Below are 72,089 nucleotides of genomic sequence, written 5' to 3'. Positions count from 1 at the left end.
ATAATTTTTATACTAGTTCCCTGTTTCGCATTATGCCAGTTACCAGTTGTAGATTCGTGGGGAATCATTATGCACAATTATAGTGTTCAGGTCCTACGAGTAGCATGAAAGTAGTTTATGTTTGGAATTGGAGTCACACCTTTATAGTAATACATGGAAATTCCAAAGAATAAACTTATATAAAATTACATTTAGCCGTTCTTTCTTCAGTAAGATGAGGTCAGAATGTGAAAGAAACAAGCGCAGGTGGGTATCTGATTAAAAAAGTAATTTTAATTATCCTTGATGATAATTTGTCAACGATATAGGCAACGTAAAAATTAGTTAGATGTTTATACTTACAGCCGCTGATTTTTATGCTTATATAGCCGGAAGGGATTGTCGGAACATGTAGAAATGACTTCAGCGTCGCATATCGAGGCGAGAATATTAATTTTAATTTTGTTCGTGCTGCAGTGGGTATTATCACTCTTATGGTATAACCCAATATCGCTGCTCTTCTATCTTTTTATTAAAGAATTAAATTTTGAAATCAGTGAAACTGACATAAGAGGTGATGCGAATGAGGTGTTTAATGATTATCAGGCAACAACAGCAACAAGACCCTTGTTACAATAGATTAAAACCTTGCTTGAATGCAGGGACCAATCGACATTTGCTAGAAAGATGTTTGGAGGGGAACAGTGCACAACTTATATCCATGTTATAAGTAATCGTTTTCGCAAGCCGTTCCCTCTAAATTCTATGCTAGTCGACATAAATAATTCGAATATTCGTTTACGCCATGCAGGTTCAGGAGCTTCTGTTTATTTTCATGTGCCTAATTCGTAAAATTTTCAATACTTTCTAACAATCTGGTTGATTATTGCTGGTAACCGCGGACCATTTCGCAACTATTTATCGCTACATTGACAAGTGATACACGCGTAAAAACGCTCAGGTTGATGCAAGTTGATATAAACAGGATGGAGCAATGTTGTGCTGCCCACATTGTTCAGAGTTGTTATCAATATTGAATAATATTGTTACACCCGATTCAGTTTCAGCAATATTGTTCAATGTTGATAACAACTCTGAACAATGTGGGCAGCACAACATTGCTCCATCCTGCTTGTATCAACGTGCATCAACCTGAGCGTTTTTAGGCGCGTAGTACGAAATATTTGAAATTTCAATATCCCGTCTTTCGTGCGGGGTATATGCTAATTAGCCAATCACAGAGATTTACATAAAATAATGCAAAGGCCGCATGAGCCCTGACACCTGTGTGTTATATATTCATAGATATATTTCCGTCAATCGGGCCAAATACCAAGAAATATTTCACCGCCTTTCACTCATTAAACAAAATTGCAGGTAAAATCTCTCGGCCCAGAAAAAAAAATTATGGTTTTACAATATGCTTCAAAAAATCTGGCAAGGTACGGGTGTCTCTCTGGAACGGTACAGTGTACAGTATAAAGAACACTGATAAAGACTATGTATGAGATACATACTGTATGACGCAATATGTAGCAGGAAATTATGCATGCAATAAAACAGGCATAGATTTAAAAGACCATGTGATACTACAGTGTAAATATATTATCCTAATATCTTCCCTCCAAATTATTAAATATACGAAGACCAGTAACAGTTTCTTCAAAATGGTAATCGCAAATGGTATTATTTACGCGAAAATGTTGCTGATTTCCCAGTAATTTATTCATCCATTTGATGAGTTAATCTGATTTACTCTTGCTTCCTTTCCTGAATATAGTTACAGGCGAGAAGGATGAAACAGTGTTATAAGTTGCACCAATGGCGGTGCCAGTCGTGGACAAGACACCTCCAGCAACCCAGGTTACTCCACCATACGCTGTACCGGCGGCATATTTTGTTGTGTTGTAAACAGTTCCAGATAAGCGACCGAGCAAACCTTGTTGCACATCATTTACTTCGTTCTCATTGTCTGGTTTAGCAAAAACATCTTCATCTGATTTCTGAAAAATAATTAACACAGCTATATTATCTGGGTTCATGCACTGCGCAATGTTGCTAACGGTAAGTAGGCCTACAACAAGTTTCTAATGTCACTTCTTTCAGTCAAGTATAATTTGTTGTTGCAAAAGAGCATACTCTTGGTTGGGTTTGGTTGTAAATGGCATATATTCACTACACACTCAATATATGAAAGGTCATTATGAAATCATTTTGTGAATTGAAAAATAAAAAAAAGAACTAAGCATTGGAGAAAACCACAAGAGACTGTAAACTGGTAATATCTTTGTCTACAAAGGCTATTGTATTAACCTTGCAATGTCTGAATACATTGTTCAGCATTTTATAAGCTAGATGAGAAGATCATCTTGAAAAAATTAGCTGTTTTTTGTCAAGTTCTTACAAGTTGCATGTTTTCACATGTGTATAGCAATGACAAGTATAAAATGACAGATTACATACATCAAAAAGCCACCGGCTGTTTAGTAATAGATACAAACCTAGCTGAGTTTAGATTGCATTTAGAACAAAAAACATTTGGCATGAGCAGCAGATGAGCAGTCAATTTTCACTCTTACTATGTTCTCATGATTTCTGTGGTTCTATTACTGAACAGACAATATTAGATATATCTATTTGATTTAAATATTAAACAAAATAAAAACAAATCGATTGATTTATTTATGGTAATCCTAAGAATTTTTACATACTGACCGGTGCAAACTTATTGCACATGTATTTGTTTGGTAATAGATCATGACTTTCAACCAAACAGAAGTAACAGAACATACAATATCATATGTATATATACATATATATACAATTGGAAGGTATACAAAATTATACAATTTCCAATAGAAGAATGCACAAGCTTTTGTTCGAAGGTGTGGTAAAAATGATTTCAGCAATCATACCAAACTGTCTGGTACAACATGCTATACTTCCTGTTGAAAAAATATTGTGAGAGCATCACATGCTAACAAACTACTGAAAACACACATGGGATATTTTGTTTGGTCCTAAGAACCCGAGACTGGTATTACAAAACTACATATTGTACAGTTTAATCATTGCAGTTAACTCAAAACTGCAGTCAATAACAATAATAAAAAGTCTTTTGAACATAGAGGCCACCCATCTTTAATAAAGCTTTTTAAATTAGGCGTAAAGAAAGATATGGTAATCAATTAAGGAGTATATCTGAAAGAGTCATACACAAGTCACTCTTGTTGCCTGTTAAATGAACCAAATTCAAGGATATCATGGAATATGGATAAAAAAATTTTCAAACTCGCATAATCTGCCTGGATAAATTGCACATCTAGTTGTAGTTCAATAGAGAGAAATGATTTGGTATAGTATGAAGGGCAGTCTGGTGTTCACTTCAGACTTCAGAGCAAATGTCCACATTGTAAACAACTATAACATGCAGTTTTAAAAGCCAGGGCCACTTTACTTAGTAGGAATTTAAAAAAAATTATTGCCTCCAACAGGAGAAATATGTGTTTCAATAATCCATAGGACTACTGTAATTGTGAAACACTGTCATTTCTGGTCTAGAATATAAAATACAAATAATCTAGAATTATGCCTGTGCATTATTTTTCCTGTCCTACACATACAATATGAATAAATAACGTCTTTTCACACGAAAAAACATGAGAAGTAAGGGAATAAATACAGTTGCGTCAACATATTACTGTGTCCTCCTTTATTAATATGCGATTACAAATAGCCTTTGATCATTCTTAATAGAAAGCAAGAATATTGTTGCGTTTAACATTTTAATCCCAACAGTGATTTAAATAAGTTATATACGCGATACCAGACTTGAATAATTGCATTTATACAACACGAAGAACCAAAATCTTATAAAAATCAATATAAAAAAATATAAATACCTTTTCATTTGCAGTCATGTCTGCTTGGTTTGCGTCAGCTTTTTCGTCCTTGGTTAAACTTTGTGCTCGCCGTGACTAAAATATCAAACACAATTTAAAATACATTCTCAGGAAAGAAAAATAACAAATTTATTGGATTTTACTAACCAAATTTGTATCTTCTTGCATCGATTCGACCATATTTCATCAAATATTTCACATAAAGTTCTCAAATGCGCTAAGCAACATAAGTTATTCACAATAACAAAGGCCTCAGTGTTGTCTCGACCAATCATATTCCAATATTTTGAAATAACCTGTTTATATTATTACCTCAATGACAAGTTACAAATAACCAGTTTACGTTTGTGCACGTGGTTTGTGATTAGTACTCTAGCTTGTAGTGTTATGAAAGACGCGCACTCTAGCTTGCAGTGTAATGAAAAACGAAGATTTTCATTTTTACTTCGTCCTTTATTTCCTTGAATTGACCGGTCACAATTAAAAAGAAAATCAAGCGTTCAGCGACAACTACGAGCCCTAAAGGACTAGATTAAGGATTATATCCGTGGATTCCTAAAAATAATCCCCGGTTCAGTAAATCTCAAATCCGTGATAAATTCTTAATTAATACACGTGATTATTCCTCCTAAATCTTAATCTCTAGCCCTAGTATTAAATTCGTGTATTTTATAGGATATACTATAACCCCTTGGGCTTGGGTTGGAAAAAAGTAAACTATACTCCCTGTTCCAAAGTAAAAGAGAATAGTAAAAATTGAAAAGCTGCAAAGTGGCCAAATGTTGTCAAACGCGGAAAACATAGCCTTGCAAAGTTCGCAATTGTTATCGCACGGAAGTTACCACCTTTGGGCCGAGAAATCGCCATATTTTGAGCATTTTACAAAGTTCATTCAGGTTAGTATGATCTTTCTAGCTGTGGTTATTTCCATTTTTCTAAATAAGAAATTACCTCGGCCGGCTGGTAGTTAATTAGTCACCGTACTTAACATGCAAACATGTCCATTTGAACGATTGAATTTAGTATTTTTTAATAATCAAAACCAATCAAAACCAGTCCCCCTAAATGTCTCTTTCTTTTCTCCTGTCTCCAAAAGCTAAGAGTGATTTTAAGGTAATATTTTGGTTCAGAAATCCTTTAATATTTTATCCATCCGTTAAAATATGAACTTTATGTTGAACTCAGAGCTTTCTTGGGATGTTGTCGAAATGAAAGTTGAATTTTTTTTTATTCCGACGAAAATATTCACGGTTAACGCTTATGATTTGGCGACAAAATGCTAGCAATCTGTAATGTCGCCTCGATACCTTGCCGATATTTTAATATAACAGGACTTTAACGCTTTTCTGATAACACATGAAGCTGGTTTGACTTGCTAGTGGCACGTTGACTGTTTAACCAGTTTTAAAATCAGAATTTTTTATTGTTTTTGAACACTTGAGAATAATTTTCGAGGATGAAATTGATTTAGAGATTTACCTAGGTTCACAGTCTGTCAAAGGTACATTTTATATAATTTTATCGTGGCTAGACTTTTTGCCATCTCTTTGGTTAAGTTCACTGCCTAGTAGTTTTATGACATTTAAACTACTTCACACTCTCAATGATATGTGTGAGCATTCCATTTCCTTCAGACTTTCCTTTCCTTGGATAAGACATTAGTTGCATTGGAAAAAATGTGTGCTTCCATTCTCCTTGTATGATTAGAAATTCTGGTTGAAAAAGAAAATAGTACAAGGAGTTTCTCTTGGAAATTGCCAATCTTTTTAATGCAATGCCTTTTCCAACCAAAATTTCTGATTCCCCACGGTCTAAATAGTAAGCTTCAAAGAGTGACTAATAAAATTTCATATCATTATAACTCCTAGATATTAAATTAGATTTTATACACATACTTTATATACAGTACCTTGTTTACTGTCACATTGTTGTGTGTCCCAAACCAGCATTATACCTACAGTATATTATCTGTATCTATATTACATTCATCATTACAGTCAAAAGATAATTAATATTCATCATTACAGTCAAAAGATATGTGTTCTCATCTGTACAATAATAAATAATATTGCTTCATTTTGTTCAGGATGTTGATTCCCAAGAAGAATAGAACAAATATTTATGAATACCTCTTCAAAGAGGGTGTAATGGTTGCAAAGAAAGATTTCAATGCACCAAGACATCCTGAGCTGGAGACTGTTCCAAATCTACAAGTCATCAAAGCTATGCAGGTAAGTCACCTGCTCATTGGATATTTATTGATGTGCACCAAACTAGCTGGCATGATTTTACATTATTATCTATCACTTGTCAAAGTTTGGTCTTCATAGCGTTTCATTAGTTGAGAGCAAATCACGCAAGAGTGACAAAATTTTGATGTTGTCTGTGTTACCCCCACAGAGGGAGATAACTCTAAACAACTTCAATCACCTGCAGTACACTTGGACATGCAACGTTTGGAGTGTTTATCCATTTGAAATTGTCTTTTATGATTTATGAATAATTTGTTTTTTACCTTGTTGTTTGGTTCTTCACTTTTTCTTTGACCAATGGTATAATAAGAAACTTATTTATTTGCCTCATGAAATATTGACCATTTATATTACAGCAGTCCCCCGCTAACTCAAACTCCTCGTTAACTAGAACTAAATCCAATCCCCCTTGAATTTGACAGTGTTTTTTATAGTAATTTACTCCACTTCACTTGAACTGGCTTAACTCGCTTTACTCTACTGTATTTATATTAGCAATTTATAGACAATTCATATTAACTAACATTAGCTTACATTATTTAGTCTCTAAAATCTCGAGGGTATGTCACAGAACAGTTTGCTTGGAAGCATTATTACTGGTACCTAACAAATGAAGGTATTGTTAGCTATTATACATATAGTCTTAGAAATGAAATGGAAGTTTACATGCATTAACAAATTAATTTTTACCTTGGAAAAACATTTTCCTTTCAATGATACATTTTTTATTTACCACAAAATGGTCAAATTTCAAATAACCTAGTTCATTTTGCAACTCTGTCATAAACTTGAATTATAATGTATGTAACTATGTTGGCTTTCATAAAATGCAGCAGACCTACTTTTTTCCACCTAATAAATGAGTATTTCTTTGTCGAAAAAACATTTTGAATCACACTTATTATTTATTATTAAAAACATTTTGAAATTATAATTGTTATTAAAAACACTGTACTTATTTAACATTTTCTTCAAGATATTGGTTTTTAACTGGATATTACCATCAAAATTTAATGAAAATTGTTTTACTGATCAAATGTGAAATTCAGAGCAAATTATTGTTTTCAGGCATCACATATCTGCGTGATTATCTAAACCTGCCTCCTGAGATTGTTCCATCCACATTAAGACGACAAACAAGGACGGAAGGATCCCGTGCCAGACCAAAGGGTTTGTCCTCAATTATTCATAATTTTATCTCATGTATGTAAATATATTGCATTTTGTGGCGATGTTTTAAATGCAATTGTTTTTGCGATAATTGCGGAAGAGGAACTTAAGGTATCAACATTAAACTATTTATCGTAAAAACGTTTCTAGCAATTTTTTTGACACACAATTTATATGTGAAATTGAAAGTTGGAAAAAAGTCAAAAGTGCCTGGTAATCAGCTGTAAAAAGAAGAAAAAAGGTCTTAAATAATCCAGACCATAAATTACATAGCCTGTAACCAGCGTTTAATAATATAGTAGATATTGTCTTCGACAGAATCGTGTATTTATTGATCCTTGGTATTCTACCAATTGATTCAGAAAACCCCTCATTCGTAACCCCATATATTTGTCTATGCTGTAGTAGGTAAATTCTGCATTTTATCAGCCATTCCCCGTTCTTTGTTTTAAAGATAGCTTGTCTAGAAATATGTTAAGATATGGCACTAAAATTTTATTAGTTGTGTGGTAGCGTGCTCTGTCAATCACGTTTAAAGAAAAATTATGTTTTTTTAGTTTAGTAAATAAGGATACGTTTAATTGGAAATTTACTGTAAAGCATTTTCTAAATAATGTTAGAACCTTGATTCTCCTTGTTTTACTATACCTATTTGTCGTTACTATTTTTTCGTGTCTGAGAACCAGTTTTTGTGTTAATCATAATTTTATTTACAGAAGGCCCTCGTCCATCTGGTCCAGCACCAGACACCGCTGACCGTGAAGCCTACAGACGTGGACCGAGTGATGAACCCAAAGGAGGGGCGGGAGCAAATTTCAATCCTGAATTCGTAAGTATAGTCCTCGATTATTTTTTGTGTTTTTTATCACTGCATATATCATCACAGCAGAAAAGTAGTGGGGGGGTTGGGCTGGGATATGATAAAATTGTCCTAACAGGAAATTGGTAATTTAATGATGGGTTGTTGTAGGGGGTCTGTAGGACCTCCTAGAGAAAATTTTCTGTATTTTTGAGTCCCTATGACTTGATTAGTTGATTTCCTGCATTTTGGGTGACAATTACTGACGAATCACTTATTTATCACTGCACATTTCTCATTTTATCACTGCACATTTCTCATTTTATCACTGCACATTTCTCATTTTATCACTGCACATTCTGCTTTTATCGCTGCACATTCTACTTTTATCACTGCAAAAAGTTATCACTGCCCGCTAAAATTAGGTACGCGACGTGTTATCCGAACTTTAAATCGAAACAGTCCGAAATTAAACAACGGTGTCAGTTAAACTGTTTATCTGCATTTTTAACTTTCGTTGTGCTCTGAATTAAAATATTGCTAACTCGAGGCAGCAATTCAAAACGCAAAGTTCGTGTTACATTCTACGGGACGTATTGCCATTTTCTAGAACGAAAAACGATTTCATTCTACCGAGTGCAAATTATGCATATAGTCAGTTTCATTTCGAATGTACGAACCCTAATATAACTACAGCAATGTCATTCTAGAAATAAATCGGTTAATGTCACTTCTAAATATTTTATATATTCTTTCAGCGTGGAGGTTTCGGTCGAGGTCGTGGGTTTGGTGCACCGCCATCTTAAAGGATATTTTGTAGTTGAATAAAAAAAATTCCTCATCAACATTAATTGGTTTGTTGTTGTTTTTTGTTATTAATCAGCTATGCCCGTTTTTCCTGCGATTTGTGCGATTTTCTTCTTGTGGTAGATGTGAAAGAGTGAATTAGTTACTGATGTTCACGCAAGAGCTCTTCATAACATTTGTATCTAGTCACTCGTTCACATCTACCAAAAGAAGAAAATTGCACATGCAATAAAATGCCGCATGAAATGCAAGTGTAAACCCGCCAAAAATTATTAAAGAGGATTATATTATAGGATTTAATCAAAATTATGCGAAAAAACGGGCGATTTTGAATCGATTGAAAAGAAACTCTATCTGGCTTTCATACTGGCCGCAGCAGGTTTAGTTCGTTTGCAGCTGTGGCTCTCCGCCATTTTCCCTATTACTCTGGCGTAAGCGACGGAGGGGAAAAATGGCCAAGGTTTTGTTTTTTTGTTGGTATTTTTTATTTTTTGTCGTAAGTGTGTTTAGGTACCGAGGAAAGCTGTCGGCTAATTTGTACCCAGGGCTTGACCGTATATCGTAAGTCGTCACCGTAGCTCTACGTTAATTTTGTCTCGCAATAGTTGTGGTGCGCTTATCGAATCTTGGGCCAATTTTCCGATGCGGAAATAAGTTATTTTATATTATATTATTCAAAATGAAAAATTATTTTTCAATGCGTGGGTTATAAAAGGATGTTCTGCATCTTTGCACATATGCTTGTGAAAGTAAAACCATCTTTTTTAAGGTGGTTCTAAATTTTAATGGTATTTAATGGTTCTATTTTAATAAAATGAATAAAATATCGCTGCTTTCACCGTGGATGTGGTCGCATACGATGTTCGCACACGATTAGAGGCGATTCTGTAATGGAGAATCAGCTTAACACAGCATCAACCATTTGCATTCGTGAAAACATAACACATTTATTATACGCTCGTAATCAGGTATAAGGTTATCACATGAACGAAAGTTTTTAATATAAGCACGAATTCCAAAGTGTAACACAATAAAGTGAAAGTCATTACATTACTAGAAATAAATTGCATGCAAAGTCCCTTCGCCTGAAGCAATAAACATATATTTCCATCACTGAAATTTTATAACACTCGTTTCTGCTGAATGATCGAAGTCGTAAAGTAAAATCCTAAATCTTGGTACGATTATAATGTCTACTCTCGCGCTATCAAATTCGACTATAACGTCAAAGAGGTGTCATACATTTGTTGATATATCCACATATTAAACTTAATACTAAATACTTGCATGCTTTGAAATACAAAATCCACTCATTTACCTGTTCAAAACCACTTGGAAAATGCTTCAAAATCGTAGATTTTTTACCGTAGATTTTGAATAAAAGTTTTTCTATCCGAAGGCATCTTTAATATTATATTTTAATTAATTTTATGAGTCAATTTTTCGTATATTTTTAAGACTATCCAAATGAAAAATATTATTTAAAAAAAAGTTTTATAATTCAAAATATCAATTATGCTGACGTGAACCCAAATTTTAATTTAGCCAATCGCACGTTTGTAAACGTTTGCTAGTTATCAGTTTTAACTCGTCTTAAATTCACGCATGCGCATAACTTACAAAAACGCCCAACGTCCATGACATAATGGCGGACAACTTTGATTTCGCATTTGCATTCCCGGGCGTATATACTCCGTGCGGAATTAGTACCCTCGCCCGGCTCAGGGATTAAACTTCCAATTTTGTAATAATAAAAGCGCCTGCAGAGAAGGCAGTGTGTGCTGACTGAATGTCGAACAACATTTAGTTCGCAACGCTTCTAAATGAATATATGAACTAAAGTGTTTATGTTCAGAAACTTTTCTTTATATTTGTCATTAAAATCGACGGGAAGATTCCTAAATTTACCATAAATTTCGACGAGCCCGAGACACCGTAATCACCCTGACGAGCACAGAAAGACCTTAACCAGCACGGAAACAACCTAAAGAGCACGGAAACACCTTAACGAGCACGGAAACAACCTAAGGAGCACCGAAACACCTTAACGAGCACCGAAAGACCTTCTCTATTCGCAGAGGGTAGAGTGTTTGTGATAAGAGCCATTAGTTTGTCTGTCTTTTCTTTAGTCAGGCGAATAGTCATTTCATGAGAATTTATCAAAAAAACAAGAAATGTTATTTCTTGACAAGGGGTAAAGATCGATTTCGAAGGTGAATAACAAATCCCAGTTTCTCTTGTCGAATCAAAGTCTCAAGATAGTAGTTACACAATGTTTATATGAATTGCCGACCAAGAATGCGTCATCAATGTAAATAATAGCGACCTTAAGCATGTAGGACGTGAACGCGACGACGACGGCTATCAATACAATGGGTCATTGAAAAGAAATGAATAATTAAAGACCCATGGTTGGTTTTAGAAGTCGTCCTCGTTCTGTTTACAACAGGAAAACGTGTTTTTTTACGTCTTGCCTAGAACGGGTGCATTTCAGGACTCAGCGAGCCCTACCTCGCATCAGGCTCTATATAGAATTGTCCTTAAAAGTTCTTAACGCCTTATACTCACTAAATCGGTACAATTAATAATATACAACAACAACTTTGATATAGCATTTATTTAAAGGAGAATTTCAGCTGCGTCGTCGTCGTGTGCCGTCCAATGTGCTTAAGGTCCCTAATGATAATGTGACCTTTTACACGTAAGGTAGCCAAGACTAGTTTAGAAAGTTTGGTAAAGCGTCCGGTGATATACGTTTGTATGAATGGCAGTGGCTGGAAAAATAGAGAGTGGCTGGAAAAATTGGGTCAAAAAGGACAAAAGTATCCTGCATGTCAATATAGCAGTTCTAAATTGTTATACGTATTAATTTTACCTTTAGAGTTCGTATCTTTGCAGGATGGTATCATGCAATATCTTTTTGGTCATTTCACTAACTCCTATGTAATCCGACTAGAGCATATTGATATTATTGTATCTTAACCTTTTACTCAGAATACTTCACACAGGGACCGTCGCAAGGATTCGTTGGCGACCTGGCTATACGGACACGCTATTTCTTGCAAGCTCTTCAACTGATAATTGTGTCAAGATTTTTGAGGTCAAACTGCCAGGGAAGATACCAAATTGAAGTAATCTTTCCCAGTGAGAAAAGGTGGAAAGGTTTCATATCGCAAGAGTCGAATAATGGAGAAAGACTTAAGAATATCACGACTTGAGAGTATCGTCTATTTTGATAGTGAGTCTGCGCGTTTATGATCTGCATGCATACGCAATACGTTTATTCATAATGGTAATTGCACTGAGTGGAGTGCAATTTGGTGTGAAATCAAACGCCTGATTACAAAATCGCACGACCGCGAATCCTCGCCCCCAGGGCCTAGCTCCGTTGCTCTCCACACATCGGAGCTACGCCCTGGGGACGAGGATGCGCCCCGTTTACACTACATTCCCGATCAAACGAGGCTTGTTTACTTCTTTCTCGACTTTTTGGTATTTTGAACTCACGCTTAATTGTTATCATGAATTTGCTCTATATTAAATCATATTTTAAATCATTTTTGAGGCCAACAAACCGTTTTCTGACTATTAATGAATATAATTATTCAGTAGCTCTATTAAACAAACCAAAAAGAACGAACACACAAATTACCTCCGTGAATTTAAAACTGCGAAATAAGTCTCAACAAGGAAGTAGGAACACGAAATGAAATCGCGTGTTTTTCCTCGCTCTTATTGTTCTTGCTAAGGCTCACCCCATGATGATGCTTTGCATCTCTCTGGTATATTTTACTATTCTGGACCTAATTCCCTGTAAGAGTAGCACGCCCGCTAAGCCGCTATATTAGAGAGGTTAAGATACCCCGGTTCCGGTGTACGGGTACGGGTAGCGCCATTTTGTTTTCCATTTTTCGCTGATGTCAGCATATTTACCCGTAATATCTACCCGTTTTCCCGTGGTAAACGACGGTCTACACGTAAACAACGAACGAGTAACTACAAAGACAAAGTGGTCAAAGTTTTTTTAATAAAGGACAAATGGAGAAGTGGGTGACTGTCTTTAACACGTTTAAAATACATTTTACGTATTACTATAGTGTTCATATTGTTGTAAAATTATACAGTCTATATACAAGCTACAGTACAGGCTTCTCAAAAATGGTTTGCAAACATAATTCATGAACGCCATCTTGATATTTTTGATTTTCAAAACAAACACACGAAATACTATAGTTAAAGTTAAGTAGGACTTACAATGGAGATGTATAATACATATTTACTTTTATAGTCAGTTCTTACCCGGTGTTGTTCTTACCCGGAATTTAAGAAAATTCTTAAGTTGCAAACCGTACCCGTCTTACCGGTAACGGGTACGTGTAATTCACCCGTACCCGTACACCGGAACCGGGGTATCTTAACCTCTCTAATAACTAAAATTCGCCGGAGATGTCAAACGCCCGCAGAATATTAAACGTCGAACTGGCAGCTATATTAAAAATTTTTAGATCATTTTAAATGCAAATTGGGAATTGACAATCCCTTGCATGTGTACCTTATACAGGGTGTATCAAAAAAAACACAAAAGACGTTTGGCCCCTGGAATGCGAGAAAGCTTGTAATCATATTCTAGCGGCACAATCGTCGGTAAACAAAGTCGGGTGCGTAAACCAACGAGCTGAATTGAAAGTATTTAACGAGTAAAATGTTATTTACAATTTATTTTACAAGGTCGACAGTTAGCATTCAAGTTATCATGCACGACAATAAAAACTCGTTGTTCGGTTGTTAGCTACACCATTATTAGTTTAGCTGATTTGACCATTAGCAGTTGAACTGTACGATTAGAAGCCATTTTAAAATCCCAGGGGCATAAAATCTATTGAGCTTATAAACAATATGAATTTTAGAATATTAATTTTTTTGATACACCCTGTATTGTCACGAATTTGCATGAAAATGAACGTAATAATTCCCAAAGGGCAAAACGGCAAACCGTTGTACACTAACTTGGCAATGCTCAAACAGCAAGGAGAAACAATATACAGAGAGAGAGACGGTATTTTTGAAGCATGTTTTAAACAAATTACTCTGGCTGCAACATGTGCATATTTCCAAGGGGCGTATTGAAAATGTGTTGTTTCCGTGAGTTAAAATTGCCCTTTCACATTGGATGTTCGTAATCGGGTACTTCTGGTGCTGATTTGGCTTCGAATGTATCAGGAAGTCGCTGTTATCCGGCATGATCATGCCTCGTGGTTAGTTAAACAACTGTTCAAATAGTATGGGAGAAGTTATCTTATGTAGCGATTTCTGTAAGCGTGGTCTAAATATATGGAGACTGGCGGGAGTTTCTGTTAATCAGTCTTATGATGGTCTTATTTCATCAAAAACCTGATTGTTGGGCTACTGCATGTGATCGATCTAATGTTTCGTTTACCAAGGCATTTCTAATGCGTAGTATCCAACACTAGTTTTTATCTAAAGTAATTTAATGCAAAACTATTAGGATTATCAAGGGTATGAATTTAACCTTTGGAAAGAATTTTAAGGTGCTCAGTTATCACTACGTCGAGGAGACTCAGGAAAGTTGTGTTGCTGAAATCGGTTTTGTCTTTTTAGATTGTTGAAATGACGGCAATATTCTTTTAATTTTAGTTTGATCACGCAGTTATGAAGAGGAATGTAAGTTTGTTGTTGGGTTGTTTGTATATATTTACTCTATATACTGCTTGAAACCGATTATTTTCGTCAACTATTACTATGCACCCGGCCACGATCTGTGGGTTGTAATTGACCGCCATATATTAAAACATGGTTATGACTCAATGATCTCAAAACTCCGCGGGCGTTTATAAATGACGGCGTCGTGGAAAGGTATACTAAGATTATGTAATGACTGCATGGTTTTACCCACTGGTTTTACCACATATATAAAACGAAAAGGCCATGTTCAGTTTTATATTATGGCTAATTTATCCCGGGCAAACTTGGTTGGGGAAATTACATGATTTAGTGATTATCTATTGTTGTTTGTTTGAATGATTTTTTGTTTGTTTTTTCGTTGCTTAATATAATTTAATCAGGAAATTGAATTTGATAAGGCAGTTGTATCTATAAATAGCTAACTGCTAACGCGATTGATAACGACGGTATTTATTTCTGTTTCCAGTATTAAAGGATCGTCGTCGGTTTGGGACGCTTTGCCTCAATGCATGCAAGCAAATACAACAGTCTGTTTCGGCGTTTATATGAATGAGTAAAAAATGCATCGGTTTTAAAGGCTTTTTGGCTCAGTGCGATTTACTGGACACTCTTCCGTTTACCTTCTTCATTTCGAAATTTTCGGCTTGCGGTTTTTGCATGCATGGATTAAGGTGGTCGTGACAAGCAGAGTCTAGCGGCCCCATCACTTGGATTTTCTCCATCTTGAATGACGAAAAAAATTGCAGAAAAGAGAGCGGCTAAAAAATGAAAATGCATGCATGAGAAATTGTATTTATTTGCAGGAGATAATAGTCGAGTGTTTTAGTCTTCTTAGGTCAGACGATCACATTACAAATGAAGTACAATCTTGGAAAAAATACTTGGAGACTCTTTGTTAATTTCACTAAAAATCTATTATAAAATGCTATAATCGTACATTTTCCATAAATTACTTACTGGATGACCCTCAATGCTCAACCCCCTCTTCCCCCTGAACAATGTTGAATAAAATAAAGTAACTTCCCAACATACAATGCATAAATAGCAACATTGTGTAGGGGGGAAGGGGAGACATGAAGAAATTGAAAAAGTCTACTAATTTTTTTCCAAGATTGTCTGAAAATGACTAAATTAGTAATCTTTTATATAACAGGTGATTGTGGATTTTGAGCTCTAATCTTAAGAAAACTCACCAATCAGTTGTAAAAAATGATATTCCTGATTTCAATTCCGTCACCAGCGTGGGGGGTGGGTGGGGGGGGGTTGTTGAATCAGGGGGGGTTGCATTGTCTTTTGAATGGATTTTCAGTTGGCTGAATGGCAGGATATCTGCAAATTTACTTTGTGCATTTTTGAGTTGACGATCTATAACGGAGCTCTTTTATCATAGCTAAATCTCAATTGTAGCACCTTCTTTATAGATGGCCAAAAAATCTCGCAAAAACGTCGCTTTGGAGCATTCTGCTCAAATTAGAGCTGCATATCAATTGTCAAATATTCGAGGAAAAAAACTTTTAAAAATGTTTCCTCAGTATTCTAAATTAAGCTGCAATATATAAGCACGCTCAGAAGCCACTAAATGGTGAACCTGTATTTGACAAGAGGAAAGAAAATAAAGGCAGACCTTCAAAATTATCACCTCAAGACAAGAGAAGTATAGTGCGCTCCGTAGCAAGTCTCCGAGAAAAAGGAGGGTTCTTTTACCTCTAAACGTGTCCAGGTATAGAAAGCGGTGTAGGCCATGTAAGTGGTCGCACTATTAGGATTTGCTTAAATGAGGACGGATTCTGGTATTTGCAAACGCGAAAGAAAGGACTTCTTCGTGCCAAAGATCTAAAATCAAGAGTAAAGTTTTGCAAGAAAATTAGAAAGCAAAATTTGGGCGAAGAGTTCTGGAGGACGGGGATATCGTTTTATTTGGATGGAAAGGGATTCCAGTACAAAAGTAACCCTTATGACCAGGCACGCGCACCGGGAGCTCGAGAGTGGAGAAAACGGGGAGAAGGCTTGAAGTTCAATTGCACTGCAAAAGGAAAAAAGGAAGGTGGAATCAACGTGAACTTCATGGTGGCAATATCCTACGGTAAAGGTGTAGTTCTCTGTGAACAATATGATGGGACTATAACAGGCCCAAAATTCGCAGAAATTGTCAAATCGTTTCCAAAAGCGTTCAAAAAATAATCAAACCCAAAAGCGAGAAGATTTCTCATGGATGGGTGCCCAAGGCAGAATTCAAAAGTAGCAATGCGTGCTATCGACAAATTAAATGCATTTGTATTCAAAATTCCGCCACGAAGCCCTGACCTTAATCCGATCGAAAACTTTTTCCATACGCTAACAGTGCGACTGAAGAACGATGCACTGCAAAAGAATATTACCAAGGAAACTTTTAGAGAGCTATCATCGCGAGTAAAAGATACTATTCTGAGCTTTAGTTCTGAGGAAATTGACAAAATCATTGACAGTATGGATAAAAGGATCACCGCAGTTCTTAAAGGAAAGGGTCAAAGAACCAAGTATTAGTTTATTAAAAAGCGTAAATGTCTGTATCATTATATTCTGGAAATTTTTAAGTGCAAAAATCCAGCAGTGCTGTTGTATAATTGTAGTGATTTATCACTCACAAGATCGAATATCAAATTATTTTAATCAATACAGACGTAGTAGAGTAACGTATTTGCCCCAAATTGGACGGTTGTTCTATACTTTGTAACTAATATATATATTATATATATCGTATGATTAAATCCATCACATGTTACATCATGTTACACTACATGTTACACCACATGTTACACTTCAACTTGTATATTTTACTGTATATCTTGACATGTTACACATGTTACACCTACTTTTTAAAATAATCAGTATATTCTTTTTTAAAGTAGGTGTAACATGGTGTAACATGTCAAGATATATAGTAAAATATAATAGTTGAAGTGTAACATGTAGTGTAACATGTAGTGTAACATGATGTAACATGTAGTATAAATATTTCCCATTGCACAAAACATAAATGTTTATCGTTCATAAACTTTGGTCTCTCTTTAGGCTTTATTTTGCCATAGTAGTCTACGAATTTTAAATGTAAATAAACAACAAGTACTTAATTAATAATGTTCCGCATTGTTTAGCATATTTCTCCCATTAATACAAGTTGTGCAAAACACTTTGCACACGGGACAATATCTTTCTGTCCGTTTTCCGGGATTTTGTGGGAAAAGCTGAACACTTTCCATCTTGACGCCATCATGTCATCTTCGGCTTGGTCGTGAGAGTTGTAACAGCCTTTATACTTGATGATACTCTTTGAGGTTGCAAATATTGGCGTATCTTCACTGATGCAAACGTCGGTGCTGAAGTGATTCTTAGGAGCTGGCAGGTTAACTCTATCTCCTTCTAATAGTAGCAGAAAACTCTTCCAATCGATTAACTCCTTGCTCCATCGGAAATCATTTAAAAAAATGATTTCTGCATACTCAGCCCCAACCCATGCATATTTATCCTCCGCTGGATTCGAAAATATTTTGAAAATTAACTCCAACGGTTTTAATAGAAACGTCTTTCCAGAGTTAGTCGGCCCAACTATCATCTCATTCCGGTACTCCCCCCGTCCTAACAGCAATAGCTCTCTAACGGCAGCAGCAAACAATATAGGATGGACTTTGTTGTTCACAAGCACTTCTTCAGCGCACTCAAACCATTTTCTTCGCAAGATGTTGAACATTCACTATCAGCAGCCTTGCGTATCAAATCTATTCGTGAGGCTTTTTTTCGTTCTAGGTTAGCAGATACCGTCTTCATTTTCCATGTTTGCTCTATAAGCTCACGCAAGCCCTTTGAGTTGCGTGAAAGAACAAAATCTGCGAGATCTTTCTTCCCCTCTTCGCTTTGCTCATTCGCAACAGCTAACAATTCAGTCTCAGATTTAATTTCATGTTCGACATGAACTCTGCCACTTCCGAATTTGAAAGTTTTTTCCTTCGCTTGGACGTAGTAGCAGCCTCCTTACTATCCACATTAGACGATTTTTTCTCGCAACGCCTTTTTCGATATGTCTCTTGACAGCGCTTGTTCTTGGAGAACCAACTTCATCGAGATTCGGGTGACCTGTGCTGTGGAAGACCATATCATCAGATTTGCTTACGTACCGATATGCAGTGTAGTAGCCATCGTGATCAGAGAAGTTTACAGTTATACCGTGTTCTTCTTGAATAAATCTCTTTGCTTGGAGCCATCTCCTCGTACCACTGAGTTTCAAGGCAACGTGGTAGTGATAACCGCCGTCTTTATGCTTTTCCAGGCAACATGCCAATGTAGCGGGGTAACTTTACTTCGTTTGGAAGTGAATGCAGCGGCCACAGCTTCGCCAAACGATTCTCTGGTTGGGAATTTCACCAAGTCTGCTTGACTGTATGTAACAAGATAACTTCTCCGTGGTTTAGACTTGTCAATTCATCCATTTATTAAAAATTTGTTCGAGTTCAGCGTATAAATTTAGTTGTAATGTCGTCTAAACTCTTGATTTAACGCGCCGAAATTACTATTAACAGTAAACAACAACCCCCCCGAAAAATCCAGAACACCCGCCCCCCGTATAGGTAAATTTAACAACACGTAATATGCACTATATAATACTAGTAATATAACAAATGTTTAAAAATCAACGCAATTATACAACTGCCTAATTGTCGCATTTAATTGAAGTTAGAGACAATCTTGGAAAAAATACTTGGAGACTCTTTGTTAATTTCACTAAAAATCTATTATAAAATGCTATAATCGTACATTTTCCATAAATTACTTACTGAATGACCCTCAATGCTCAACCCCCTCTTCCCCCTGAACAATGTTGAATAAAATGAAGTAACTTCCGAACATACAATGCATAAATAGCAACATTGTGTAGGGGGGAAGGGGGAGACATGAAGAAATTGAAAAAGTCTACTAATTTTTTTCCAAGATTGTAGTATTACAATGTTATACTATAAAACGTGCATACATGCATAATATTTTGTATTCACGTGCGCAATGCTTTGAAAGAGTGGCTTTGCAGATGGTTGAAGGTGTGGTCCATACTTGATCCTACATATTTTATCATAGATAGCTTAAGAGCATTTAATTCTCTATTAGAAATGGAGGATATGTATGATGGTTATAATTCCCTGGTTATAATTTCATGTTTAAAAACCGTGTTTCTCAATTACGTGGAGGCGTGTGCTTATACGTGAGAACCCCAATTCCATACAAACGGTTACTTGAATTCGAAGGCCCCCAGATGGAGGTGCTCTGGTCTTATCTTAGGCCCCGCAGACTACCCCGTGGTATGTCCTGTATTATCCTGGGAATTGTATACCATCCACCAAGCTCCGACGACAGAACGATGTTAGATTTCCTAACAACCACACTTATTTCTGCAGAAAGCACTTACCCAGGATGTGGCATATTGCTAACCGGCGACTTTAACCATCTGAGCGGGATCCGGCGCCTTTTAGCCCAATTTAAATTGAAACAGCTTGTCCATATCCCAACCAGAGGTAACAATATATTGGACCTTATAATAACCAACATGTACCAAGCCTATGACCAGAACTCCGTTCACATCATCCCCCCTTTTGGCCTTTCGGATCATAACGGTGTCATTCTTCGACCCACAAACGCCAACTCCAGCAGGAAAACCATAATAAAACGGGACACTCGCCAAAGTAGGAAGCACGAACTCGGCAGGTACTTAAGTTCCATCGATTGGTCGATCCTGAGGAAGGTCGAAACCTGTGAAGCCAAATCACAATTTCTCGTTGATTTAATAACTATTGGCATCGATACAATTATGCCCCAAAAGCAAGTAAAACTTCATGTAAACGATCCTCCATGGGTTACTTCTGATTTTAAAATTAGAAAACCTCGTCAGCATGCCTTCTCAAACGGTGAGTCCGAAGCGTATCATTATTACCAAAACCTTGTCAATCGGGAAAGGAAAATCCTTCGAAACAGATACTTCGCAGCCAAGGTCCAGCATCTTAAGAACACTAAACCAATTAGCCAGTGGTGGAACGCAATCAAACGTATTGCAGGGATGACAACACCTTGCGGCTTCGAGACCTTGTGTTCTCAAATACAAATCCCAAGTATGACTCATCCTCGCCTCAGGAAAGCCAGCATGATAAATAAAGCATTTCTTGAACCGATGCAAACTTACCAAAGTGTGTGACCCCCCTTCTCCCTTCGAATCAGGTTTGGATCTACCTCAAATCTCGGTGCAGCTGTTTCATCTGTCCTGCGGAATCTACCCCATAAAGCACCTGGACCTGAGGGATTCCAACTGGATTCTAAAGGAATACGCCGTAATACTTTCCGACCCTATTTGCCATGTTATAAACTGTTCCTTTGCTGACCAATATCTTCCCTCATCTTGGAAATTAGCTAACGTCATCCCAGTACCAAAACAAAGCCCGGTGGAGGATGTGAACAATCACCTTAGACCCATTTCCCTAACGCAAACTATTTCCAAAGTCGCTGAGGAGTTTGTCGTGGAATTGTATATCGCACCTGCGATTCTGGATATTATCGATCCCTGTCAGTTCGGAGCCATACCGAAGTCCTCGACAGCGCATGCCCTTATTTCCATGATACACCACTGGGCTCAAGCAACGGACGCTACAGGAGCTGCAGTCAGAGTAGTTCTGTTTGACTATAAAAAAGCGTTCGATTTAATCGATCACCAAATCCTTCTACAAAAGATCTTTAGTTTAAACATCCCCCGGAGGATTGCGCATTGGGTAGCCGACTTTTTAACGAATCGTAAACAACGTGTTATATACATTCATTAGATAGATATTTAGGGACAAAATTACTAAATACAACACAATACAATACAATTTAAAATACAGATATATAAACTGATTTACAAGATTGCCGTGCGAGAGTCTGTTTTATAGGGGAAAAATGTTGTCAATCTCCCTTTTAAATTGGTTAAGAGAGCATAATGCTCGTACATTTTGAGGTAACTCATTCCACAACACCGCGCCACTATAACTAAAACTTCGTTTAGCATAATTTGTTCGCGGTTTTGGTACAAATAAAGCATTTTCAGAATTTCTCAAATTGTATCCTGTGCTGTGGAATTCAAATAAATTACGGAGATAATTCGGTGTTAAATCGTTAAGAATTTTGAACATTATTACAGCCTTGTGTTTTTTCCGGCGTGTCGAAAGATTGTCCCAACCTAGTTTAGTGAAAAGGACGCTGGAACTTGCATCGTATCCAGATTTGGTAATTACCCTCGCTGCTCTATTTTGCAGTTTTTGCAATTTATCATTTAACGTGATATTTAAACCATCCCAAACTGAGCTACAATAATCAAAATACGGTTGAATCAAAGCTCCGTAAATTTTGAGGGCAGTGCTTGTATCTATGAACTGGGGTATCCTTTTAAGAGCACCAATTGCCGACGCAACCTTTTTGGAAATGTCTTCAACGTGTCGCGCCCATACTAGGAGCTCATCAATTTGTAATCCTAATGATTTCGTATCTTTAACTCTCTTGATTATCTTCCCGTCAATTTCAATGTTTATTTGTTCATTATTGTGTATCATTAACCGTTGACGAGATCCAATTATCATAAATTCCGTTTTAGCGACATTTAGGCCCGTATTCAAAAAGCTCACTCACACTCAAACTCATTGAGTGGGAGATCTTAATCTTCTCATAACCTTTCCATGGCGGTATTTCCAGCTTAATAGGGGCTTGATTTTCAGTGATTTACCTTATATCTTTCCATCTATTCAGAGAAAACTTTCTCATTGATCAGCATTAACAAAATTTATATGTCACACTCAATGAGTGTGAGTGTGAGTGAGCTTTTTGAATACGGGCCTTAGACTCAGTTTGTTAGCTATGAGCCATTGATTAAGATTTTTCAATTCAGAGTTAATTATTGATTCAAGCTCTGTTACAGATTTTGCCGCAATACTTATATTAGTATCATCAGCAAACATTCTCGGAGAGAATCTTTCCAGACAATTAGGCACATCGTTAATGTAAATTAAAAACAATAGTGGCCCCAAGTTGCTACCTTGAGGCACACCACAACTTATTTTAACAGCCTCAGATAATTCACCATTTACGCAACATCTTTCGCCACGGTTGCTTAGATATGATTCAAAGAGTTTGATGCCGCTTTGGTCAACACCATATATTCTTAGCTTCCGTAAGAGAATGGTGTGATCAATGGTATCAAATGCTTTTTTGAGGTCGATAAAGACCACTCCATTGAGTAAGCCATTATCTATGTTGATTGACCATTTGTCCGTTGCTTCTAATAAGGCAGTTAATGTACTGTGCAATGATCGAAAACCGGATTGAATTTTGGATATCAAATTATTAGCATTTAAATACTCATATAGCTGATCAAAAATCAGTTTTTCAAAAATCTTAGCAACACATGAAATTACGGATATTGGTCGATAGTTGTCCATATCATCTTTTTACCTTTCTTAAAAATCGGCGTAACTCTTGCTAACTTCCATTCCGTTGGGAATATGCCAGTAGTTATAATCTTATCAAATATTAGAGTTAATGATGGGGCAACGATTTCAGCTGCAAGTTTCAGAAGTTTGCAGGGTATTTTATCCAGACCTGATGCTTTCTTTTCGTTAATCGTTCTTAATTTACTACAAACTGTATTTATTGTGGGGAGTGTCAATGAGAATGTTGTTTCAGTTGGCTCAATATAAACCTCCGGTTCCACAGCAGATGGTGGTATACAGATGCTAAATTCTCACCTACTTTTGCAAAGTGAGAATTAAACATTTCGGCTATGTCCTTAGGCGCATTATTGTTTCTTCGCCAATTGTATTATTAGATATGGTCTTATGACTAGAATTATTACGAGAGCTTAATTCATTAATAAGTTTCCAAGTTGACTTTGGATTGTTCTGGTTGGTCTCAAGGTTATCAGTAAAATATTGACTTTTCACTTTTTTAATTTCATTATTCGTAGAGTTCCTTAATGATTTATATTGTTGCCAAATCAATGTGTCTCCAGTCATTTTTGCTTTCTTTTTCAAAAAATCTCTCTGGCGCATTTTTTGTTTTAATTGATTAGTTATCCAAGGGGATTTCTTTTTCCCAATTCTTTTTAATCTGAGTGGAGCATGTTTATCAATGCAATTAAGTAACATCCCTTTCCATCTTACCCACATTTCATTAGGTTCATTGCACAAATTTAATTCTAACCATTGCTGTTGTTTTAAATCTCCTATAAAGTTTCCTCTATGAAAATTTTTCATACTCCTTATTTCAACTAATCGCGCTTCCGCTTTCTTATAATGAACCTTATGTGTCATATAAACTAAAACATGATCACTTATGGAAAGATCAATTATACCTGAGTTTATGATCTTTGTTGGGGCATTTGTAACGCAAAGATCAATTAGCGTTGAGGAATATGGTGTAGTTCTAGTGGGTTCTTTAATTAGTTGTGTGAGGCCAAAAATTTCAAATATATCATTTAATTTATTAGCATTGGCTGATGTTGCTCCCGGCATAAGGTCCACATTTATGTCACCTAATAGAAAGTAGTCATGATTCGTCAAATCTACCTTCTGTATTATTTTCTCAAAATAATCAAAGTAATACGTTGGCAGATCTGGAGGTCGATACCAAGTGCTAATTAAAAGAGATTTAGACCGAGGCTTAAGTTATTTCAACTGTTAAATATTCTAAATCGTCAGAGCTTAAATCATCGCAAATTTTGTAATTAAGGTTGCATCTTACATAGAAACAAACACCACCCCCATGTCTCCCATTTGTTCTCCTATCTTTCCTTACTATTTCATAGCCGGGTATATGGACTTCGTTATCTCCAATTAAAGAATCAAGCTTTGTTTCGTTAATTGAGATAACATCAATATCAGATTCTTTCATAAATATTCGAAATTCATCAATATGCGCAAAAAGGCTATTAATATTTAGTGAGGCCATAACTAGACCTTTGCCAAATGGTTTATAATTAATATTAGTACACTTACGATTTACACTCGGTAGCACAGATTCAGACTCCCGCACAGCAGATTGGTCGTCCACACTACCTATTATTGACGTGTTTACTCTTTTCCGCGTCATATAACGATTTGTCTAACGATGAATTCTTCCTTGGCGTCTGTGGTATGATCATCCTCAGAAGCTCCCCAGATGATGAAGTTCCTTCGGAAAATCCTCAACAGTTGGATGTGAAAGTCGCCGAAGAAATTTGATAAAATGGACAGCCAGGAGCGCTGATCCCTTTGTATTAAGGTGTAACTTAGAGCCATTGAGGCAGGATTCGTCTATTCTTATTTGCGATGAATGTATATCCTTTTTTCTTGCATAGATTGTATAGTAATTTATTTCATGAATCTTTGTTGCTACGTCAATATCTCCTCTCGATATTAGGCCAGATATTGCGATTCTGGCATCTTTAAACTTGTTTTGTACTGTGGAACTTAGATGCTTAATATTGTCGCAGCATTCTTTACTCGAGTTCTGTATTAAGTTATTCGTTCCAGCGTGTATGATAACATCTGTGGGAGAGGAATGCACATGAGCTTTTTGGAATTCATTTGCTATTTCCTCAGCTCTTTTCCCAGGGTATATTAACTTTCGAACTGAGCTTTTTGATATCTTGTGGGGATTAATATCCTTGATTATTGAATCTCCAATTAGTAGGATGTTTCGCTTGGATTTTGAGCCTTTATGACTTGTGTTAGTGTTCTCATTCCGATGACCAGTTTCCAAGGTTTTGTCTAAAGATACTTTGCTCACAGAATCATTGGCATCGTCTTCTTGATCACTGATGCTGAGGACTTCGTACCGATTCTTTGACTCAAAAACGCTTCAGATGTATCTTTACAGCCTTTACTTTGGTATAATCCCGTTTCTGTGTTTTGCTTCCATCATTGAGGTCTTCTTGTAGGGATCTTGCAGCTGCTCTTAAACTATCGTTCTCAGTTTCCAGTTCTTTAATTCTCTCCCTCTCCGCTTCAGTGAGGTCATCAGACTCGATTTCTCTTCCTGGAGGTCCAGAACTTTAGCTCTAGCTAATTCGGACAGAGATTGGAACAAGTTCCTATTTTTTCTTTTAGCTCGTTATTTTCCCGGTTAAGTTGCAGTTTTTCCTTCCTTAACTCGTTAACAACGTCCTCTAAGACCAGGATAGCATATGCTTTGTTCTCTTTAGTTTCTTTAATTGTTGAAATTTCATCAGCAAGAGCCTCTAGTTTTTGAGTAACACTCTGGGTATATTTCTCTAGCTTAGATTCAATTTCGTAAACTTCTTTTGGGTTTTTGTTGAAGTTTGTACTATTTAAATTACTTGTGTAGTTCTGATCATTTAGCTGTATCTTATCAGTATTCAGGTTACAGTCTCGTGAGTTTGTATGCAAATTACTGTCTGTTGACTCCGAGATGAGATGCAAATTCTCGATCTTTGAGCTTTGATGTTTTGCAATGGCTTCGCCGCCTGTTTGTGATTCGAGTAATTCGCAATCGCTTTCCACAATCTCTCTCGTTTCGGTCAAGGGTTCACCGTCCGCTATGTGTTCAGATGCTGCCTTATTAGTTAGATATATGTCTTTGACTAGGTCTTTGATTTTCAGAGAGGCTTCGCCTTCGAATGACAATACTGACGATTTCTTCGAGTATTTTATTGTTATTTCATCGTTGCTAAAGAGCTTAGTTGATCCACCAGGTGATGTCCAGTTGCCTCCTAAACCCAAGCGTAGCTCGGTAAAAGCTTTCAGATCTTCGAAGGAGCCATTCCATTTGATTTTTGATCCCTCGACTACGAGTTGATTGTTGATAGTAGGTTGAGTCGAAGATTCGCTTTGATTTATACACGCCATGGTGTAGGCAAATTAAAACCGTAATATGTACTAAGACAATTGTAGTTAGAAATTTTTAACAGCAGCAATTACTTGGCGAATTCACATATATTTCAGCGGAGCCCAAAGTACACACGTCTACACACGATCACGAGGTCGATCCACGATTGTTTTTCTGAATGGGGGAGATGTCCCCTCTGGTGTTCCGCAGGGGACAAAATTAGGGCCGTGGCTGTTCCTACTTATGATCAACGATTTAAAGATCCAAAATGTCAGTAGCTGGAAATTCGTTGATGATACAACCGTATCGGAAATTGTGCAGAGTGCAGCAAATAGCCGGGTCCAAAATTCAGTCACGTCTGTCGAAAAGTGGTCCGCTGAAAACAAACTTCAGTTGAATGCTAAGAAATGTAAAGAACTTATTATCAACTTCAAACATTCTAAACACATTTTTGATCCTTTAACAGTAATGGCTGACCACTTATGGTTGTTTGACCTCCAGTGGAACACACACATTGACGAAACGGTAAAAAAAGCTAAAAAACGTATGTATTTCTTAATACTGCTGAAGCGTTGTGGAGTGCCAGCTGTGGAAATCCGAAATTTTTTCACCACTTGTATTAGACCCTTGTCAGAATACTGCTAACAAGTGTTCCATCATTCCCTCCCAAAATACCGGTGTGATGACTTAGAAAATGTTCAGAAAAGAGCGCTTGCTATCATCTCACCAAGCCAACCATACGAATCTAACTTGGAGACGTTTAACCTATCTTCTCTAAAAGATAGACGTTCTCAGTTATGCGAAAGGTGGTTCTCGTCTATCATGAATTCAGAACCTTCTAAACTGCACAGCCTATTACCTCCCTCACAAGAAGAAAGCTACAACATTAGGAAGAAGCGGGTCTTTAAAATTCCAATGATACGGACTGAACGCTTCAAGCGGACCTTTATCCCGTCTATGTGTAATAAAACCAATTCACTTTGATAATTTGTATATATTTAAAATATTTTATATTTCGTGTGAATAAGCTTTTAATATTTCATGTAATAATTCAAAATTTTAAATATTTTATAACTTCAACTGTACATCAATTACGCAATTCAGTTATTAGCTGCAATGTAATTGTTTTTTAAAAAACTATCTATCTATCTATCTATGATATTTTTAGACATGATGATGATGATGAACGAACGTCCCAGGATGACATGATGAACGAATCTCGCAGGATGGAATAATGAACGAATGTTGCAATGTGGGATGATCAACGAATGACTCAGGATGGGATGATGAATGAATGTCGCCAGATGAGATGATGAACTAATGTCGCAGGATTGGATGATCAACCAAATTTTCAGAATGGTATGATGAACGAATGTCGCAGGATGAGATGATTAACGAAGGTCGCAGTGTGAGATGACGAACGAACGTCGTAGGATGAGATGATAACGAATGTCTCAGGATAAGATGATGAACGAATGTCGCAGGATGAGATGATGAACGAATGTCTCAGGATGAGATGATGAACGAATGTCGCAGGATGAGATGAAGAACGAATGTCGCAGGATGAGATGATGAACAAATGTCGCAGGATGATATGATGAACGAATGTCGCAGAATGGGATGATGAACGAAAGTCGCAGGATGAGACGACGCAGGATGAGATGATGCACGAATTTCTCAAGATGAGATGATGAAGAATATAAGATGAGATGATGAACGAATGTCTCAAGATGAGATCATGAACGAATGGCTCAAGATGAGATGATGAACGAATGTCTCAGAATAGGATGATGAACGAATGTTGCAGAATGGAATGTGCTTTGAAAGAGTGGCTTTGCAGATGGTTGAAGGTGTGGTATACTTGATACATATTTTATCATAGATAGCTTGATAGCATTTAATTCTCTGTTGGAAATGGAGGATATGTATGATGATTTTTTAGACATGATGATGATGAACGAACGTCCAAGGATGACATGATGAACGAATGTCTTAGGATGAGATACTGAACGAATGTCTAAGGATGAGATGATGAACGAATGTCGAAGGATGAGATGATGAACGAATGTCTCAAGATGAGATGACGAAGGAATATCTATGGATGAGATGATGAATTAATGTCGCAGGTTGGGATGATGAACCAATTTTTCAGAATGGGCTGATCAACGAATAACTCAGGATAAGACGATGAATGAATGTCTCAGGATGAGATGATAAACGAATGTCGCAGAATGGGATGATGAACAAATGTCATAGGATGAGATGATGAACGAATGTCTCAGGATGAGATGATGAACGAATGTCGCAGGATGTGATAATGAACGAATGTCGCAAGATGAGATGATGAACGAATGTCGGAGGATGGGATGATGAACGAATGTCACAGGATGAGATGATGAACGAATGTCGCAGGATGATAAGATGAACGAATGTCGCAAGATAAGATGATGAACGAATGTCGCAGGATGATATGATGAACGAATGTCGCAGGACGAGATGATGAACGAATGTCGCAGAATGGGATGATGAACGAAAGTCGCAGGATGTGATGATAAACGAATGTCGCAGGATGATGAACGAATGTCGGAGGATGGGATGATGAACGAATGTCGCAGGATGAGATGATTAACGAATGTCGCAAGATGAGATGATGAACGAATGTCGCAGGATAAGATGATGAACGAATGTCTCAAGATGAGATGATAAATCAATGTCTCAGGATGGGATGATGAACGAATGTCGCAAGATGGGATGATGAACCAATTTTTCGAATGGGATGACAAACGAATGTCGCAGGATGAGATGATGAACGAATGTCGCAGGATGAGATGATAAACGAATGTCGCAGGATGAGATGATGAACAAATGTCGCAGGATGATATGATGAACGAATGTCGCAGAATGGGATGATGAACGAAAGTCGCAGGATGAGACGACGCAGGATGAGATGATGCACGAATTTCTCAAGATGAGATGATGAACGAATGTATCAAGATGAGATGATGAACGAATGTCTCAAGATGAGATCATGAACGAATGGCTCAAGATGAGATGATGAACGAATGTCTCAGAATAGGATGATGAACGAATGTTGCAGAATGGAATGTGCTTTGAAAGAGTGGCTTTGCAGATGGTTGAAGGTGTGGTATACTTGATACATATTTTATCATAGATAGCTTGATAGCATTTAATTCTCTGTTGGAAATGGAGGATATGTATGATGATTTTTTAGACATGATGATGATGAACGAACGTCCAAGGATGACATGATGAACGAATGTCTTAGGATGAGATACTGAACGAATGTCTAAGGATGAGATGATGAACGAATGTCGAAGGATGAGATGATGAACGAATGTCTCAAGATGAGATGACGAAGGAATATCTATGGATGAGATGATGAATTAATGTCGCAGGTTGGGATGATGAACCAATTTTTCAGAATGGGCTGATCAACGAATAACTCAGGATAAGACGATGAATGAATGTCTCAGGATGAGATGATAAACGAATGTCGCAGAATGGGATGATGAACAAATGTCATAGGATGAGATGATGAACGAATGTCTCAGGATGAGATGATGAACGAATGTCGCAGGATGTGATAATGAACGAATGTCGCAAGATGAGATGATGAACGAATGTCGGAGGATGGGATGATGAACGAATGTCACAGGATGAGATGATGAACGAATGTCGCAGGATGATAAGATGAACGAATGTCGCAAGATAAGATGATGAACGAATGTCGCAGGATGATATGATGAACGAATGTCGCAGGACGAGATGATGAACGAATGTCGCAGAATGGGATGATGAACGAAAGTCGCAGGATGTGATGATAAACGAATGTCGCAGGATGATGAACGAATGTCGGAGGATGGGATGATGAACGAATGTCGCAGGATGAGATGATTAACGAATGTCGCAAGATGAGATGATGAACGAATGTCGCAGGATGAGATGATGAACGAATGTCTCAAGATGAGATGATAAATCAATGTCTCAGGATGGGATGATGAACGAATGTCCGCAAGATGGGGATGAATGAACAATTTTTTCGAATGGGATGACAACGAATGTCGCAGGATGAGATGATGAACGAATGTGCAGGATGAGATGAATAAACGAATGTCGCAGGATGAGATGAATGAACAAATGTCGCAGGATGGATATGATAACGAATGTCGCAGGAATGGGATGATGAACGAAAGTCGCAGGATGAGACGACGCAGCGATGAGATGATGCACGAATTTCTCAGATGAGATGATGAACGAATGTATCAAGATGAGATGATGAACGAATGTCTCAAGATGAGATCATGAACGAATGGCTCAAGATGAGATGATGAACGAATGTCTCAGAATAGGATGATGAACGAATGTTGCAGAATGGAATGTGCTTGAAAGAGTGGCTTTGCAGATGGTTGAAGGTGTGGTATACTTGATACATATTTTATCATAGATAGCTTGATAGCATTTAATTCTCTGTTGGAAATGGAGGATATGTATGATGATTTTTTAGACATGATGATGATGAACGAACGTCCAAGGATGACATGATGAACGAATGTCTTAGGATGAGATACTGAACGAATGTCTAAGGATGAGATGATGAACGAATGTCGAAGGATGAGATGATGAACGAATGTCTCAAGATGAGATGATGAAGGAATATCTATGGATGAGATGATGAATTAATGTCGCAGGTTGGGATGATGAACCAATTTTTCAGAATGGGCTGATCAACGAATAACTAAGGATGAGACGATGAATGAATGTCTCAGGATGAGATGATAAACGAATGTCGCAGAATGGGATGATGAACAAATGTCATAGGATGAGATGATGAACGATGGTCTCAGGATGAGATGATGAACGAATGTCGCAGGATGTGATAATGAACGAATGTCGCAAGATGAGATGATGAACGAATGTCGGAGGATGGGATGATGAACGAATGTCACAGAATGAGATGATGAACGAATGTCGCAGGATGATAAGATGAACGAATGTCGCAAGATAAGATGATGAACGAATGTCGCAGGATGATATGATGAATGAATGTCGCAGGACAAGATGATGAACGAATGTCGCAGAATGGGATGATGAACGAAAGTCGCAGGATGTGATGATAAACGAATGTCGCAGGATGATGAACGAATGTCGGAGGATGGGATGATGAACGAATGTCGCAGGATGAGATGATTAACAAATGTCGCAAGATGAGATGATGAACGAATGTCGCAGGATGAGATGATGAACAAATGTCGCAGGATGATATGATGAACGAATGTCGCAGAATGGGATGATGAACGAAAGTCACAGGATGAGACGACGCAGGATGAGATGATGCACGAATTTCTCAAGATGAGATGATGAACGAATGTATCAAGATGAGATGATGAACGAATGTCTCAAGATGAGATCATGAACGAATGGCTCAAGATGAGATGATGAACGAATGTCTCAGAATAGGATGATGAACGAATGTTGCAGAATGGAATGATGAACGAATGTCTCCAGATGAGATGATGAACGAATGTCTCAGGATGAGATGATAAACAAATGTCGCAGGATGGGATGATGAACGAATGTCATAGGATGAGATGATGAACGAATGTCTCAGGATGAGATGATGAACGAATGTCGCAGGATGTGATGATAAACGAATGTCGCAGGATGAGATAATGAACGAATGTCGCCGGATGAGATGATAAACGAATGTCACAGGATGAGATGATGAACAAATGTCGCAGGATGATATGATGAACGAATGTCGCAGAATGGAATGATGAACGAAAGTCGCAGGATGAGATGACGGAGGAAGAGATGATGCACGAATGTTTCAAGATGAGATGATGAACGAATGTCTCAGGGTGAGATGATGAACGAATGTCTCAAGATGAGATGATGAACGAAAGGCTCAAGATGAGATGATGAACGAATGTCTCAGAATAGGAGGATGAACGAATGTCTCAAGATGAGATGATGAACGAATGTCTCAAGATGAGATGATGAACGAAAGTCTGAGGATGAGATGTTGAACCAATTTCGCAGGATGTGATGATGAACGAATGTCTAAGAATAGGATGATGAATGAATATGTCAAAATGAGATAATGAACGAATGTCTCAAGATGAGATGGTGAACGAATGTCTCAAGATGAGATCATGAACGAATGTCGCAGGATGAGATGATAAACGAATGTCTCAAAATGAGATGATGAACAAATGTCTCAAGATGAGATGATGAGCGAATGTCGCAGGATGTGATGATCAACGAATGTTGCAGGATGAGATGATAAACGAATGTCGCAGGATGATATAATGAACGAATGTCGCAGAATGGGATGATTAACGAAAGTCGCAGGATGTGATGATAAACGAATGTCGCAGGATGAGATGATGAACGAATGTCGAGAATGGGATGATGAACGAATGTCGCAGGATGAGATGATGAACGAATGTCGCAAGATGAGATGATGAACGAATGTCGCAGGATGGGATGATAAACGAATATCTCAGGATGGGATGATGAACGAATGTCGCAGGATGGGATGATGAACCAATTTTTACGAATGGGATGATAAAGGAATGTTGCAGGATGAGATGATGAACGAATGTCGCAGGATGAGATGATAAACAAATGTCGCAGGATGAGATGATAATCAAATGTTGCAGGATAATATGATGAACGAATGTCGCAGAATGGGATGATGAACGAAAGACGCAGGATGAGATGACGCAGGATGAGATGATGCACGAATTTCTCAAGATGAGATGATGAACGAATGTCTCAGGATGAGATGATGAACAAATGTCTCAAGATGAGATGATGAACGAATGGCTCAAGATGAGATGATGAACGAATGTCTCAGAATAGGATGATGAACGAATGTCGCGGAATGGAATGATGAACGAATGTCTCATGATGAGATGATGAACGAATGTCTCAGAATGAGATGATGAACGAATGTCGCAGGATGGGATGATGAACGATTGTCGCAGGATGAGACGATAATTGAATGTCGCAGGATGACATGATGAACGAATGCCGCAGGATGGGATGATGAACGAATGTCGCAGGATGCAATGATGAACGAATGTCTCAGCATGGGATGATGAACAAATGTCTCAGGATTAGACGATGAACGAATTTCTCAAGATGAGATGATGAACTAATGTCGCAGAGTGAGATGATGAACGAACGTCTCAGGATTGGATGATGAACGAATGTCTCAAGATAAGATGATGAACGAATGTCTCAGGATTAGATGATGAACGAATGTCTCAAGATGAGATGATGAACGAATAGCTCAAGATGAGATGATGAACGAATGTCGCAGGATGGGATGATGAACGAATGTCGCAGGATGAGATGATGAACGAATGTCTCAAGATGAGATGATGAACGAATGTCGCAGAATGAGATGATGAACGAATGTCTCAAGATGAGATGATGAACGAATAGCTCAAGATGAGATGATGAACGAATGTCTCAGAATAGGATGATGGGCGAATGTCTCAAGATGAGATGATGAACGAATGTCTCAAGATGAGATTATGAACGAATGTCTGAAGATGAGATAATGAACAAATGTCTCAGGATTAGATGATGAATGAATGTCTCATGATTGGATTATAAACGAATGTCTTAGGATTAGATGATGAACGAATGTAGTTGCATTGAAATGAACGAATGTCGCAGGATGAGATGATGAACGAATGTCTCAAGATGAGGTGATGAACGAATGTCGCATAATGAGATGATGAACGAATGTCTCAGGATGGGATGATGAACGAATGTCTCAAGATGAGATGATGAACGAATGTCTCAGGATGAGATGATGAACGAATGTGGCAGGATGGGATAATGAACGAATGTTGCAGGATGAGATGATAAAGGAATGTCGCAGGATGAGATGATGAACGAATGTCTCAAGATGAGATGATGAACTAATGTCGCAGAAAAAGATGATGAACGAATGTCTCAGGATGGGATGATGAACGAATGTCTCAAGATGAGCTGAAGAATGAATGTCTCAGGATTAGATGATGAACGAATGGCTCAATATGAGATGATGAACGAATGTCTCAGAATAGGATGATGGGCGAATGTCTCAAGATTAGATGATGAACGAATGTCTCAAGATGAGATGATGAACGAATGTCTCAGGATTAGATGATGAACAAATGTCTCAAGATGAGATGATGAACGAAAGTCTCAAGATGAGATGATGAACAAATGTCTCAGGATTAGATGATCAACGAATGTCTCAAAATGAGATGATAAACGAATGTCTAAAGATGAAATTTTTGAACAAATGTCACCGAATTAGATGATGAACGAATGTCGCAGCATGGGAATGAACGAATGTCGCAGGATGAGATGATGAACGAATGTTCAAAAGATGATATGATGAACGAATGTCTCAGGATCAGATGATGAACGAATGTCTCAAGATGAGATGATGAACAAATGTCTCAGGATTAGATGATGAACGAATGTCTCAAAATGAGATGATAAACGAATGTCTAAAGATGAAACTATGAACAAATGTCACATGATTAGATGATGAACGAATGTCGCAGCATGAGAATGAACGAATGTCTCAAAATGAGATGATAAACGAATGTCTAAAGATGAAACTATGAACAAATGTCACAGGATGAGATGATAAACGAATGTCGCAGGATGAGATGATGAACGAATGTCTCAAAATGAGATGATGAACTAATGTCGCAGAATAAGATGATGAACGAATGTCTCAGGATGGGATGATGAACGAATGTCTCAAGATGAGATGATGAACGAATGTCTCAGGATGAGATGATGAACGAATGTCGCAGGATGGGATAATGAAAGAATTTCGATGGATGACATGATAAACGAATGTCGCAGGATGAGATGATGAATGAATGTCTCAAAATGAGGTGATGAACGAATGTCGCAGAATGAGATGATGAACGAATGTCTCAGGATGGGATGATGAACGAATGTCTTAGCATGGGATGATGAAAAAATGTCTCAAGATGAGATGATGAACGAAAGTCTCAGGATGAGATGATGAACGAATGTCGCAGTTCGCGATGATGAACGAATGTCGCAGGATGAGATGATAAACGAATGTCGCAGAATGAGATGATGAACGAATTTCTCAAGATGAGATTATGAACTAATGTCGCAGAAACAGATGATGAACGAATGTCTCAGGATGGGATGATGAACGAATGTCTCAAGATGACATGATGAACGAATGTCTCAGGATTAGATGATGAACGAATGTCTCAAGATGAGATGATGAACGAATGGCTCAAGATGAGATGATGAACGATTGTCTCAGAATAGGATGATGGGCGAATGTCTCAAGATGAGATGATGAGCGAATGTATAAAGATGAGATGATGAACGAATGTCTCAAGATGAGATGAAGAACAAATGTCTCAGGATTAGATGATGAACGAATGTCTCAAAATGAGATGATAAACGAATGTCTAAAGATGAAATGATGAACAAATGTCTGAGGATTAGATGATGAACGAATGTCCCAGCATGGGATGATGAACAAAAATCGCAGGATGAGATGATGAAAAAATGTCTCAGGATTAGATGATGAACGAATGTCTCAAGATGAGATGATGAACGAATGTCTCAGGATTAGATGATGAACAAATGTCTCAAGATGAGATGATGAACAAATGTCTCTGGATTAGCTGATGAACTAATGTCTCAAAGTGAGATGATAAACGAACGTCTAAAGATGAAATTATGAAGAAATGTCATAGGATTAGATGATGAACGAATGTCGCAGCATGGGAATGAATGAATGTCGAAGGATGAGATGATGAACGAATGTCTCAAGTGGAGATAATGAACGAATATCTCAGGATGAGATGATGAACGAATGTCGCAAGTTGGGATAATGAACGAATGCCGCAGGATGAGATGATAAACGAATGTTGCAGGATGAGATGATGAATGAATGTCTCAAAATGAGGTGATGAACGAATGTCGCAGGATGGGATGATGAACGAATGTCGCAGCATGGGAATGAACGAATATCGCAGGATGAGATGATGAACGAATGTCTCAAGATGAGATGATGAACGAATGTCTCAATATCAGATGATGAACAAATGTCTCTGGATTAGCTGATGAACTAATGTCTCAAAGTGAGATGATAAACGAACGTCTAAAGATGAAATTATGAAGAAATGTCATAGGATTAGATGATGAACGAATGTCGCAGCATGGGAATGAATGAATGTCGAAGGATGAGATGATGAACGAATGTCTCAAGTGGAGATGATGAACGAATATCTCAGGATGAGATGATGAACGAATGTCGCAAGTTGGGATAATGAACGAATGCCGCAGGATGAGATGATAAACGAATGTTGCAGGATGAGATGATGAATGAATGTCTCAAAATGAGGTGATGAACGAATGTCGCAGGATGGGATGATGAACGAATGTCGCAGCATGGGAATGAACGAATATCGCAGGATGAGATGATGAACGAATGTCTCAAGATGAGATGATGAACGAATGTCTCAATATCAGATGATGAACAAATGTCTCAGGTTTAGATGATAAACGAATGTCTCAAGATGAGATGATGAACGAATGGCTCAAGATGAGATGATGAACGAATGTCTCAGAATAGGATGATGGGCGAATTTCTCAAGATGAGGTGATGAGCAAATGACGCAGAATGAGATGATGAACGAATGTCTCAGGATGGGATGATGAACGAATGTCTTAGCACGGGATGACGAACAAATGTCTCAGGATTGGATGATGAACGAATGTCTCAAAATGAGATGAAAAACGAATGTCTAAAGATTAAATGATGAACAAATGTCTCAGGATTAGATGATGAACGAATGTCGCAGGATGAGATGATGAAAAAATGTCTCAAGATGAGATGATGAACGAATGTCTCAGAATGAGATGATGAACTAATGTCGGAGAATGAGATGATGAACCAATTTCTAAGGATGGGATGATGAACGAATGTCTCAAGATGAGATGATGAACGAATGTCTCAGGATTAGATGATGAGAGAATGTCTCAAGATGAAATGATGAACGAATGGCTCAAGATGAGATGATGAACTAATGTCGCTGAATGAGATGATGAACCAACGTCTCAGGATGGGATGATGAACGAATGTCTCAAGATGAGATGATGAACGAATGTCTCAGGATTAGATGATGAAAGAATGTCTCAAGATGAGATGATGAACGAATGGCTCAAGATGAGATGATGAACGAATGTCTTAGAATAGAATGATGGGCGAATGTCTCAAGATGAGATGATGAACGAATGTCTCAAGATGAGATGATGAACGAATGTCTCAAGATGAGATGATGAACAAATGTCTCAGGATTAGATGATGAGCGAATGTTTCAAAATGAGATGATAAACGAATGTCTAAAGATGAAATGATGAACAAATGTCTCAGGATTAGATGATGAACGAATGTCGCAGCATGGGAATGAACGAATGTTGCAGGATGAGATGATGAACGAATGTCTCAAAATGAGATGATGAACGAATGTCTCAGGATTAGATGATGAACGAATATCTCAGGTTGGGATAATGAACGAACGTCGCAGGATGAGATGACAAACGAATGTCGCAAGATGAGATGATGAACGAATGTCTCAAGATGAGGTGATGAGCAAATGTCGCACAATGAGATGATGAACGAATGTCTCAGGATAGGATGATGAACGAATGTCTCGGCATGGGATGACGAACAAATGTCTCAGGATTGGATGATGAACGAATGTCTCAAAATGAGATGAAAAACGAATGTCTAAAGATGAAATGATGAACAAATGTCTCAGGATTAGATGATGAACGAATGTCGCAGCATGGGAATCAATAAATGTCGCATGATGAGATGATGAAGGAATGTCTCAAGATGAGATGATGAACGAATGTCTCAGGATGAGATGATGAACGAATGTCGCAGGATGGGATAATGAACGAATGTCGCAGGATGAGATGATAAACGAATGTCGCAGGATGAGATGATGAACGAAAGTCTCAAGATGAGGTGATGAACGAATGTGACAGAAAGAGATGATGAACGAGTGTCTCAGGGTGAGATGACGAACGAATGTCGCAGGATTGGATGATGAACGAATGTCTCAAGATGAGATGATGAACGAATGTCTCAGGATTAGATGATGAACGAATGTCTCAAAATGAGATGATAAACGAATGTCTAAAGATGAAATGATGAACAAATGTCTCAGGATTAGATGATGAACGAATGTCGCAGCATGGGAATCAATAAATGTCGCATGATGAGATGATGAAGGAATGTCTCAAGATGAGATGATGAACAAATGTCTCAGGATTAGATGATGAGCGAATGTTTCAAAATGAGATGATAAACGAATGTCTAAAGATGAAATGATGAACAAATGTCTCAGGATTAGATGATGAACGAATGTCGCAGCATGGGAATGAACGAATGTCGCAGGATGAGATGATGAACGAATGTCTCAAAATGAGATGATGAACGAATGTCTCAGGATTAGATGATGAACGAATGTCTCAGGTTGGGATAATGAACGAACGTCGCAGGATGAGATGACAAACGAATGTCGCAAGATGAGATGATGAACGAATGTCTCAAGATGAGGTGATGAGCAAATGTCGCACAATGAGATGATGAACGAATGTCTCAGGATAGGATGATGAACGAATGTCTCGGCATGGGATGACGAACAAATGTCTCAGGATTGGATGATGAACGAATGTCTCAAAATGAGATGAAAAACGAATGTCTAAAGATGAAATGATGAACAAATGTCTAGGATTAATGATGACGAATGTCGCAGCATGGGAATCAATATGTCGCATGATGAGATGATGAAGGAATGTCTCAAGATGAGATGATGAACGAATGTCTCAGGATGAGATGATGAACGAATGTCGCAGGATGGGATAATGAACGAATGTCGCAGGATGAGATGATAAACGAATGTCGCAGGATGAGATGATGAACGAAAGTCTCAAGATGAGGTGATGAACGAATGTCACAGAAAGAGATGATGAACGAGTGTCTCAGGATGAGATGATGAACGAATGTCGCAGGATTGGATGATGAACGAATGTCTCAAGATGAGATGATGAACGAATGTCTCAGGATTAGATGATGAACGAATGTCTCAAAATGAGATGATAAACGAATGTCTAAAGATGAAATGATGAACAAACGTCTCAGGATTAGATGATGAACGAATGTCGCAGGATGGGATGATCAACGAATGTCGCAGGATGGGATGATGAACGAATGTCGCAGGATGAGATGATAAACGAATGTCGCAGGATTTGATGATGAACGAATGTCTCAAGATGAGATGATGAACGAATGTCTCAGGATGAGATGATGAACGAATGTCTCAGGATTAGATGATGAACGAATGTCGCAGAATGAGATGATGAACGAATGTCTCTGGATGGAATGATGAACGAATGTCTCATCATGGGATGATGAACAAATGTCTCAGGATTGGATGATGAACGAATGTCTCAAGATGAGATGATGAACAAATGTCTCATGATTAGATGATGAACGAATGTCTGAAGACTAGATGATGAACAAATGTCTCAGGATTAGATGATGAACGAGTGTCGCAGCATGCGAATGAACGAATGTAGCAGGATGAGATGATGAACGATTGTCTCAAGATGAGATGATGAACGAATGTCGCAGGATGGGATCATGAAAGAATGTCGCAGGATGAGATGATGAACGAATGTTGCAGGATGGGATAATGAAAGAATGTCGCAGGATGAGATGATAAACGAATGTCTCAGGATGAGATAATGAACGAATGTCTCAAAATGAGGTGATGAACGAATGTTGCAGAATGAGATGATGAACAAATGTCGCATGTCGCAGCATGGGAATCAACGAATGTCGCATGATGAGATGATGAAGGAATGTCTCGAGAAGAGATGATGAACGAATGTCTCAAGATGAGATGATGAACGAATGTCTCAAGATGAGATGATGAACAATTGTCTCAGGATTAGATGATGAACGAATGTCTCAAAATGAGATGATAAACGAATGTCTAAAGATGAAATGATGAACAAATGTCTCAGGATTAGATGATAAACGAATGTCGCAGCATGGGAATCAACGAATGTCGCATGATGAGATGATGAAGGAATGTCTCGAGAAGAGATGATGAGCGAATGTCTCAGGATGAGATAATGAACGAATGTGGCAGGATGGGATAATGAACGAATGTCGCAGGATGAGATGATAAACGAATGTCGCAGGATGAGATGATGAACGAAAGTCTCAAGATGAGGTGATGAACGAATGTTGCAGAATATGATGAACGATTTTCTCAGGATGAGATGATGAACGAATGTCGCAGGTTGGGATGATGAACGAATGATGAGATTATAAACGAATGTCGCGGGATTGGATGATGAACGAATGTCTCAAGATGAGATGATGAACGAATGTCTCAGAATTAGATGATGAACGAATGTCTCAAAATGAGATGATGAACGAATGTCTCAGGATTAGATGATGAACGAATGTTGCAGAATGAGAAGATGAACGAATGTCTCAGGATAGAATGATGAACGAATGTCTCAGCATGGGATGATGAACAAATGTCTCAGGATTGGATGGTGAACGAATGTCTCAAGATGATATGATGAACAAATTTCTGATGATTAGATGATGAACGAATGTCTGAAGATTAGATGATGAACAAATGTCTCAGAATAGGCTGATGGGCAAATGTCTCAAGATGAGACGATGAACGAATGTCTCAAGATGAGATGATGAACGAATGTCTCAAGATGAGATGATGAACAAATGTCTCAGGATTGGATGATGAACGATTGTCTCAGGATGAGATGATGAACGAATGTCGCAGGATGGGATGATGAACGAATGTCGCAGGATGAGATCATAAACGAATGTCGCAGGATGTGATGAAGAACGAATGTGTCAAGATGAGATGATGGACAAATGTCGCAGAATGAGATGATGAACGAATATCTCAGCATGGGATGATGAAAAAATGTCTCAGGATTGGATGATGAACGAATGTCTCAAGATGAGATGATGAACGAATATCTCAGGATTAGATGATGAACGAATATCTCAAGATGAGATGATGAACGAATGTCTCAGGATTAGATAATTAACAAATGTCGCTGAATGAGATGATGAACGAATGTCTCAGGATGGAATGATGAACGAATGTCTCTGCATGGGATGATGAACAAATGTCTCAGGATTCGATGATGAACCAATGTCTCAAGATGAGAGGGGAGCGAATTGCTCAAGATGAGATGATGAACGAATCTCTCAGAATAGGATGATGGGCAAATGTCTCAAGATGAGACGATGAACGAATGTCTGAAGATGAGATGATGAACGAATTTCTCAAGATGAGATGATGATCAAATGTCCCAGGATTGTATGATGAACGAATGTCTCAAGAAGAGATGATGAATTGATGTCTCAGGATTAGATGATGAACGAGTGTCGCAGCATGCGAATGAACGAATGTCGCAGGAAGAGATGATGAACGAATGTCTCAAGATGAGATGATGAACGAATGTCTCAGGATGAGATGATGAACGAATGTCGCAGAAAGGGATGATGAACGAATGTCGCAGGATGAGATAATGAACGAATGTCGCAGGATGAGATGATGAACGAATATCGTAGGATGAGATGATTAACGAATATCAGAATGAGATGTTGAACAAATGTCGCAGGATCAGAATGAACGAATGTCGGAGGAAGGATGATGAACGAATGTCGCAGGATGAGATGATTAACGAATGTTGCAGGATGAGAGGATGAGCGAAACGAATATCAGAAAAGGATCATGAATGAATGTCTCAGAATGAGATGATGAACGATTGTCGCAGGATGAGATGATGAACGAATGTCGCAGGAGGGAGTGATAAACGAGTGTCTCAATGTGGGATGATGAACGAATGTCTCAAGGTGAGATGATGAACGATGAACAACTTTACTGAATTACTATGGCCTGTAACTACTCATTGTATGATGCTGTTGGAAAAAATTCTTGGCCACGCTTTCGAGGAAAAAGAGGTGGGAGGCTTGTAAAAGCGAGAGAAACGATCCGACGGCACGAGATATTTCAAGTTTGATCAAGAAGGTCGTTTAACCGTAAACTCCATTTCGAGTTCACTCATCGTCACCACAACTATACAAACTGCGTGTACATTTCACCTTACACATCGTCCCATCGCTGTTTCTTTCAAACGTAATGTCTCTCAGTGCAAAGATCTACGAGATTTGTCATGTTATTAGAAATGCAAAGTTTGATCTTGTTCGCATAACAGAAACTTGGTTTCAAAATCACATCCTAAATATTGTTGTGGCATTAAATGGATATAACCTCGTACGAAGGGACAGGAAAGAAACTACAGGGTGTCCCAAAAAAACGAAAAACATTGAAATCACTCATTGTTAAAATTTGAATGCCGTGTTAACGAATTTCAGCCCGTGGGGATTTAATGCAACTTATAAAATGCTAAATGCTTTGTGTTACTTGAGAAAGGGGATATGTCGAACAACATGGTCCTTGAGATGCGGATTTAAATAATGTTATCCATGTTTGTAAATTGTAAATATTAACAAGCAAATTTGACTGCATCATATGCATGCTCCCATAAATGCTTATGGCAAGCCTGATTTATACACTTGTGGGCCCAACAGGTTGATTAGGCTTTCAAACTCTAACAATGGCATTGTTATGGGTGATTTCAATAGTTTTCGTTTTTTTTTGGACACCCTGTATACATGTCGGAATATGCATGTATATAAAGAATTCAATTCCCTTCTCCGTTTTTGAAGACTTAGAAGACAAAAGTAACTCTCTTGAAGTGTTGTTGGTTAAATTTCATCCAACACGACTCCCAAGAGGCGTATCAAGGATTATTACTGGTCTTGTTTACCACTCTTCAAGTGCAGGTAATTCTTTAATGCTGGATTACCTAACACGTTGCTTAATCGATCTCGAGTAACGATACCTGTTCTTGGAGACCTAAACCAACTAAATGATGCAAGACTAAAATCTAATTTTAACTTAAAACAGATAGTCAATGACCAGCTTTTGGGCTTTCCGAACACAGTTCGGTAGTAGTGCAGCCGAAACAGAGAGCAAAAACATCCCAGCTAAAACAAACAATCATCTATAGAGATGTAAGAGCAAGTAACCGTATTGCAATGCGCACTTATCTCGACCAGGTTGATATCCCAGCGATTATCAATTCTGCAAGCTCCTGCGAAGGAAAGATAGTCTTATTTCAAACTATAGTCTAGGTTGGACTTGATTCTGTAATCAAAAAGGCCAAAACAGTACACCCTACAGAGTCGCCTTGGAATAACCCTGTCTTAAAGAACTTGATCAAAAAGCGCCAAAGGGTCTTAAGCTAAGGTGATTGTGCTAAATACAGAGTCCTACGCAATTGCGTTAATCGCGAACGCAAAGTTTGTCGCTCCAAATACTACGAGGGCAGAGTTGAACACCTTAAGGAATGTTCCTGGAACGAAATAAAGAGATTAGGCGGCATTGCTAACTCCTCTGGAAAAAGAGACAATGTGCTCAAGTACAACCACCTTCCAGATGGAATTATAGATCTCAAACCTACTAACAGATTTGAACCGCTTACCATTAGTCCATTTCGAGATGCCGATGCCCCTTGCATAAACGAAACTGCAGAGGATGAAAGTAATGTGTTACCTGTAGTATCGGAATTGTCAACCTTCTACCAGTTATCTGCGCTCAATTCAACCAAAGCACAGGGTTTCGGGCTGGTTTTTAAAGGAGAGCGCCGCCCTTTTAGGACAACAAAAGGATAACTAAAGGACAACCAAATAGAAAACCAAAAGCACAACTAAAGCACAACTAAAAAATAAACCAAAAGGACAACTAAAAAAACATCCAAAAAAGGACAACTAAAGGACCACTAAAAGGACAACTAAAAGACAACTAAAAAGGATCTAAAAGGACAACTAAAAGGGCAACTAAAGGACAATGAAAAATTTTTTCATAATGATGTCAATGTGGTCATTGTGCAAGTGTATGCACAGACTGCAGCGTTGAGCTGACTTCAAGTCTTGAGGAAGCTGAAGTTATGAAATGTAAGTTTGATGGAACAAAACCTACTGAGACATGCATGTTTCTGGGGGTGCCCTAGTGCTAAAGAAAACAATGAAGGGAGAAATAGCTTTTACAGACCTAGTTTCATGAAATTTTCTTTCCTATTAAGATTTTATCTCCTTATTGGCTATATGTGCATTGCACTTTGGTTCCATGCAATGAGTAAGAAAAACATGATAAAGCTTGTCTGAATCTGATAAAGATTTTTCTTAAACCTGATTCAGGGCATATAACATCTGATTGGGAGCTAGGTGTAGAGACAATGAAAAAGGTGAGATATGTACACTAAACTGCAAGCCGGAATATGCCTATGGTAAACCTGGCAAACCCCCAACAATACCACAGAACTCATCCCTTGTATATGAAATTGAACTGTTACGTTGGGAGGATGAAAAAGTTACACTAGATTCATTGGTTTCCAAAAAGATTGTGAAAAGAGGCAAAGGAACTGATCGTGTTTGTGATGGTGGGACTGTGCAAGGTTTGAAATTATATATTAAATATTTCCAATGTTTCTAATCAATGATCATTACATAGAATACTCAAGATCTTTTAAAATTTTAGTTCATCTGGTTGGAAAAATTGACAAGAGAATCTTTGATGAACGCGATGTGCAGTTCATTGTTGGTGAAGATAAAAATTGTTCACACTATTTGATATTGCAATGTACACATGAAATGGAATAGTTCTAACATTAAAATACCCCGTTTGATTTCTAAACTATGAATACACATATCAAAGCTGGTGAGTCTGATGTTATACCAGAGGTGGACGCCGCTGTTAAAACCATGAAAAAAGATGAAATATCATTGGTTAATTGTTACAGTTCGTATGCTTTTAAAGAAAAGGGAAAAAAGAATGGGGGATAAACCCTGGCATGTCAGTTGAATATGAAATACATCTCAAGTCCTTTGAACAGGTGCATCAAATGCTTCATCCGTTTAAGAATTTGAATACTGTATGTGAATATTAGCTAAGTACTTATCAGGAGAGTAAAGAAATCTAAAGATCTTCTCAGTCGTGGCATTTTTACTAATAATAGTACATTTGTTGTAAAATCTAGCTGAAGGAATTCTGGGAATTAAGTTTTGAGGAAAGAATTGATGGAGCTAAGTTGGTGAGAGAAAAAGGGACTATACATTTTAAGGTAAAATAATTAAGCTATAAAGCAGTTTTTAATTAGTATATACACAATGTGATTGTATCTGGCAATGCATAGTTTTAAAGTTTTAAGCTAAATTTAAGTGATTCGGTGCTGATTTTCTCTGCTATTTTAGGAAGAGAAGTTTTCATTAGCATTGGGCAAGTTCACACGGATGGTTTCATTGGTGGAAAGCTTGGTTGAGGAAAAAGACTTGAAGCAAGCATCATCTTTGATTTTAGCTGGACATCTAAATGTTGCTTTATGTAACCACAAGTTAGCAAAATATATGGAGTGCATTGAATCTTGTGATAAGGTGCCAAAACTAAATTTTGAAATTATGCATAGTTCTAATTAAAAACAATATAAGCATAGCTCCAATTCAAAACTATATTTGGATATCACAATCCCATATGAAATTAAATTAAGCATATATTTCATTCTTCTTGATTAGGCTTTATATTGAGACAAAAATAATGTGAAAGCAATATATATAAACAGGAAGAGTAAGTTATTTTCTATAACATAATTGTTTCGATGAGGGACTAAGTACGAACTTAATAATATTAACTTTGATTGACATTAATTGATTAATTGCACGAGATTGTATAGGTAATATGAACCAGGGAACACTGAACTGATTGAGGTAGAGATACGAGAGCACGTTTGCGTGAAAAGGACTTTTATTCTGTTAGCTAACCTGTTTAATTTGATTTATGTGTGATTATTTAAAGATTATGTAGAACGCGTAGACCCGGCAAGAAGTAAGTAAAGACATTTATAATATTAACATAGAATGCGACAAAGATAGAATGATTTAAACCCAATGTAACCTAAACTTATATTTACTAATCTAATTGTTAACCATTATTTGTTAGATCGAATAATTACATCAATATAAAACCACAAATTATACGACTCCGTGTTCTACGTTCTGACCCGATATTCCAATAATATCTTTGGCACTTCTTCCTAATGTCATGTCTTTGCATTTAGTTTAATTTATTGACATAATTCTCTGTTTTGTTAGGCAAAACTAGCAATGCATTATCCAGATGAAGCACTTGAACAGTTCTAAAAAGCTATTAAACTGGACCTAAAATATAAGGATGCTAGAACTTATTACGCTATCGCAAAAAAACAAATCGTGGAGTATAGGGCAAAGGAGAAGAAAATTTTTGGTAAATATGAAATTGTTTTGTGCATATGTAGTTTTGAGTGAGGAGGAAGTTTACTTCATGGATGAAAAATTAAGGGTGATTCTTTTGTTTTTAGCAAATATGTTTGACAAGTTTGCTAAGCAAGATGCAATGATTGCAGCCAGAGCTGAAAGTTTACATGACCACAACAGCAAGGATGTATTTGCAAGGGCTGAAGAGGATGCAAGAATGACATTCAAAGGTGAACATAAAGAAAATGGAGAGCATGGCAATCCTGATGAGAGGAAAGATGAAAGTTCTCATTAAGGTACTTGTATACGACCTAATAAATTCTATGGATTAAATTTATCCCCAAATATAACAGCATGATGGAATAAGCAGGTCATTTGAGACATATTTTTCCACCGGCAGATCAAGCTAAACTGGTAGACAATGTCAATGATGAAGCTGAATGCACACCTTCGACTAAATATTTTACACTCTACTTGTTCATTATTCAGCAGGTTTTGTAGATTAACCCTAAAAATTTTCCTACATGTTATTTCACATTGACGCTCTCTAATAAGATACACTGAAATCCAAATATTTATTGTACTATTCCTAGAATAGCAGTGTATGATGTATATATTGTAGTAGTTTATTATAGACTGTAGGCTATAGTGAATTGTTACTCTTCTATAATTACTATATACTTGCAGTTTTCTTCCAAATAAAGATGTTTCTAGATGCAAAAAGCAATGCATGTGCACACTGTAACGTTTTCTTAAACATGGTCAATTTACAAATATCTGTGGTGCATTATGTTGGTGGTTGTCCTTGAGTGGATTATGTTGGTGGTTGTCCTTGAGTGGATTATGTTGATGGTTGTCCTTGAGTGGATTATGTTGATGGTTGTCCTTGAGTGGATTATGTTGGTGGTTGTCCTTGAGTGGATTATGTTGATGGTTGTTCTTGAGTGGAATTATGTTGATGGTTGCAAACACTGCCAAACAGTGAAATAAAGATAATATGAAACATTATCCCACTCAAAAATAGGTTATAGTCCAGATGAAGAATCAAATTCACTGGTCCATAATAAATACAGGTCAGTGGTCTATTGCATTGAGGGCAATGTGGTGTGACCAAATTAGCCAATCACAAGCTGCAGTTTCGGTCATGTGACAGTTTTTGACAGATTGAGTGATTGACAGTCAGTTTTCAAGACCATGTGGACGATACGGTGGCAAGAAAATTCGCTCTTCGTTGCAAAAAAAGAAAACCAGGTGTGTATATCTCTGAATACTCTGCATAAAAAGGAAGATATTATTCAAACAATGTTTCAAATATTTAAATAGTTATTAAACACTTTTTTGTCTTTTACTGTTTCATTTTAGGCCGAAATCCGTCGACGAAAGCTGGATTCAATGGTCGTGAATTGAACAGTATGTGTTAAATAGTCTGTTATCTGTTAGTTATTGAACTAAAACGTTTATCAGCTAAGCTAGAATTGTTCTGCCTTCAGTATTCGTACCAATAAGTGTCAATTATTAAGGCAATAAGTGTCAATTATTAAGTGCAGAAAAGTAAGTCCAATTTTTCAGCGTATTTAAGCCGCTGCTAGGCGCTGCCGTTTAGACCATATATCTTTGATTTTTTAAGTTTCCTTTGTTGTAAGCAAAGCTAGAATAGCTTCAGCATAGTTTTCGTAACGATTTCTACTAATTTGCAGAAGAATTAGGTCCACATTCTCAGTTTTTCTATCGAGTTTCCATGTTGCGACGCCGTTGTTTTTTTCAACTGTTGTAGTCGCCGCCGTTTAACTTTTAGAGCATATTGTTTAGTTTTTCAAGCTTTCTTATAGTGTAAGCAAAGATAAAGTAGTTCTGCCTTAGTATTTGTACCAATTTGCAGAAGAATTAGGTCCACATTTTCAGCGTTTTAGCGAGTTTCCATGCGTGTTTGCAACGCCGATGTTTTTCAACTTTGTGGTCGCCGCCGTTCAACTTTTAGGACATTTTGTTTAGTTTTTAAAGCTTTCATATATTGTAAGGAAAGATGAAGTAGTTCTGTTTGAGAATTCGTATAAATTTGCAGAAGAATTAGGTCCAAATTTTCAGCGTTTCTAGCGAGTTTCCATGCATGTGCGTGTTTGCAACGCCGGTGTCTTTTTTAACTTTGTAGTCGCCGCCGCCGTTCAACTTTTAGATCATATTGTTTAGTTTTTAAAGCTTTCATATATTGTAAGCAAAGATAAAGTAGTTCTGTCTGAGAATTCGTATAAATTTGCAGAAAAATTACGTCCAAATTTTCAGCGTTTCTAGTGAGTTTCCATGCATGTGCTTGCAACGCCGGTGTCTTTTTTAACTGTTGTAGTCGCCGCCGTTTAACTTTTAGTTTTAGAGCATATTGTTTAGTTTTTGAAGCTTTCTTATATTGTAAGCAAACATATAGTAGTTCTCCCTGAGTATTCGTATCAATTTGCAGAAGTATTAGGTATTTTTTGGTGTATTGGGGCCGCCGTGCGGGGCTTCAATCTCGCGGCTCGCCGTCTTCTTTTTAAATGAAGGTCTTGAAGCACGCTGCAGCGGCATTTATATTTATACGATAGATAATGGACGTTTGTGATATCACTGCAGCAAGGAATTGATATATTATGTTTATTCATTTAAATGCGTTTGATTTAAATCACGCCTTCTGCTATTTGATCCCGTAAAAATGTGAATTCGCATGTGCTTCGTTCCATTTGCCGGTGTTCATTCAGGCAAATTAGATTAAGAATATTTAACTAAAATTTACTTGGTGTGTTAAAAAGATGAAAAAGGGGCGTTTAAAAACCCCAAATGACATTATATAAACAAGGCCAAATGACAGCACCCTATAAATCGTTTTTTACCCACACAAAGCCGGTTAATAATCAGCAAGTGTGTAATAGACCTTTTCGGTAAAAACGTCACAACATTATCGTTTTAACTTTTAAATTTAAACTGATTTGTATTTTACAAAACTTACATTTTCTCTACCTTTTTTTTACTGAGTGTTTTTTTATTTGAAATGAATACAATAAAGCAACATGAGAGACACCTATTGTTGGTTACTTATTAGAACACCCTGAATAATTCTGTATATTCCTATTTCCTATGGTATATTAACATATACTACCATCAGAAGTATGGATTGATAAGCATGTGGATATTGTGCTTATACTGTACTTATTATCACTCTTTCATTTATTCATTTTAGTTGTGATGATGGAGAAATGCTACCATTTTGCATGCAAATACAAAATCTAAAATAAAATTCAAACCAGACATTTTATGCAATAAAAATCAAACCAAACATTTTATGATATTACCAGACATTTTGAGGCTCCTCTGTTTTTAATTTTCAATTTTTGGATTGCATGCAGCTCAGATCCCAACCCTTGGTTACATCTTGCATGTTTTGTCAGGAGTAATGAGTAAGTATAAGTGATCAGGGGCCCGGGTCATTTATACTTTCTGTATGCTCGACTGACCTAGTCCGGCATAGGCAAAATATTGCTCTTGGAGCACACAAAAAAAGAGATGCATGTTGAGATTAAAAAGGGGGTATAATGGTCGAGTGTTAAATGTCTGTCCCATTTTTGAATGAATGCATGTGTTAAATCTTGCTAAATTTGCATGTAATTTCGAAAATGCATGAAAATTTTGTATTCGCATGTACAATGAGCATCGTGGTGAAGATGATGTTGGTGGAGCTCATGCAGGTAACATACCATAGGTGAGCTTGTTTCATATCATTTCAGATGTTAAGAAATGAATCATTTCAGATGATGATGGACCAGCCGACGATGACTGATGATGATGGACTACCCGATGACGATGACCAGCAGACGATGACAGAAGATGATGGACTGAAGACAAGTTTGATGGGTGGTATTATTCAGTTTTCTTGCATTCTATCCTGTGCATGCTTGTTTTCCTGGTGGTCTGCACTGAATGTGTAATACATTAAGTGAAATTCTTATTTCCCATTTTGACATTGATGAAATAAAAATTCCAGATTGCATGCAGAGCAATTAAATTAATGTATACAGCATGTTTGATTCTTTGAAAATGCATGTTCCTGATTTATCACTTAATGTGTAATACAATTGGTGAAATTAATGCATGATATTACTGAAGTATCCAATGGTGCGGCTAAAAATGATGAAGCATGAACTCAACTTGAAGAATGGAATTCGTACACAGGTAACTGTGAACAAGAACCAGGTACGCATATGATTGTATTTGTTTGTTGGCACATAAGGCATTAGCATAAAAAATTTGCAACAAAATATTACAGTAATGCGCCACAAGATTGATTTCTGTAAGTGCATGTGCGAATGAAAATAGCGAAAATAATAGCATGAATTATAGGTGGTTGATGTATTTTAACAGGTATGAGATCCAAAATTAGCTGTGAAATATTCCAGTTATGCATGCCACAATTTAACATAAAGTACATTGTTCTAATTAGAGTAATTGACTTTCTAAGTGCATGTGACAGCAAGATAATAGCATGATTATAGATGACCGTAATATAACTTATCTGAAATTTTCAAATATCCAATCTCATTTGTTACCTGAAGTTAACATAATACACCAAAGTGTTTAAAAAGCGAGTGTCCAGAATGATCTTTGCCAGTGCTTTATGGGCAGAAGACTCTTTCTTAAGCCATGGCTTCTTTCTCTCACTTTCATTAAGAGGATCATGTTCACATTTTCCACCATTTACACCTTCCTCCAACACCCACTCATGCTCATCAACAACATGGTGTAAAATCCAAATACAACATAAGGTGACTACATATTAACACATGTATGTACAGTTTGTACGAACTAGATAAGTATTGCTGCAAAAACCAGTAGTACTTCAATGTGAATCTTACTTTGAGATTTTTTGAGTCATTAGCACATGTTTTTGAACAATACCAAAAATGGTTCCTTATTGATGGTGCCCACAAGGTCAAATCTGCATTGTCTTTAGATTTAGCAGCCTAAAGAATAAAATCAATTCTAAATAAAGAAAGTTTTTTAACTAATTGCTGGTTGATATCTTCAACACTTACAGTAGTGATTTTCTTTGCAATGTTCTTTGCTCCATGCCACACATCATTCTGATGTGTGACCTCCTTATATTCTCTTCCCTTTCTAAAAAATGCAATAATGCTTAATTAATAAACAAATGCATGTTGTAAATATTCCCTCACTGTCTTTTAAAGGGTAAACACAATTAATTATATAACATTGTAATCAATCTGCAAATGAAGTTGTTAATATATTGAAAGTCTGACAATATTGATTATAACAGGTTGAACTATTAGAGTTTTAGGAATTGCCATATTGTTATAATGTAGATACTTACTCATCAATGCAGCAATTTCAATATGACCATCAGTTACCACCTCCTTCATAACTATTGGTGGTGCAAGCAGTGTGTCCATCTTTTTTTCAAACCCAATCCTCTCCATATTATTGCTCTTACCAGCAGCTTCTCTCACATCAACCACATTCATTTGCAGTATGGCACGATCATTGGTATCAGCCAAGCTGTAAGTACAATATTGTGCACTATGGCCAGGCGAGTCATTCCTTCCATCACCACTCAATATAACCTCTTTGTTCTCTCTTTCTTTCCAACATTTCTGTTTGTGTTATTTCCAGTAGTCATTAATGGCAGGGATGATGTACAACTTCTGATACTGATTGAATAATATTGATGAGAAATACTGCAGATTACAGAAGTTGAACATCAACCCCACCTTGGCGTAGGAATTGCCAGAAAACAACAAAGCAGAAGCAAGCACAAGGTTGCCTGCTCTAATCTTGTTGCAAGAGGGTTGAGCTGCCCATCTGCCTCCAACATGACCAGACCTACACCCCCAAGATACGACCAGGCATGTTCCAACATATGTTTTCTTATAGCTCAACACACGGCCACATCCTTGTCGTTTACAAACACTCCCATGTAATGATGTTATCAAAGCTATAAGAGTGTCTGTAAACACAATACACTTTTCCTTCTTGATTGCATCTTCAGGACTGACTTCTTCCACAGTAGAGATGTATTCTGGTTGAGTCCTCCTATGTTGCTGCTGTTGTTGTTGTTGGGTTCCAACATCTTCTGTGGGCTTATCTCCATCATGTCCACAGATTGTCACATTGAGCAAGTCATCCAGTAATGGCACGTCAAAACCCGGGGGACATACACTACAGTAAAATGGCAGTAAGAGATATTATTGAACGAAATATTTTATGCCATATTCAGTGATATATAATGTGTATATTTATGTTTTAAATCAATAAGCATTACAGTAGGAATGTCACAAAGATTATTATTGAGGTTTTGCATCATCACTTACTCAAGAGAATAGTCCGACAAAACCTGGTCTGCCTGGATAGTGTGTTCACCAAAATTGTCATTATCATCATCACTTTCATCATCAGAACTATCATCTTTGGCTGTCAATGTTCGACTGTCAGAAATCATGATTATAGATGACCGTAATATAACTTATCTGAAATTTTCAAATATCCAATCTCATTTGTTACCTGAAGTTAACATAATACACCAAAGTGTTTAAAAAGCGAGTGTCCAGAATGATCTTTGCCAGTGCTTTATGGGCAGAAGACTCTTTCTTAAGCCATGGCTTCTTTCTCTCACTTTCATTAAGAGGATCATGTTCACATTTTCCACCATTTACACCTTCCTCCAACACCCACTCATGCTCATCAACAACATGGTGTAAAATCCAAATACAACATAAGGTGACTACATATTAACACATGTATGTACAGTTTGTACAAACTAGATAAGTATTGCTGCAAAAACCAGTAGTACTTCAATGTGAATCTTACTTTGAGATTTTTTGAGTCATTAGCACATGTTTTTGAACAATACCAAACTGATTACTGATTGAATAATATTGATGAGAAATACTGCAGATTACAGAAGTTGAACATCAACCCCACCTTGGCGTAGGAATTGCCAGAAAACAACAAAGCAGAAGCAAGCACAAGGTTGCCTGCTCTAATCTTGTTGCAAGAGGGTTGAGCTGCCCATCTGCCTCCAACATGACCAGACCTACCCCCCCAAGATACGACCAGGCATGTTCCAACATATGTTTTCTTATAGCTCAACACACGGCCACATCCTTGTCGTTTACAAACACTCCCATGTAATGATGTTATCAAAGCTATAAGAGTGTCTGTAAACACAATACACTTTTCCTTCTTGATTGCATCTTCAGGACTGACTTCTTCCACAGTAGAGATGTATTCTGGTTGAGTCCTCTTATGTTGCTGCTGTTGTTGTTGTTGGGTTCCAACATCTTCTGTGGGCTTATCTCCATCATGTCCACAGATTGTCACATTGAGCAAGTCATCCAGTAATGGCACGTCAAAACCCGGGGGACATACACTACAGTAAAATGGCAGTAAGAGATATTATTGAACGAAATATTTTATGCCATATTCAGTGATATATAATGTGTATATTTATGTTTTAAATCAATAAGCATTACAGTAGGAATGTCACAAAGATTATTATTGAGGTTTTGCATCATCACTTACTCAAGAGAATAGTCCGACAAAACCTGGTCTGCCTTGATAGTGTGTTCACCAAAATTGTCATTATCATCATCACTTTCATCATCAGAACTATCATCTTTGGCTGTCAATGTTCGACTGTCAGAAATCAAACTCTGACCCGACCTGAGATATAAACACATATTGCGTATTTAAAAAGTAATACTCTCTGCGCAAAACTTTGCATGTATGGGTTTCAAATTATAAACTCAGTAATCACAATAAGTTTCAAATTACCTGATAGAATATGATGTTCTAACATCCGACAAAGCAGACAATGGACGCAGTTTTAACTATAAAATATTTCATACGAATGTTTTATGCGAATATTTTAAAAAATAATAAATGTTTACGTTTTTGGAGCAGCACTTTAAAACATATGTTCTTACTGGGAGAAGAAAAATATTTGGAAGGTGTACTTGGCGGCATATCCGTTGATTCCATTACCGTTTCGGTTTGCGTCTCTGCATTGCTAAAGTGAGTTCAACACATACATAAAAAGCAATCAAGTAAACAAATAACACACAAAAAAGTCAGAGGTTTTATCATTTTATACTTACCAAACTATACGATTCATCGCAAGATAGCTGTCAAGAAGCATATCCGCCACATCCTTGTCTGTTCTCAATTTATGCTGCTCCTTAAACGCTCTCCATCGAGGGAAAGAACCCAACAAATACACTTTAGAGGCATCTCTACTAGCAATATTCTTTTCTACTCGACGACATGACTCAGTGCTCTTGAAAGATTGAGAATTTCTTTCTTAAATTGTCGGCTGGTCATGGTTTTTAGACTGAACAATCCGGGGGATTATCAACTTCGGGTGGAGTCCCCAGGCTGGCGCACGCGCAGAAGCCGTGTCTTTAAAACAGGCAAAAAAATAAGAAATTTCAACCGCTCTTCACCGCAATTTCGGCTCTCTTCACCGCAATTTCCACCGCTTTTCACCGCAATTTCCACCGCTCTTCACCGCAATTTCCACGGCTCTTCACCGCAATTTCCACCGCTCTTCACCGCAATTTCCTTTCGCTTCTACGCATGTGCGAGCTTTGTTTATATTTTTCGTTTTGGTGTGAATCCATTTCATTTGCACAACATGAAGTATCCAGAAAACTAAATTAAAATGGCAGACACATCAAGAGTGAAGAGTGGAGCTTTATAAAACCATTCAACAATTGTCTTTTAAAAGACAACCAAATAAATATTTTGAAAAACAACTACTGGGAGATATCTCCTGTAAGTTTGTCGATTTTATCTAAGTTTGAGATACTGTGTATAATTATTTTTACAGTGATTGTTGGATGATTATTGAATTTGGATAAAAGATTATACTCAGATAATGATTTTGTTTATAAAATACCTTCGTACTCTGTTCTAATATTGCAGGATTCAGATTTATGAGCAAGATAATCATGCTTCAATGGTCAAAGTAGCTCTTCTGAGTGTGTTTCATCATAGACATCAATGCCATGTGGGTCAACATCACTGAATGAAACTGCTTCAATACGAAAGCTTACAAGTGAAGATATAGATAGGAGAGGATTTTGATGGCGAGTATGGTTATCGAATGATTGAACTTTCAAACCTAGCAAGTGCATTTCAGTCCTTGCATAATTGGGAATTAGGCGGAGAGTTGAAAGTTACCGATGATGAGTCTCGTAGATATGGAAATAGCACAGTCATTGTTGAGTCAGATATTGCAGAGATTGCTGTGAGTTATGATAGCACATGGTCTAAGCGTGAGGGTTCACTGCAAACTTTGGAATTGATTTTGTTATTTCGGTTGACACAGTTGAGGTTCTTGACTATAGTTTTGAATCCAAATTATCGAAGTTTGACATGTATGCATTATTGATAATTGGTGATAAAGTTGCCAACCTTAGAATAAATTAATATATGCTAATCACTGAGTAGCATGTACGCGCACAGAACACAAATGTTGGGCTACCTATCGTATTACATGATGTTTCACCATTCGTTCTCTCACTTCTCTGAGCAAGAAAAAAAATCCTGAAAATTCAACCACATTCACCACAAAGAAAAACCACGCCTCGTGTTTTAATAAGTCACTGTTGGTATCTTTTTCTTGATTTACTCAACTATATGGATCGCTTCTGACACTTCACCCTCGCAAAATTTCGTAGATGCTTTAATATTTGTGCATGGTGAGACTGAAGTGAAGACTTCTAAAAATCGGACAATTCATTGATAATTGTCATGTAATTTCCTGGTATAACATCCCAACCTATACATTGTAGTTAAAATATGATAACAATATCAACCTCAAATTCAACTAATATTTTGTATGCAATCAAGAAAAATTTGGAAATGCTGGTTGTTAATTTTACTGCAATTATTACACAAGATATGATTACACTCCTTTATAATTACCCAATCCTGTCAGAATTGCTATCACATGTGAATGCAATATAATTTTTGTACACAATCATTATTTAATTATTGTTTTCAGCATAAATTATGCCTTAAGAGGCCTTCTCCAGACAATATTTATTGCAAGCTATATGATATTTGCTCCAATATTTGGCTATATTTGTGAAAGATACAGTTGCAAGCTCATTATGATCTATTGCCTCGTTATCTGGTCCTTAACAACATTTCTTAGCACACTACTTAATAAACACCTATGTAAGCTTTTACTGATTTCATACAGTGAGTTAGAAGTCAGATATGTTAAAAAAGAAGGAAAATGGTAGGTTAATGAAAGTTTGGTATGTTCTTGGTTCAAAAGTATCTTCCGCTTTAGTGGTGGCAATAATTTTATAATAGAGAAAACACAGGGTATGTAAACATGTGAAATAAACATGTTATTACTTGATGTGTTTCAGGTAACTCCAATCTTGGGTGTGCTTCTTATCATCTTGGGCTTTATATCTGTTGTTTGAACCTGTCTAGGGGCAAATTGAAAAGAGTCAGGGTGATATTGTTGCAGACAAGGATGTTATCATTCGTCGTTCATTGTTGAATGATGCGAAACATATGTTACGCTGGTAGGTGATTTTTAACAACAGATGTTGCTTACTGCAGGATGAACTGTTTAGAACTGACAGAATTATCCAATGTAAATATAGTTAGTTTGTGTAGGTTTCCTGCTGTAGTAATGCTGAATCAATAAGAGATGATCCAGTATGCCATTCCTTGTTATGCCCTTGATCCTAACTTTAAAATATATTGTTCTTTCTTATGTAAGTTAAACATGTATATCTGAAATTAAACATATAATTATTATTTCCGTAAAGACATTTCTATCATATAAGTGTTAGCAATTGTCTTGTTTCTTTGTAGATACAGACAGAGCCACAGCATCGGCAGTCCTTATATTGTGGGTTTGGTATGTAATATACAATTTCTTTTACCTAAAGCTGTGAATCACCGACACGCCCACTTAATCTAATTATGACGTCACTTCCGGTCAGCTGGGCTTATTTCGCTCCTTCCTTACGCTTTGACTTTGACTTCCGCTTTTTCGATAAGCGTGGTAAGACACGCCCACTTAATCTAATTATGATGTCACTTCCGGTAGGCGGGGCTTATTTCGCTACTTCCTTACGCTTTGACTTTCAACTTCCGATTTTTTGTGAAAGTGATCAGACACGCCCACTTAATCTAATTATGACGTCACTTCCGCTTGGCGGGGCTTTTTTCCCAACTTCGTTACGCTTTGACTTTCGACTTCCGATTTTTTGTGGGCGCGATCAGACACGCCCACTTAATCTAATTATGACGTCACTTCCGATATGCGGGGCTTATTTCGCTACTTCCTTACGCTTTTACTTTCAACTTCCGATTTTTTGTGTGCGCGATCAGACACGCTCACTTAATCTAATTATGACGTCACTTTCTGTGGGCGGGGCTTATTTCGCTACTTCCTTACGCTTTGACTTTCAAATTCCAATTTTTTGTGGGCGTGGTCAGACACTTTCAACTTCCGATTTTTTGTAGGCGTGGTGAGACACTCCGACTTAATCTAATTATGACGTCACTTCCGGTGGGCGGGTCTTATTTCCCTACTTCCTTACGCTTTGACTTTCAACTTCCGATTTTTTGTGGGCGCGATCAGACACGCCGACTTAATCTAATTATGATGCAACTTCCGGTATGCGGGGCTTATTTCGCTACTTCCTTACGCTTTGTCCTTCAACTTCCGATTTTTTGTGGGCGTGATCAGACACGTCCACTTAATCTTATTATGACGTCACTTCTAGTGGGCGGGGCTTTTTTTGCTACTTCCTTACGCTTTGACTTTTAACTTCCGATTTTTTTTGGGCGCGATCAGACACGCCCACTTAATCTAATTATGATGTCACTTCCGGTGGGCTGGGCTGATTTCGCTACTTCCTTACGCATTGACTTTCAACTTCCGATTTTTTGTGTGCGCGATCAGACACGCTCACTTAATCTAATTATGATGTCACTTTCTGTGGGCGGGGCTTATTTCGCTACTTCCTTACGCTTTGACTTTCAAATTCCAATTTTTTGTGGGCGTGGTCAGACACTTTCAACTTCCGATTTTTTGTAGGCGTGGTGAGACACTCCGACTTAATCTAATTATGACGTCACTTCCGGTGGGCGGGTCTTATTTCCCTACTTCCTTACGCTTTGACTTTCAACTTCCGATTTTTTGTGGGCGCGATCAGACACGCCGACTTAATCTAATTATGATGCAACTTCCGGTATGCGGGGCTTATTTCGCTACTTCCTTACGCTTTGTCCTTCAACTTCCGATTTTTTGTGGGCGTGATCAGACACGTCCACTTAATCTTATTATGACGTCACTTCTGGTGGGCGGGGCTTTTTTCGCTACTTCCTTACGCTTTGACTTTTAACTTCCGATTTTTTTTGGGCGCGATCAGACACGCCCACTTAATCTAATTATGATGTCACTTCCGGTAGGCTGGGCTGATTTCGCTACTTCCTTACGCATTGACTTTCAACTTCCGATTTTTTGTGTGCGCGATCGGACACGCTCACTTAATCTAATTATGACATCACTTTAGGTGGACGGGGCTTATTTCGTTACTTCCTTACGCTTTGACTTTTAACTTTCAATTTTTTGTGGGCGTGGTCAGACACGACTATTTAATCTAATTATGATGTCACTTCCAGCAGGCGGTGCTTATTTCGCCACTTCCTTACGCTTTAACTTTCAACTTCCGATTTTTTGTAGGCGTAGTCAGACACACCCACTTAATCTAATTATGACGTCACTTCCGGTGTGCGGGGCTTATTTTGCTACTTCCTTACGCTTTGACTTTCAATTACCGATTTTTTGTGGGCGTGGTGGAAAATGCCCACTTAATCTAATTATTACGTCACTTCCGGTGGACGGGGCTTATTTTGCTACTTCCTTACGCTTTGACTTTCAACTTCCAATTTTTTGTGGGTGCGATCAGACACGCCAACTTAATCTAATTATGACGTCATTTCCTGTGGGCGGGGCTTATTTTGCTACTTCCTTACGCTTTGACTTTCAACTTCCGATTTTTTGTGGGCGTGATCAGACACGCCCACTTAATATAAATATGATGTCACTTTTGGTATGCGGGGCTTATTTCGCTACTTCCTTACGCTTTGACTTATGACTTCCGATTTTTTGTGGGCGTGATCAGACACGCCCACTTAATCTAAGTTGACGTCAATTCCGGTGGGCGGGGCTGATTTCGCTACTTCCTTACGCTTTGACTTTCAACTTTTGATTTTTTGTGGGCGTGGTCAGACACGCTTATTTAATCTTATTATGACGTCATTTCCGGTGGGCGGGGCTTATTTCGCTAGTTCCTTACGCTTTAACTTTCAACTTCCGATTTTTTGTGGGCATGATGAGACACGCCCACTTATTATAATTATGATGTCACTTCCGGTTGGCGGGTTACTTGTTACTCAGAATTTCTTTTACTTACTCCGAGGAAGAACGCCAATAGCACCTTCTGCAAATAATCGCTTTCTGGTGTGCGATTCACCTGTAATTAGTTAAAAGGCATAGACATATTTATGTTATATATATATATATAATTTATATATATACAGTAATTTATATAATCGTACCTGCAAACCACACATGACACATTGTATATCGTTTACCTCTTGCAGGCATTTCATTTGCTTGCTCGCACACGTTTTGATCGCCAGTTGCTATTGGGGTTGAATCGGGAATTTTGTCTTGGGAAGTTCTCACGTCTGTTGTATTGTGATCTAATATAATTGGAAAGAGCAAAATAACGTAAATGAATTGTATGCCGGGCAGAAACAGGTATTGCATTGAGTCAGGTGCACGCAACTGTTGTAACGAGCATAAATATTCGCATGCAAGCTGAATAAGTCAAATAAAACGAACCTATTTTGGGTCTCTTTATTATTTTTTGAGCGACTTCAATGGCCTGTAAATTAGTCACAGAAAAATTTGTAACGCTTAAAACTTTATAACATTGTTAAAAACATTAAAAAAACTACAAAAGCATCAAAACTCGTTAGTAATTCGTTTTGATAATTTAATATGACATACCCAAGCAAATGTTTTCCTTTTTCTTGGAGTCAGGTTGTTATATCTAGCCTTTGTGTTCGGTGTAAGTTTCTATTTGAATAGTCAAGGATACACCGTGAAACACAGATTAGACAAGTCGTTAAACTGCTCATACAATCTCCTAACTGAGTAAGCCAGCATACCTCTGTAAAACTGAAGTCAAGCTCCTCTTCACTTTCGGTAGGTGCAGTTGTATTTTCGCGATATTGCATGACTTGACTATTTTTAAATGCTATACAAATGTGTTATCAAAGATTTCAAAACATTTAATATGCTGATGAAATACTCAAATAGTAATCCTCATCTGATTCTGTTATTTCTGTATACCTTCTAACTTTATCCTCAACTCGTTTTCGAGAGTGTCCAAGCTTTTGCAAACTTCGTCCGATATTGTTGTTGCTAGATTGTTGATTTATTCCAGATCACTCTCATTGGGGGCATCATCCCGAATTCCACTGGCTAATGAGTAATATTGTTAGAACAACGATTACATTCAAGATACAAAACACGCCTAAATTTCGAACCAGAAAGAATTGCATAGAAATTTATTTAAAGCTTTCTTACCATACGCTATCATATGTTGCGTGAATGGCATCAGTTTCCCCAGAGGAATTCGGTACGCTCTTTTCTGGCAAACGTGTTTCCTTTTAATAATTTGCTACAAGGTGCATTCCCTGTTTTTGCCGAAGTATATCCCTATTGTCCCCGGCTCCCGTACAAGCGTACTTTGCAATTCTTTGAATTCCTATTAAAACAACAAACATTTTGTGAAATGCAGTCACAAGACCGCGTTAGACTCCAACACTGTACGTGTTACTCACTGTATGTGAAATATGGACAAAACTGTCGAAACACTGCATGAAAAACCGCGTATTCACAGGTGAATACGTGCGAATATGAGTTCGAATATGGTCCATATTCACACGTATTCACAGATATTCACTGTGAATATCCTCGGAATATTGGGGGTATTCCGATGTGAATACCTGTGAATAAAACACACCGCGTATTCTGACCTAGAATACCTTCGAATACTCTGTGAATATTTTTCAAGACCTAGTATTCACACTTCGGCATAGAAAATGTGATTGTACGCATGAATACGGGATAATCAACGAGTTATATTGTGTAAATATTGCAGGAAATGCGTTTATATACCACGGAATAGGCAAAGGTTGTTTCAGTTCAATGCCGGTGTCAACTGTTATCCAGCATTTCTTCTCATCACGGTCACAAATTGAAATTGCGCTTGATTTGTTTAGGCGACAGACAATAAAGACAATAAATGTTACCAAACGCACGATGATTTTTATTTGATTAATTTTTTTGCTGCCGCAGGGATGTCGAGTATCGTATATCCTCAGTCGATGAGCGCTGAGTAGCCTCGTAAGTCGTAAAAAAGCTGTATAAAAGAGAAATATCCATCAATTTCTTTAATTACCTGTGTAAAAGAAGTTATATATAAAAAAATACTTTTATTTTTGCTTGGATACGTAAACACATGGGTAGAAAGTTGATGATTCTGTATCGTCAAAAGCATCCGTAATATATACAGTTCAGTGTTGGGAAATCGTAGGAAATTTCCTTTGGGAAATTTCCTCTTCGACATGTTAGTGACAATTTTTGCGCCAAGGAATTGCGGCGAAATTGCGAATAAATGGCGAAATTCGGAGGTCGTATAACAATAACAAATAAATGTCTTTAAATGATTCCTCGCAAAAGTTGTCCAGTTCCCTTTGTTTACAAAACGATAACATGGCACAAATGTCAATTGGTTTCAACCAGGGCGCTTATATATAAATGCGTGGTTTCAACAGAAGTTCAAGCTGTTCAACTTTGAATTGTTAAAGATGTTCGCGATGCCCCAAAATAATTCTTGTGGCGGCGCTAAAAAGCAAAATCAGGTAAGTTATTTAATAATAACAAGAGTTATGTCATACTATAGTCCTGAAACAACACAACACAACAACAATAGTGCGAGGCCAACGCTTTTACGGCTGGGCTCATCACTTTTTTTGTTTTTATTAATAAATAGATTACGATTGTGTTTATTGTAGCTAATTTGTACACAGCTAACTGTACCTGCTTGTAAATAAATAAATTGTATGATGGTTTTCATCAATCCTACCTCCATCACACACTAATTATAGTAGGTACAAATGTTTGCCATTTCAAAGCCATACTCAATACAAACAAAATTTAAAAGTTTGCCAATACTGAAAAGGGACATTACTTTCTTACCTACCACAAATATTCAGAAAGCTGCTGTAATCATAACTTTAACATAACATAACCCTTAGATAGACGTTTCAAGATGCATTGAAATGAGGTGCATTGGTGCATTTCATGAGGGTTTTTTATATTTTAGGCAAAATTTATATATTATAGATATATATTGTTATATAATTGTCACAGAATAGCTAATGATTGATTGCCAAAAGATTGAAATCTTAACAATCAGCTGCCCAAAGACAGAAATCTTAACAGCTTAGAAATCAAAGCCAGACTGTGTTTTTTAGTTATATATAATACATATTTTTTAACAAAATAATGGCCTATATTTTTCCTTTTAGCATATATGAATTATATTTACACTAATATTTACCACAGAATAGCTATTGAACTGGTTGCCAAAAGATAGGAATCTTAACAACCAGCTGCCCAAAGACAGAAATCTTAACAGCTTAGAAGTTCATGCTAGACTGTGTTTTTAAGTGAAGCCTTTTAACATTGCCCTCATCATAATTTATAACCTGAGACTGTTTACTGATTTGTTTGCAATTACTTTTCCGTACATAAAATTTAATCACAATACTTAAAGAATATACCATTAAAGTGTAGATGAGTTTACTACAGCTTCTCGATGTTTGCATACTAGGAGTAGCTATGTGTATATACAGCTTTAAGTTCATGGAAGAATTTGTTTCCATTTTTACCCTAATTGATTAGCTTTTAAATTATATGAATGGTGTGTACATTGTACATATACATTCTCCTAGGAATATGATAATTTCATTACACTGCATAAATTCTATGCACAACAATAAAAACAAATGGCCATGCATGCAACATCAGCTTTACCATTATCATTAACCTTTCGGATAATAATCTATTATAGCTTAAGAAAGTTTGCTATGTATTTTGTTCAATAATTGCTTTAAGGTGGTTTTAATTGTTTTTAGCCATCAGGGGTTGCAAGATTGAGAAAATTCCCAAAAGAGTTGGCCTTAACTTTGCTAAAGATGAAGAGGATTTTTCACCCAGTGAAAGAAGTTCCTGATTCATTATCTGCTCACCTATAGTTTTTAATATCTTACCAAGTGAAAAAACATCACTTGCTTTGCTCAACAATTTACTATTAAGTATAATTTCTGATATACTCCAGGAGCAATGTTTCATATATACTAAAACAACATTGCTTATAAATTAACAATCAGCTGATGAAAGATTGAAAATCATAACAGCTTAGTAGAAGTTCATGATAGGCTGTGTTTTTGCTACATATTTTTGAACAATTTGTGATGTTCCAATAATATTTTATAAAATGTGAAATGTTGTAACCCATCACATGTACATGATCTGTTAAGGACTGTATAAAATTTAAATAATTGACTGAAATCTTAGTATTGCATTTGATCAACCTTGATAAAACACATTAACTGTGGATAAACCTACCATTGCAATGTGTATGACTGCTATGCAAATTAACATGGCAACCTAATGATTATGCATGTTTGTTCATATTGATATTTTGCTTAATGGACAGACTTGAGGGACAATAAATGCCTAAACATTCGCACAGGCTGCGAATGCATAACCCATTAACCTCTTATCACCAGGTAATTTGAATAAAATGTTGAGATTACTCCCAACATGGTCATAGGGTATAGTCTATAGGCCGGCTATTGAATTCAACTGCACGATATTTAGTCACTCACCGAAGAGGTCCCTTACGCACAAACAGTATATGCGTTTTTGGTTTTGAACAATAAAAAATCCTTGAAATACGGTTAATATTCGTTATCATTTTACACGTATTAGCGAACATAAGGTGCTGTGGAAATCGCGCCATGCAATCTCATTTCTATTTCGCGCATTTTCTTCATCAGACTTCGTGGGAATCGTAGCATACAAATACTCGCCGGCATGCTCTTTAACTGCGACCAGAGTTTCCAGACTTTACCAAGCCCTTGGCATCCTTCACTCTCTTCCCTTATTTATAAGCGCCAAAAAGATTTCTTACAGCCACAAACGCACGATCTCCTCGTTCAATGTTTATTAAACTCGAAAGCGCGCTTTTTGGTTTTTGCGCCAAATTATTTATAAAATTCCACTTCAATTTTTCAGCATTCAAAATAAAGTTTAAAAATGTCAGCTGATGAATTTATTTTGTGGAAACACGGATTAAGTGAGAAGTGAGATATTCCAAGTGTGAATATTGTTCAGAATACGCGGCATATTCATGGCGTATTCACACTTAGAATACTGAAGAATACGATGCCGTATTCACACTAATATTCCATGTCGGAATACGCTTGCAATATGTGTTTTATTCACACCCGTATTCACATGTGAATACCTTAGAATACGGCGCTTTTCATGCAGTGAAGCAGTTGACAGTAGCTCAATGCCTGGAACCTTCATCCCTTCGATATTCTTGACAGTAACTTTAGGGTGCAGCCATGAAAGAATCTTAAAAGAGATCAGCAAAATCTGTGAATGTTATATCCAAGGAAATCGAACACTGTGTATATGGCGCCATTTAATACTTTATTTTGTCCGCAATTTTTTTTATGTAAATAGAAAAATGAAAGAAAACAAACCGGGTCTTTTTCCTTGGCTATCTTTTCAATGATGTTAGCTTCTAGCCTTTGCATTGTTGAACGTATACTTACTGTCTGCACCTTTAATAACTCGCCGCATGCAAACAATACGTAATCTTTGGTGTTCGCTTGGTTACCACACGAGAGACGTAACTTAAATGAGAAACATAAATCATGTAAAAATGAGCTCTATTATTGAAAACTAGTCCGATCTATTTTTTGCGAGTTATTTGAGTTTCACATACCAGAGCATTTGCGACAAGTACCGCGGCAATACCAGACAACCACCTTGCCTGCACCTTCAGGTCGTTTTCATCGAAGATCGCTTGGACGACCTCTTCGACAATTTCACGCGCATGTTCAAAAACCTCAGCATAACTCCAGGTATTTAATTGCCCAGACAAGCAAAATACCCTATATAACAATGACATATATTGGTCATGGATTTTGAAGGTATAGTAGCCTAAAATAATTTATGGTTAAGTTGAAGTACACGACGTTTACATTTCCATATAGACTAAAATATACCTTGTTTTCTTGCATGAACTCTTGCATAACCTTCAGTTGCTTGTCGTCAAACTTGGCTTGTTCATTCCGTTCCTCGTTCCAGCTCACGTAATTAAACCTAATAACTCTCCCTACTAATCTACAATGAAACAGATTTCGAAGGCTAAATGTTAATAACGTAATTTCAGTTTAAGAATTAAAAGACAATTCATTAATAATTGCATAAGTGTACTACCGGAAAACTTCGGGAGAATTCGTCGATATTAACGTGGCGGCCTTGATGGATGTCATCCCCACCTTATTTAATCCAGACATCAGTCGCCCTTGTGCTTGCAGCAGAAACTCGCTGAAGTTAACATTGGGTTTAGGGTCATCAATCATTATAACCCCAGTCGTTCTCGATGCTATCTCTTGCATTTTCTTTCTATTAAAAATAATTGAAGTCTGCTTTTCAAACATTTGCGAAAAAATTTTTTTATAACAACGTATAATTTTAACGTGAAACTCACGTAGATGTCCCACATGTCTGGGAGTCTCCACCACTTAGTAACATTACGTGCGATCCATTGGGAATTCCAACACCCCGAGCAAGGAGATTTAGACTCTCCGATTTCCCTATGCTCCTTTCTTCGGAGAATATCATGCCAATAGAACTCTCTCCTAAATGACGAAGACGTTAAAAACAAAGGTAACTATGAGAAAAGAAATTGCAAAATGTTAATACTGTCTATGGTAGTACTGTACAGTGAAGTTATTTACGTCTTTCACTTTCCGCGATTGAGCTACCTGTTCATTCAAACAGTAACTTACTCCAAACATCTTCAGGATTGAGAGCATTCCTCAGCAACCGAGCCACAGTGAATGCTGTTGCCAGCAAAAATGAGTCCATATTAGGGCCCAAGCATTGCAAAAGTAGTATGAACCTTAGAAAAAAATGAATATATAATTAAAAAATTATTTGGTATAATCGTTTATGTAGTCCAAGTGATACTTGAAAATAGTTGGCCAAAAAAGTCTAGTAGTGCGCTGTAGATGTTTCGTAGCCCCAAAACACCGCATTTTTACCTTGCAACAGAACGATTCAACTTTGCGTAATCGTTCAGTAAGCTTTCGTTAATTTGCAATTGGTGGTTTTTTAAAGACTTGTCCAATATTAGATACTTATGATCAATTGGATCTAACACTTTACCATTCTCAATATGCACCTGTAATAATTGAAATTGAATAATTAAATAAACTAATAAAGAGAACGTTCCCAGGGGCTAAACAAAATGCTTTCAGTTGGAGAAGGGATATAAACTAAACGCGAACTTTAGAAATCAACAGATCTCAATATTCTAGTTTTGGTTGTTTCGTTTTAGAATAGTTATGTTTTTCTTTCAAATGCACAACTAGGTAAATATTTATACAAGCGTAATACAACATACATCATTGGAAATAATCCAGTATTTATTCCCTTGGTATCCCATGAAACGCATTTCATGGAAAACCCTTTTGTTCTCTTGTTGGGAGAAGTCTTCTTTCAGGTAGCAGGCGTACGAATGAACGACAGCTGACGTCAGTGCGGCCCCAATAAGAACGTTCCTTCTCCATAAGCAGCTCTTAATGAGTCAATGAAACGTTGCTTCGAGTCGAAACAATTGACGTTCAATACGATAAGTCTGAAAAAATCACCAGATGGCACATGCAATTGTATCGTTCGCGTAGTCTTTGAAAGCTATCTACTTCTGAACTATTTATAAGAACATGTTTGTACTTAAAAATCAGGCACATTATAATTAATCATCGGAAATAAGAAGAAATTGGCAGAAATTGGTCAAAACGTGAGCACTGGAAAACTAATTTTTATAGAGAACTGAGCGAAATTTTCTTTCGAGAAAAAGGCGATCAAAACTTTCGCGGGCATTTTAGCGATGCCAGATTTTTCCACCTCCTACTTCTGTAAGCCTGTTCCTTACGCCTTTGCTAATCGCTGTTTGTGTTTTTTATTAATCTTAAGGTGTGAAAATAATTTCATTTAATATCAAAGCAAAAAAGTATATTATCAAATATTACTTTTGTATCCCGATACATATTTTATGTGTATCTATATAGGTGCCATGATAATGTGCCCTAATTATCACACATGCCGCTGGATCGGAAATGCATTGTGAAACTAGTATGGACAATGACGCGGTTGTTTAGAGCCTATATTCAGTGTGTAAACTGGCTATATACAATGATGTGCATATTTTAAAATACATTTCGTATAGGGTCTAGTTTATTCAAATTGAGTAACTGTTAATCGTATACATCTAATATCGTATGTATGGAAATGCACAAGTCTGCGCAAGGACACAACAGGACCATTTTCATACTAAAACAAGAAACCACCCGGTACTTTAATGAGTCGCGAAGAACTCGTATAAAAATCCCATTTACAATAAGCTTATGTTGGCCTAGGTTTACACTTTTGCCTTATTGTAGCGGCAGTTTGGGAACAAATTTACTGTTCCTATTCATTCGAATCGTTTGTGACGTTTAAACAACGCGTCATTTCAGCTGCGACTTATTTTCGCTCGTATATATTGCCCTAATGTGTATATACAACTTCAGTAGTTCCATTTGTTTTTATACACGAAAAACTATATTGTGCGCGCGAGCGTATTTACCATGCATAAAAAACTCCAGTGTGCGGAGAAACAATAAATGTATATCGTTTAACACTACACAAACCTGATCGTAGTTTCCTCATCTTCGGAGGCTGAACCACAACAGCAAACCCAATGCCCAGCAGAATTTTCTTCTTCTTTCAGCTTTAGCTTCCCAAATATTTTGAGCGAGAAATCCCCAAACATGGAAAATTTTTTCCCATAGTAAATTTTCTTGCCAGCCACACAAAACATTGTTAAAACACTTTCAATCTACATACGAAACGAAGATCAATTTAATATAGGGATACCAATTACCATATTCTCAATGTTATTGAAAAATAAAAATCTCGTTGCTCGCTTTACTAACCTCAGTGTCAGACATATTTATATACGTGCCGAAAGGTCTACAAACTTTCCCACTTGCCAAATAGTGAACTTGCTAAGAGTTGAAGGAGAAAGGGAACGCAAGCATATGATAACTGCTATATATACCATACGAAGATCACATGACGGCATAAGGTTAATCACACTTAATTAATGACACTTAATTAATGACAAACCATCTATATGGAGTGTAATATGAGACGGAAGGTGCATGGTAGCATATGATGGCAGGAAGTGCAGAAGTATATAATGAGGATATTACTGTGAAACCTTGTAATGTGTGTAAGTAAAACTTGTGAAACGTGCAAACTTCATGATTGCTTTCAAAGCAAAACTGTTGGTTTTTTTATGTTACATACATATACACACATCAATCGTTTTATTTCGTTTCATTGTTTTGAGTACGTTTTGTATTTCAAAGCAATGTTTGTGAATTGTGACATCCTCTAATAATGTTACTAGGTGATGCTGTCCAAGTTGTCAGGGAAAAAATGTCAAGCTTTTCAACGGCTATAAATAGACCACTTCAAAAATAGCGGCTATTAATCGCTATATAGATGTGTTACTATTATTAAAAGTATTAATAGTCACAAAAATGACAGTTGCCCTTGACAACTTGGTCAGCGTTCCCTGGCAACATTTCAGATGACGTCACAAACATAAATCTCACTGCTGCAAAACTTAAGGGCCTAATTCCACGGGCGCTTTTTCTCCGCGAAATATTTCGCCTGTTTCTTGTATGTTTACGAGGTTTACAGAGTGCGATTTAACGTTAACAGTTTTGTTTTCACTGAATAATCACATACACAACATGTTTTTCAGGATATTGTCTTGTATATTTAAGTTTCTGCCAGTTCCTTGTGATCAAATCAATAAAGATATCAGATATCACGATGGGCGAATAACTAAAAAAAAGTGTGCGAGATTTGCGGATTTCGAAAATCGATAGGGATTTTTACAAATTTTTGTGATAATTTTTTTTAAGGTATTCTTGTGACTTTATATGGATTTTAAGATCTTTTTACGGATTTTTAGGAATTTGTAGTGATTTTTAATGGACTTCTAAGGGACTTTTAAGCCTTTAGCTTAGGGAATTTTTTTATCTACAGGGCGTACGAGATTTTTAAGCGATACACCCCTCGATAAATCTCAATATCATCTGCATAGCCCAGCAACTCACTTTTCCTGATCGCATAAGCTAAATCGTTCATAAAAACAGTAAACAGCATAGGCCCCAAAATACTGCATTGTAGTACCCCAGCTGTCACACCCATCTAATTTGAGTATGCCTCCCCTAACTTCACCCGTTGACTACGACTTGACAGATAACTTCGCAAAAGGTTTACTGCTTTATCGCCCAAGCCATAGAATTTCAGTTTTTCCAAAATAAGTTCGTGTCGAAGACAATTGAATGCTTTACTCAGATCCAGAGCAACAGCCTCAATCTTATTATAACTGTGATAACATAGATAACATCGTCTAGTTGACGAAAACCGACCAAAATCCTGAATCAAGCACATGCTGCAGCCATCTTGCTTTTGGAGGTAAGGGGCCACGCTGCTCTTGTTCAATTCTGACATTGAAAAATAAAAACATAAAGCAAACGAAAGTGTACTACGACTGCTACGCTTGCTACGCTTGCTACGCTTGCTACGCTTGCTACGCTTGCTACGCTTGCTACGCTTGCTACGCTTGCTACGCTTGCTACGCTTGCTACGCTTGCTACGCTTGCTACGCTTGCTACGCTTGCTACGCTTGCTACGCTTGCTACGCTTGCTACGCTTGCTACGCTTGCTACGCTTGCTACGCTTGCTACGCTTGCTACGCTTGCTACGCTTGCTACGCTTGCTACGCTTGCTACGCTTGCTACGCTACGCTTGCTACGCTTGCTACGCTTGCTACGCTTGCTACGCTTGCTACGCTTGCTACGCTTGCTACGCTTGCTACGCTTGCTACGCTTGCTACGCTTGCTACGCTTGCTACGCTTGCTACGCTTGCTACGCTTGCTACGCTTGCTACGCTTGCTACGCTTGCTACGCTTGCTACGCCTGCTACGCTTGCTACGCTTGCTACGACTGCTACGCTTGCTACGATTGCTACAGCTGCTACGCTTGTTACGCTTGCTACGCTTGCTACGCTTGCTACGCTTGCTACGCTTGCTACGACTGCTACGCTTGCTACGCTTGCTACGCTTGCTACGCTTGCTACGCTTGCTACGCTTGCTACGCTTGCTACGCTTGCTACGCTTGCTACGCTTGCTACGCTTGCTACGCTTGCTACGCTTGCTACGCTTGCTACGCTTGCTACGCTTGAAAAGCTTGCTACGATTGCTACGCTTGCTTCGACTGCTACGCTTGCTACGACTGCTACGCTTGCTACGACTGCTACGCTTGCTACGACTGCTACGCTTGCTAGGCTTGCTACGCTTGCTACGACTGCTAGGCTTGCTATGCTTGCTACGACTGCTATGCTTGCTAGGCTTGCTACGCCCGCTAGGACTGCTACGCTTGCTACGCTTGCAACGCTTGCTACGACTGCTACGCTTGCTACACTCGCTATGTTAGTGCTGTATAAACATTTACGCCTATCTTATAGTATTTAAAACCCGGCAATAAACAAGTGTGACAAAACAGTCTGACA

At 37.5% G+C, this 72,089-nt stretch overlaps 5 protein-coding genes and 2 long non-coding RNA genes across 9 annotated transcripts; 2 read left to right on the top strand and 5 right to left on the bottom strand.

Annotated features, from left to right (window-relative positions):
* Positions 1-1,647: 1,647 nt before the first annotated feature.
* Positions 1,648-4,155, bottom strand: LOC114535778. The gene is made up of 3 exons (XM_028557096.1): positions 4,029-4,155; positions 3,882-3,956; positions 1,648-1,982 (listed from the first exon to the last, which is right to left on the bottom strand). Exons 1-3 carry the CDS (start codon positions 4,059-4,061, stop codon positions 1,722-1,724), a joined length of 369 nt encoding a protein of 122 aa, XP_028412897.1. The 5' UTR covers positions 4,062-4,155; the 3' UTR covers positions 1,648-1,721.
* Positions 4,156-4,959: 804 nt separating this feature from the next.
* On the top strand, positions 4,960-8,927 carry LOC114535779 (40S ribosomal protein S10-like). The gene is made up of 6 exons (XM_028557097.1): positions 4,960-4,994; positions 5,968-6,112; positions 6,677-6,749; positions 7,202-7,303; positions 8,020-8,132; positions 8,861-8,927. The coding sequence occupies exons 2-6, from the start codon at positions 5,969-5,971 to the stop codon at positions 8,906-8,908; spliced, it is 480 nt and encodes a 159-aa protein (XP_028412898.1). The 5' UTR covers positions 4,960-4,994; position 5,968; the 3' UTR covers positions 8,909-8,927.
* Positions 8,928-52,631: 43,704 nt separating this feature from the next.
* Positions 52,632-55,257, bottom strand: LOC114535776. Its single transcript, XM_028557094.1, has 6 exons — positions 55,245-55,257; positions 54,954-54,982; positions 54,802-54,857; positions 54,658-54,690; positions 53,340-53,447; positions 52,632-53,187 (listed from the first exon to the last, which is right to left on the bottom strand). Exons 1-6 carry the CDS (start codon positions 55,255-55,257, stop codon positions 52,632-52,634), a joined length of 795 nt encoding a protein of 264 aa, XP_028412895.1.
* A 2,044-nt stretch (positions 55,258-57,301) lies between these two features.
* LOC114535783 lies at positions 57,302-60,985 on the top strand. The gene is made up of 3 exons (XR_003688359.1): positions 57,302-57,572; positions 57,868-57,913; positions 60,673-60,985. It is a non-coding gene; the product is annotated as an uncharacterized LOC114535783 (long non-coding RNA).
* Positions 57,404-61,954, bottom strand: LOC114535782. Of its 3 annotated transcripts, none has more exons than XM_028557099.1 (9): positions 61,924-61,954; positions 61,667-61,847; positions 61,430-61,561; positions 61,246-61,334; positions 61,085-61,153; positions 60,917-60,959; positions 60,628-60,774; positions 60,483-60,542; positions 57,404-57,473 (listed from the first exon to the last, which is right to left on the bottom strand). In XM_028557099.1, exons 4-9 carry the CDS (start codon positions 61,312-61,314, stop codon positions 57,451-57,453), a joined length of 411 nt encoding a protein of 136 aa, XP_028412900.1. In that variant the 5' UTR covers positions 61,315-61,334; positions 61,430-61,561; positions 61,667-61,847; positions 61,924-61,954; the 3' UTR covers positions 57,404-57,450. The 3 variants fall into 3 exon arrangements, with proteins under 3 accessions (XP_028412900.1, XP_028412902.1, XP_028412901.1); XM_028557101.1 differs by having other exon boundaries at positions 60,664-60,774; XM_028557100.1 differs by having other exon boundaries at positions 61,672-61,847.
* Positions 61,955-66,294: 4,340 nt separating this feature from the next.
* Positions 66,295-67,982, bottom strand: LOC114535781. The gene is made up of 7 exons (XM_028557098.1): positions 67,860-67,982; positions 67,498-67,637; positions 67,243-67,355; positions 66,942-67,092; positions 66,668-66,856; positions 66,454-66,571; positions 66,295-66,339 (listed from the first exon to the last, which is right to left on the bottom strand). The coding sequence occupies exons 1-7, from the start codon at positions 67,908-67,910 to the stop codon at positions 66,295-66,297; spliced, it is 807 nt and encodes a 268-aa protein (XP_028412899.1). The 5' UTR covers positions 67,911-67,982.
* An 18-nt stretch (positions 67,983-68,000) lies between these two features.
* On the bottom strand, positions 68,001-70,343 carry LOC114535780. Its single transcript, XR_003688358.1, has 3 exons — positions 69,433-70,343; positions 69,148-69,335; positions 68,001-68,093 (listed from the first exon to the last, which is right to left on the bottom strand). It is a non-coding gene; the product is annotated as an uncharacterized LOC114535780 (long non-coding RNA).
* Positions 70,344-72,089: the final 1,746 nt, after the last annotated feature.

Source organism: Dendronephthya gigantea, unplaced genomic scaffold (assembly GCF_004324835.1).
Source record: "Dendronephthya gigantea isolate DGI-Jeju-01 unplaced genomic scaffold, DenGig_1.0 000124F, whole genome shotgun sequence".
In the NCBI taxonomy this organism is placed as follows: Eukaryota; Metazoa; Cnidaria; class Anthozoa; order Malacalcyonacea; family Nephtheidae; genus Dendronephthya; species Dendronephthya gigantea.
The sequence above is the reverse complement of the archived record's forward strand: the minus strand, read 5'-3'. Positions and strand labels throughout refer to the sequence as shown.

Bases quoted from the DNA above. Each gene is read 5' to 3' on its own strand.
- LOC114535778 (XM_028557096.1), bottom strand. From the start codon at position 4,061: ATGGTCGAATCGATGCAAGAAGATACAAATTTG. The intron at 3,957-4,028 runs GTTAGTAAAATC...TTGATATTTTAG, and splicing joins TGCAAGAAGATACAAATTTG to TCACGGCGAGCACAAAGTTT. The intron at 1,983-3,881 runs GTATTTATATTT...ATTATTTTTCAG, and splicing joins ACATGACTGCAAATGAAAAG to AAATCAGATGAAGATGTTTT.
- LOC114535779 (XM_028557097.1), top strand. From the start codon at position 5,969: ATGTTGATTCCCAAGAAGAATAGAACAAATATTTATGAATACCTCTTC. The intron at 7,304-8,019 runs GTTTGTCCTCAA...TTTTATTTACAG, and splicing joins ATCCCGTGCCAGACCAAAGG to AAGGCCCTCGTCCATCTGGT. The intron at 8,133-8,860 runs GTAAGTATAGTC...ATATTCTTTCAG, and splicing joins CAAATTTCAATCCTGAATTC to CGTGGAGGTTTCGGTCGAGG.
- LOC114535776 (XM_028557094.1), bottom strand. The intron at 54,691-54,801 runs GTAATTTGAAAC...TTTATATCTCAG, and splicing joins AGAACATCATATTCTATCAG to GTCGGGTCAGAGTTTGATTT. The intron at 53,448-54,657 runs ATTGACAGCCAA...TGACAGTCGAAC, and splicing joins TTGATTTCTGACAGTCGAAC to ATTGACAGCCAAAGATGATA.
- LOC114535782 (XM_028557099.1), bottom strand. From the start codon at position 61,314: ATGCAATATCGCGAAAATACAACTGCACCTACCGAAAGTGAAGAGGAG. The intron at 61,154-61,245 runs GTATGCTGGCTT...CTATTCAAATAG, and splicing joins TTGACTTCAGTTTTACAGAG to AAACTTACACCGAACACAAA. The intron at 57,474-60,482 runs GTAAGTAAAAGA...ATTTGCCCCTAG, and splicing joins TATTGGCGTTCTTCCTCGGA to ACAGGTTCAAACAACAGATA.
- LOC114535781 (XM_028557098.1), bottom strand. From the start codon at position 67,910: ATGCGTTTCATGGGATACCAAGGGAATAAATACTGGATTATTTCCAAT. The intron at 67,638-67,859 runs GTATGTTGTATT...CAATTATTACAG, and splicing joins ACTGGATTATTTCCAATGAT to GTGCATATTGAGAATGGTAA. The intron at 66,857-66,941 runs GTGAGTTTCACG...TATTTTTAATAG, and splicing joins CAGACATGTGGGACATCTAC to AAAGAAAATGCAAGAGATAG.